This window comes from Condylura cristata, unplaced genomic scaffold (genome assembly GCF_000260355.1).
Source record: "Condylura cristata isolate star-nosed mole 26May11 unplaced genomic scaffold, ConCri1.0 scaffold00004, whole genome shotgun sequence".
Classification (NCBI taxonomy): domain Eukaryota; kingdom Metazoa; phylum Chordata; class Mammalia; order Eulipotyphla; family Talpidae; genus Condylura; species Condylura cristata.
Window position 1 is genome coordinate 63,157,080 of NW_004567105.1, and position 54,825 is coordinate 63,211,904.

The 54,825-nt window shown below is 49.2% G+C and overlaps 3 protein-coding genes across 4 annotated transcripts; 2 read left to right on the plus strand and 1 right to left on the minus strand.

Moving 5' to 3' along the window:
• The first annotated feature begins 2,352 nt into the window (after nucleotides 1–2,352).
• Nucleotides 2,353–13,766, plus strand: LRRC2 (leucine rich repeat containing 2). Its single transcript, XM_004676240.1, has 8 exons — nucleotides 2,353–2,490; nucleotides 3,734–3,941; nucleotides 4,234–4,390; nucleotides 5,334–5,470; nucleotides 8,324–8,469; nucleotides 10,028–10,183; nucleotides 12,769–12,905; nucleotides 13,717–13,766. The coding sequence occupies exons 1-8, from the start codon at nucleotides 2,366–2,368 to the stop codon at nucleotides 13,764–13,766; spliced, it is 1,116 nt and encodes a 371-aa protein (XP_004676297.1). The 5' UTR covers nucleotides 2,353–2,365.
• A 4,659-nt stretch (nucleotides 13,767–18,425) lies between these two features.
• RTP3 (receptor (chemosensory) transporter protein 3) lies at nucleotides 18,426–22,170 on the minus strand. The gene is made up of 2 exons (XM_004676611.1): nucleotides 22,016–22,170; nucleotides 18,426–19,335 (listed from the first exon to the last, which is right to left on the minus strand). Exons 1-2 carry the CDS (start codon nucleotides 22,168–22,170, stop codon nucleotides 18,426–18,428), a joined length of 1,065 nt encoding a protein of 354 aa, XP_004676668.1.
• A 10,394-nt stretch (nucleotides 22,171–32,564) lies between these two features.
• Nucleotides 32,565–52,777, plus strand: LTF (lactotransferrin). Of its 2 annotated transcripts, none has more exons than XM_012720617.1 (17): nucleotides 32,565–32,625; nucleotides 33,655–33,818; nucleotides 36,556–36,664; nucleotides 36,956–37,138; nucleotides 37,444–37,591; nucleotides 38,368–38,423; nucleotides 39,333–39,511; nucleotides 39,938–40,112; nucleotides 40,986–41,137; nucleotides 42,213–42,303; nucleotides 43,102–43,146; nucleotides 44,122–44,277; nucleotides 45,734–45,875; nucleotides 48,879–48,946; nucleotides 50,365–50,549; nucleotides 51,807–51,996; nucleotides 52,577–52,777. In XM_012720617.1, exons 1-17 carry the CDS (start codon nucleotides 32,583–32,585, stop codon nucleotides 52,609–52,611), a joined length of 2,121 nt encoding a protein of 706 aa, XP_012576071.1. In that variant the 5' UTR covers nucleotides 32,565–32,582; the 3' UTR covers nucleotides 52,612–52,777. The 2 variants fall into 2 exon arrangements, with proteins under 2 accessions (XP_012576071.1, XP_012576072.1); XM_012720618.1 differs by having other exon boundaries at nucleotides 40,989–41,137.
• The last annotated feature ends 2,048 nt before the right edge of the window (nucleotides 52,778–54,825 follow it).

Genomic DNA, 54,825 nt, shown 5'->3' on the forward strand with positions numbered 1-54,825 from the left:
CAGGCTCAGCACACAGGCTCAGCACACAGGCTCAGCACTCAGGCTCAGCACACAGGCTCAGCACACAGGCTCAGCACACAGGGGCTCAGCACTCAGGGCTCCATGTGGAGGCTCCGGAGGACCAGGCGGCTGCAGCCTCGCTGCCCCCAGGCTCTCCCATCTGTCCTGTCCTTGCTGTGTCATGTGGGCTTGAGGAGTCCAGGCGCTGCACCCAAGGCCAGGGCGACTCAGGCTATCCAGCTGGCTCTTCTCAGCTCAGTCCCTGGACACAGAAAGGGTGATTAAACAAATGACCAGTCATTCAACTCATATTAGGCACAATGAAGAAAACAAGAAACAGGCCGAGAGAGAATCACAGGGAGATCTACTGCAGCTGAGGAGGCTGTGCCCAGGGAGACAACACTGACCTGAGGTCAAGGGCTGTGGTGGGGGCCACTGGAGTGAGAGAGGAGCCAGCAGCCAGGGGGAGGAGTGCTGGTGGACATGCAGGGGTGGGGGGAGGGATGGTGGGCAGGCTTATCTGCCCAGCCCTGGGGAGGCAAGGCTCTGGAGGACTGGGCCGGCAGGGTGGCAGCATGCTTGGATATCGACTCATTGATGCATAGCAAGCGGATTGTACCAGAGCGAGTAGGTCAGGACACCAGCGCCAGACCAGCTCTCAGCCTGCTGCAAGTGTAGGCCGGTGTGACCTAGCTGGTGAGAAACTCATGCCCTCTGAGGCCGATGATGAGTCGGACTGGGGAAGTGTGTGTGTCCACATGGTGTCCACTCTGCCTGGATTCCTGGAGTGAGCGGTCAGAGAGAAGAGGACGGGAGGGGGAGAGAGGCAGAGGGGGAAGGAGGGAGATGGGAGGAGGGACAGAGAGCATACCTTACAGGACCTAGTTTCAGAAGCCCCCCAACATCACTTTTACCCCATTCTTTTCTTTAAAAGTGAGTGGCGAAGTCCAGCCCAGACTCAGAGAGAGGAGCCGCGCTCTGCCTTTCAAAAGGCAAAGGTCAAGGAAGCTGTGGGTAGAATCCTATTCATCAAGGCAAAATACTTTAAATTTCACTGCTGGGATCAGCACACTGTCTGTAGCATGGTCTTGACTGGCGCGTGGGTACTCTGGAGTAGGCTGGCACTGGCACCTCCCACCCACACCCCGCCCCAGCACCGTCTACCTGTCCGGCTGCTCCCACTTGCCAAATGGCTGTTTGTGTAAATCTGAAATGAATTTAGCCAGATGGCGATGCTGTAGGTAGGGGATGTTTAAAACGCTATCTAGGAAGTTATTTTATTTAGATAAGGGAGATAATGAATGGAATGAATATTTTATGTCCTGATTATTTTTACAGTGACTAATCACTTGAATAATATTGAGGTGGGAAAATTAAAAGAGAGAAAGCTTACCGGGTGGTCTGAGAGAAGCCAGGGATGCAAACCCATTTAGTTTTCTTTCTTTCTTTTTTAAAAAAGATTTATTTATGCATACAGAACTGGGGCACAGGCCAGAGGTGCAGGGGCTGTGAGAGGCTTCACCAGAGACAGAGGGGGAGCAGAACAGGCAGGGGAGCAGCAGGCAGGTCAGGAGAGGCCTGCCGCGCCCTGTGCGTCACCTCCGGGGACTGGACTGCACTAAAGCAGCTGCAGCCAGCTTGCAGTGCGTCTCCTCACCCGTTACACCAGGGAGGGCCACCCTTTATTTAGTTTTTCATTTCATCCATTCACTCCCCACCTCCCCACTCCCTCCCTCAGTACTCTGGGGTGGGGGGGGCAGGCAGGAAGGTGACACTGAGAAGTGATGGCCAGGTGCCCCTGAGTCTGACTTTTCTTGTGTTCAGGAAACTGCCAGAGGGCTCTGGGCTCACAGGGAAAGCTGTAGGACAGTCGCCCAGCAGGGGGAGCCTGCCCCAGGCATTCAGGGCTTGGCGCAGTGTTTGGCTTTGTTATTTAAATGATGGCTGGTATGTGGGGAGCACAGTGGGGCCCACTGGTGAAAGGAGGGTGTGTGTGTGTATCAGCCTACCATGGAGGTGTCGCAACCTACTAGGGAGATAGATGCCGGTGCCTAGAATGTACAGCCCGAGGCCTGAAGAAGATGCAGAGGGGGCTCTGGGAACCCACAGTTCGGCTGGGGGTTGGGAGGGGGTGCGAGGATGCCTCTGGGGGATGACCCTGGGGTACTGAACATATGCAGAGTACAGCCAGGCCTGGAGAACACTGGCACACCACCATCCTGCTTGTCAACGGGGACTTCTCTCCCGGCGGAGACCACTGGTGGGTTCACGGCCATTTTAAAGTTCATTTTAAAACTGTTGTGTGCCTGCATGTATGAAGCTGACCTTTTTTTTTTTTTTAAATAGGTAATTTCATGCTCACAAAATGGGGCATAAAGTGGTCGTATTTGACATTTCTGTCGTCAGAAGCTTGTGGGAAACTCGTGTCAAGAAGCACAAAGCTTGGCAGAAGAAGGAGGAAGAGCGGCTGGAGCAAAGCGCCTTGGAAAAGTATATTTCTCTGCTCTCCTGTGGCTTCTTCAGCAAACCGGGACGGGCAGGCAGCAGTCGGGGTGTGGAGGGGCTGGCTTTCTTCTGGGGCCTGGCACTGAGCAACACTGCCTTCCCGGGCTTCAGAGCCCACACACTTGCCGCCCAGATGCACACCTGCTCCCTACGAGGGGAGCAGCCCTGGTTTTCAGAGCCCACGTAGCGAATGTTCTGCAGCTTTGTGGGCATCCCGCGGGCAGCAAGATGAGGTCCATTATCAGGAAAGAAGGCACTGAGGGTGATGGGGAAGGTCCTGCACCAGGTCTAGTGAGTGAACCTGAAGTGTTTAACTAACACGCTCATGTGCAGGACTGAGATTGCCCAAGGTGGCGGGTGGACGACATGCGAAAGTCGTATGTTAGATCCCAGGGCTGCCTATGTATTTCTACCCATGCCTGTGTCCTTAAAGATCAGCAGATTCCTGTACTTCTGCATTTTAGAAAACTGGGGAACCACCATGTAACATAAAATGTAATCGTAATTCATCAAAGGCATAGATCATTGTGGTAGAAATTTTAGCCAGGAATTCTGTCCCATTACTTCCTCTACTTCCTTTTAAAAAAATTTCTGCATACAAGAACTGCAGGGGGTGAGAGGATTCACTGGAGACAGAGTGGGGAGCAGAACATGTGGATCTACTGAAACACACTGTGAGGGGAGCAGTGGGTAGGACAGGAGAGGTCTGCTGTGCCATGGGGGTCAGCTCCCTGCCCGGGGATCCAACTCGTGCTGCAGTGGCTGGTGACAAGCTTCCTAGTGCTGAGACTTAACCCAAGGAGGCCCCACATCCTCTACTTTTTTTTTTTTTTTTGACAGGACATGAGATTTGATCTAGAAAATAGGGGAAGTTCATACCCAGGTTTATAACATAGAAGGCTCAATCAAGTACAACAGGAGGAAGAGAGGAACTGGTTTCAGAGGGTGTTGCTGAGCTCAGGGTGAGACCAGGTTATTTGATCTCCTCTACTTTTTAAGTCAAAGCAGTTAATAGCATGCAAGACTGAGGGCTTACAACTTCTCCCACATTCCCCAGGGCAGACAGCACAGAAAAGGAGGGCACTACACCCCCCCCCCAACTCTACAGCAGGAGGAAGCCTCCTGTAGCAGGAAGAACTGGCCTGCACCCAAATGGCCTGGAGGGTTTCTCTAGGCAGGTGATGGCCATTCCCCATGGAAGTAACGTGGCCTCTGCTGCTCCTGTTAGGATAAAGGAGGAATGGAATTTTGTGGCCGAGTGCCGGAGGAAAGGCATCCCCCAAGCTGCTTACAGCAAGAATGGCGTGACTGACACCGATGTGAGGCTCCTGGAAAAGATCGAAAAGAACTCTCTCACGAGGCAGAACACACTTTCCAAGCAGAGAGACAAACGGAGCAGCGCGTTTGTGTTTGAACTTTCAGGCGAGCAGTGGAAGGTGAGACCCTGTTTCTGCAGGTGCGTCTCATGCACGCTGAGCCCTGCTCTGCGCCAGCGGGTGGATGTGGGCTGCTGGGGGGTGCGCCTGGCTGGGGCTGTGAGCCTTATCCTCAAGGGTGTTGTTGCAGAGCCCCCATTTCACTGGTGCGGGTGCTCCCTCTGCCCCTGGGGGAGCATATTTGTGGTATGTCTGGAGCTAGTGGAGCTTTTAAAATCAAAGCAGTGTTAGCCTGCCACTCAGCTGGGACTCGGGTGGATGGTTCTGACTGCTGCCACCTGTTCCATTTCAGGAGCTCCCCGATTCCCTGAAGGAGCAAACGCACCTGAAAGAGTGGCACATCAACAATACCCTGATTCAAATCATTCCTACCTACATCGAGCTGTTTCAGGCGATGAGAATTCTGGATCTGCAGAAAAACCAAATCTCACACCTCCCAGCTGAAATCGGTATGTTACTTCAGGCCCCTCTCTTGTGAGGGGACCCGAGTAGGGGCCGGTGGTCCTGTGAAATCTGCCTCCTGTCCTCCTGCCCCAGTGCTGCCTGGCAGCTCCAGCCTCACGTCCGGAGCTGCTTGTCCACTTTGGTCCGGAGCTGCTTGTCCACTTTGGGTCATGATGTCACCTCTGTGACTCAGCACATACATTTCCTTAGCAATGTTGTGCCCGGGGGCTTTTTACTTCCTTTTAGAAACCTCTTTAGAGGTAGAAACATGCGATAATATATTTACTATAAACATAAAAACAATATAGCATTTCTATATATTGGCCCATTGGTACATTTAGTTCAGTTTATGTCTTTATGATCAAATTATGTTGTATAATTCTCTCAATCATTTTGTTGTTCAGTTCCAGCATCATAAACAAAGACCACAGTGACCACTGCTGCTTCTCTTTCTCAGGGGTACGTGGGTGAGGGTTGGAAGAGCTGCCTGAAGCTCAGATGGGGTGGGGCTGGGCAGCCTGTTGGCCCCTGGCACTTTGCACTTCTTGTCTGCTGTGTCATGACTTCAAGCTGATCCCTCCCCCAAGATTCTGACTTGCCCATTTGCACTGGGCAGCCAGGAATCTGTTTTTTTTTTTTTTTCCTGGAAAAATACCCACTCTGTGGGGTGCTGGAACCTGACCATGTAACATGGACAGGCCCCTTACTCACTCCTCACTTCAGTTCCACCAAAGATTCAACAGTTAAACATTAACAAAAAATGCTTCAATGAAGGACCAACATATTCAGGATAAAACATCAACAGGCTTTTAATAAAGAGGACTTAAAAAATATAAAAGTGTTTTAATGCCTTTCCCATCATCAGTTACACATCTTTGTTTGATTTTTTGTTTGTAAAAGACCTTAAAGGACCTTCCCCATGGATGTTCGTTTTTTTTCTGTTGGCAGGTCATCTGAAGAATCTAAGAGAACTTAATGTGAGTTTCAACCATCTGAAGAGCATTCCTCCAGAGCTGGGAGATTGTGAAAATCTAGAGAAATTGGATTGTTCTGGAAATCTAGAATTAACTGAGCTCCCGTTTGAAGTAAGAGAGTAAACATCTTTGCTCTATAATTTACTTTTATTCAGTTTATGGCATGTAATGGTCTATAGTCTCAGGAGTTTCCTCTCCTGAAACTGCTGGGAGGGAGGAAGTAGCTGCTTCTGTTAGTTCCCATCTCACCCAAGAACACGCACAGTGGCCCAGTGCGGGTGCACAGTCAGGGCCCAGGGCTCTCGCCAGTGGCCTTCTTCCCCAGTCTTTTCCACTTTAGAAAGTGGCTCGGACTTCTCAGCTCACCTGGAAACAAGCCACGTCATTTGGCCTCTCCCGCCCCCTTGCCCCGTATCCACTTTGTAAGCCCTTCAGAATATGTTCTGTATCTGACTCCTGCTGTGACCTTCCACCAGCCCCAGTCCAAGCCCGTGTTGGCTGCTGTCTAGACAGGGACAACAGCCTAGCTGGGTCTCCGCCTCACCTCCACCTGCCCCCCTTTATTGACTATAACTTCCACATAAAACTTGCTCCTTATAAATGTGCAATTCACCACCATTCAGTTTTAGCAGATTTCCATCACTCCCTCCCCACAAATTCTGACTTGCCTGTTTGTACCAGGCAACCGGAAATTGGGTTTATTTTTCCTGGAAAACAGCGGCTTATTGATGACCTGCCTGACCTACCAGACGCAGCGCTGATAGGTTGCTCTGATGTGCACCTTTCAGGCCTTTGCATGGGGGGCATATAAGTGGGTGTATGTGTCATCTCCCTCGTAGGCTGTTTGTAGTTCACTGACTCTGCCCATATACAGCTCCATGGATTTAGTCCTGAATGATTCTCAATGGTCTTAAATTTCAGCTACCAGTTCATTCTGTAGTGCATTCAAGGTAAATGACAGCTCTGTACCTGAGGACAGACTGCATAGTCATATAAAGGGGAGAGGTCTGTGAGGGTACCTGAATTTCATGTGCCCAACTTGTATGTCTCTGGAGGAGACACAGCTCCCTCCATTCTAGTTTCTACAGACCGAAGAAAGCACTGTTGGGTCTGAATACCACACCCAGGTTAAAAAAAAAATTGTGGTTAAAATTATATAACATTAGACATGCTACCTTAACCATTTTCAAGCAATCTGTTCAGTAGTGTTGAGATTATTCAAATTTTTGTGCTAGTCTTCATGAGGATGTTTCTTACACAAATAATTGCTATCACCCTGATATAACATTTAAAAGTAGGGGCCTCCCTGGTGGTGCAAGGGGTTAAGGTGCAGCACTGTGAAGCTATCACCAGCCACTGCAGCATGAGTTTGATCCCTGGCCAGGGGTGACCCATTTGAGATGGCAGACCTCTCCTAACCCACCTGCTGCTCCCCTCAGCAGGGTATTTCGGTCAGTCTGCCTGTTCTGCTCCCCACTCTGCCTCTGGTGAATCCTTTCAACCCCAGTATCTCTGGCCTGTACCTCAGTTCTTGTATGCATAAATAAATGAACCTTAAAAAAAATTTAGAAGTATAGCAGGTAGAATGAATGCCCTGCAGGTAGTCAAGGAAAGGCAACCCAGGAACTCAGAGACAAAGGCATAGATCCTGAAACTCCTGTGCAATTGAACTTCCTGCTCACTGTGACTGCATGTCAGATTTTTAGCTGGACATCATGGAATTTTCAGGCAAACATACTTTTCCAAAGCTTTTATGCGTGCTTACTTTGCCCTTGATGGAAGTAGCTGGCAGGAACTAGCTTTCTCTCCTTGCATGTATGTCACTGTGGTTTTTGGTGTTGTAAATTTTAGCTTTAAGTTATTTCCCTAAAGAGTCTCAATACGTATCTTCTAGCCTATAAGCACATTTTCTGCTTTCATCATAAGAAAGAAAGATGTGAGACCGAAAGTAATTCAGTCGTATTTTTTATTCTGACCTGACCATCCTGACAACTCAGTCAGAAATGTTAAGCTCCATTGGGGCACCCAGAATATCTTTGTTGGTTCCTTTACCGTCACTTTACCGTCTTCACATTCATTTCTCTAAATTTAGAACGAACAGGTAAGAGTATGCCTTTTCAGTCAGATGAATCTGACTGTGTCTTACTCAAGGAACTTGGCCACATGGAACCGGATGTTATATTAGGACAAGAGAGGCCTATGTCCTCTGAAGCTTCCTTTTTTCCCTTTTGATAAAGCCTTCTGCTGGCCCCACTGGCTCTGTGTGGCATAAGGGTTTTGAAAATATGTTTTGAGAAGGAGCCCAAATATTATTTATGGGCTCTCAGTAAGAGGTGGTTCCTTCTACAGTTCTGTCTCTATCAAATTTTGCCTTTGAAATTCCCTACATGTGTCAGTTACAGTGCTGAAAACCAAAATATGGATGTAAGGCAAAGATAGTAGGTGCTTCTGATCACTTACTATGGCAATTTGCCAGATGCAAGTCTTAAGATTTGCCAAAATTCGCCGAGGCAGTCTCCCCAGATCGTCCTGCTAATTCTGGTGGTGCACGCTGCCTTCTGTGACCTTGCACATGCTGTTCCATCTGGAGTTCCCTTCCCTTACTTTCTATCTGTCTGGGGACTTCAGGACCGAACTCATGTACTCCACTGTCTGTGAAATTTTTCCTGACGACTGACCCTCCCCTCACTGTGATTTGGATAGATTTATTTCTTGGTATCCATTGCACATGCCAAGTTGAACACTTCTTCACATTAGTTCCTCCTTCATAAAATTGTATCACTTATTTATGAAATTATAAACCACTTGTGCTGTTTTTCTTAGTACCCCCAGCACATTGCACAGTAAGTGACACATAGTAGGTCTCCCAAAACACACTAGATGATCTGTTTTATATCTAGTCATGAGTTGTACTTAATTCCCACTCTTATGAAAGTATTAGAATATTTTGTTATTTCTTTCTAGTTAAGTAGTTTGAAGCAAGTGACATTCGTCGATATCTCAGCAAACCAGTTCTCCAGCATCCCGATCTGTGTCCTGAGGATGTCTAATTTGCAGTGGTTGGATATCAGCAACAATAACCTGAGTGACCTGCCGCAAGACATAGACAGGTAGCTACTTGAATTTGGAAGGTGAGGTGTATGGATTAGTTACAAATCCTTAAATATTGTTAACATGTTAAACATGCATAGCACATGAATGTTCTTTGAAATCCATCAATTTTCCAGAGCTTTTTGTTTCAAGGAAATTAGCTTGGTTTTGCATAAAATAAGAGTTTCTAGCCTGCGTCTCACAAGCCTCCCGCACCCCCCTACACTTGTCTGTATGCATTTGAACACCTCTCCCTGTTCTGGTGAACTTAATTCATTTTAATCCCCGATAGAACAGTAGCTTTAATTTTCCTTTACTCCACAGAATTGGAAAAGTAAATTTATTATGAATGGAATAGGAACATTTCACTTTATGTTTAGAATATCAGTGAGGGTAAATTTTTAGCTTCCTTTATTGATTTAGCATATATACTTTCCAGCAAAATGGATATTTTTCGAAGGTTTTCAGATTATATCCTTGTAGCTATTTCATGTTTAAAAATTATTATACTGTAATGGACCAAGTGAGAAAATAATAAGAATAATGAACAGCCATATACCGGAGACATTTTGTGGGGGTGGAGTGGGGAATGGGATCAAAAAACAGAGGTGGGGGGGTGGGGTGGGGGGAGGGAAGTTCTGGGGACTATGGTGATGGGAAACCCACGGGGATTACAATTGAGATAAAAAAATGTACAAAATGATGTAAAAATAAACTATGATATTAAAAAATTATTATACTGAATTATGTCAGATTAATTAATTTATTCATTCACAAATAGGGTGAGGCCTGTATGGTAGGCCCAGAGAATGCATTGGATTTAAAGTGGTGAACAACATAAAATCTCTGGCCTCCCAGCACCTAAAGTCTTCTTTAGCAAGTAGAATAAGTAAGCTGGCAGGGCACTGAAGCCAAACAGCTTAGCCCTGATGCTACCTTGTATGACCTGTCTCTACTCAGTACAAGCAGCATGTATCCGTGCTTTCCAGCTTTATGAAATGGAGTGGGGATTGTTTCCATCTGAAACATAAGGAGAACTCTGTGAAATATTTGTGGGGTCAGTGACTTAAATAAATGAAAGAAAAAACTGAAGGGAGGTCATTGAATTAGAATTAAACGGAAAGCAGAGTGAAACAGATCCACAGGTTATCTTGCTCATTTCCTTATCACTCCAAAGGGTCCTTCCTACTTGCAAACTAGAAAATATCATGGGAGAATATCTAATTTTGAGATATATAGAAGAAATACCCTCACTCGAACTCTAACATGGTTTCTTTCCCTTCACTGGTTAACCCTGGGGCAGTTGAGGAGGCTCTGGGCCCACAACACTATGATATCACATATATACCACGCTCATCCTGCTGCTGTGTCTTCCACGGACAGTTAAGCCAGCAAAAGCTTTAAAAATCAAATTTTGCCACGTGGCATCACTTTCCTTAATAATTAAAAAGTCAGTTTTTTTTTTTTTGTCTATAGAATGAACCAAATAGGGATTTTATACGAGAGTTCATTTTAATTCATTTTATTTTCTTAGCCATGAAACCAGGTCTTGCGTTTAACCCCTTTACTACTTCTTAGGCTGGAAGAGCTGCAGACCTTTCTCTTGTATAAGAACAAGCTGACCTATCTCCCTCATGCCTTGCTTAACCTGAAGAAGCTCACCTTGCTGGTGGTCAGTGGGGACCATTTGGTGGAACTCCCGACTGCTCTCTGCGACTCATCCACGCCTTTAAAGTGAGTAGACCCCGAGTGAGTAGAGACACACCACACACAGGTGGGGAGGTGGGGCATGGGGGCCCTGGCACCTGGATGGAGGCCTGGCACCCGCGGAGTGTGAGGTGGTCATACTCTGAGGCTCTGATCCCAATATACAGACGTTCTGTATTGGAATTGGAAGATTTTGGCTACTTCAAATTCTAGGGAGGTGGGGCTCAGAGGACGTCTAGACAAATGCTCCCTGCTGTTTGGAGGCCCAGCAGGGGTGCCCTCAGGCCCCAGGCCTGTCCTCAGCCCTCATCTGCTGCTGGCAGGGCTCAGGCTGCTGAATCCCCCCTGGCTGCCTAGCTTTTCTTTGGGTTTCCTGAAAGGCCCTGTAAACCACCCCATGCATGCAAATGTGATCCAGATTCTAATCTGGGGTGGGAACTGGCAGATCTTTCTTAACTTGGAAGTGGACTTGAAAATCCATAGCTCTGCTGTCCTCTAACTGACTCCAGACACACCGCCTTGGCTCTCGTTGGCTTTTCTGCCAGAATTCGGGGCTTTGGGGTTGCTCCATCACCTGTACCCCAGAACCATTTTGGCTCATTCCCAGCAATTTGAAGCCTCCCCAGGAACCTTACAGCTTCAGCCAGAGTCACCTACTTCTTGTGTCCCAGCGACTTTGAATGCTAGCTGTTCCTCAGGCCTCCACCAGGGGGAGGATTCTCCTGTTCTCTCAGTGATAAATGCTCACTAGCAACATAAATCCTCCAGTTCTGCCATAACACGCATCACAAAGGGGTTAAGTACTGTAAAGAGACTAAATTTATTCCTGTATAACCAGGAGATCAACACCTCTTTGCTGTGTTACCCAATTCCTTCCACGGGTCTTCTTAGGAATGTGGTCTGGGTAGGAAGGGGTTCACCAGCCAGAGGGGTGGTGACCCCTAGAGCCCCTTCCACAGTCTAGCAGCCAGGCACTGCAGCAGCCTCTTAGCCAAGATTGGGAGGGGAACCTGGTCAAGGCACAGCTGAGCCTGCGGAGGTAACAAGTCCTTTCCAATAACCAAATGATAGAGCGGTTGGGCTTGGAAAGGAACATGGAAGTTCTCTGCATTAATGAAAGTTCAGTAGAAAGACAAGACACACATTGGTATTAAAACTCAGTAGCTCACTGACTTCTTAGAAAAATAATGGAAAGACATTAGTAGGCAACCGTGAACCAGGGGCATTCTGTGAGGGAGGGAGAGGAAAGGCACCAAGGCAGGGGAGCAGAGTGCAAGCGGCTGTGGTGATGGTTCCGAGTGAGCCGGTGGTGGGCATTTTACAGGGACTGCACGGTGATGTAAAAGGTATAAATAATAATGTAATTTAAAAAAAGAAAAAGAATGGAAAGAATATTGGCATTATTAGGAATAACCAAAAATAAAAAATATCTAGGGAAGACCTTAGAAAAAATATTTCTCTTATATGAAGGGAACTCAGAGTTGTTCTGATATCAAAGAAGTCTTTTTTTTTTTTTGATGTAAAGACTGTAAACATGTCAAAAGTTATACTTAGGTATAATATTTCAATCTTATCTTCAATGTGATTTCTTGTTTGGAAATTGAAAAACCAAATTGAAGGTATATTTGAGAGACAAAAAGCTAAGACCAACAATGATAATTTTGGGAAGTGAGGGTAACGTGACAGAACTTGCCTTACCTGGTGTGTAAAAAAAGGTGCTTACCTGTGTTTGAAAGGCATCGTGATCAAGATGATGTGGTACGGAGCAATGATTTAAAGATAACTATAAAAACAGAATAGTCCTGAAATGAACCCTAATACATGATACAAGAATTTTATGTAAACTGGTGGGGAAGGTGTGAATGACTTCACATGCCAGTGAAGAAATTGGGTAGTTAGAAAATGATAAGGGCTGTTCTTCACTTTATAGCCTAAGAATGCTTATTAGCATATATGTATATATATATGTACGTATGTATACAATATACACATACATATATAATACACATACGTATGTATGTATGCATATAATATATAGCATATCAAAAAGAATTTATACCAAGTCACAAATTATTGTACATAAAGGAATAAGAAATTCTCCATTAGTGGTCGTGGATTGGCCCCATACTTCACACCTGCTCTTCTTGAGACCTCTTCCTTCTCTCCCCCCTCCTCCCTCCTTTGTTTGTAGCAGTTCATTTTTTTTAAATGCCCTTTTTGTGGGGATTTTGTTAATTTACCATATCATTTTAGAGTTTGATGTTACTAATTGAGAGTCATAGCAAATATAGAATATTGTACAGTTTTAAGGATCTGGCTGAATGTGTTATTGTTACCTCAGGCCTCCTGCCCACTGGCCTCTGTGATAAGTGTCTCTCATTTCCCATGAAGCTTTAAACAGAGTAACCCTTAAACTGATCCCATAAATCTGTTCAATTATTTCTATAATAATCCCCATATGGTGGAATTCCATTGACAGTGCTAATATTTCATGGTGCACTGAGATTTTGAAGAATAAGTAAGGAATTGACATGTAATATCATAAAGAGCAACTACTCTTGAGAAGAATCCTACAGCTAAAAATGTGGTATTTTCCATACTTTCTCAAATAGATTTATTAGCCTCATGGATAATCCTATTGATAATAATCAGTGTCAAGAAGATGACAAACTGGTGGAAACTGAACAAGATCGCCAGCATTTTGATAAAGAATTTATGAAAGCCTATATTGAAGATCTCAAAGAAAGAGGTAGGCTATTCATATTTCAAATGATTTAAAACATACAGAACTCCATTTACTTGTGTAACATAAATATTGATAAGTCAAATTGACCAAAAGCTAATTGGTTGGGCAGGTTACTTTGCAAATTATTTTTCTATTTACCAAAAAATGCCTCCACATTCCCTTAAAATATCAGATTTTCCTAGTATACTCAAAAGCTTGATAGATGATCAACTCTCTGATGTAGAGTGGGGGGCACACAACTTAAAATGTGAGGCTTAAAAAAAATGTGAGGCTTGCATTACTAGTTATATGTGAGTTTCTAATGAAATGATAACAAGAGTATCCTAGTTGGTGGGAAAATAAGATTTCATTTCAAAATCCATCCAAACTAAAAAATAAAGGCACCTCATATAAAGTCCTTGGGAAGGACAGCAGATTTAGTCCTTCATGTTGTTCCCTCAATCTCAGTTTGGCTCTGAAGGGAGAGAGTGCACAGTAAGTAGTGGGAGAGGAAGGCTGAGAGAAAGGCTGGCTTAGGTCATACGGTATTTCTCCTATAAACAGCCCAGATTTCTCTTATAGACATCTGGGGTCCATAGTTCCACATTCTTTGTCCTCTATTTCTCTCTTGTCATATTTCATCATTATAGGCTCATACAATTTCTAAGATATTGATAGCTTATTCTCTCTTAGATCTAGCTGTTTTTAAAGCTTGACTACACTTTAGTGATGGTGATAAGAACATTTATCTCTTTACTTAAAATATGTCATAAATGTAGTGACCTTTGCAATCTAATGGTGAATGCTTGAGTTTGCTCTTTTCCTTTTGTTATAGAATCTGTGCCCAGCTATACTACCAAAGTCTCTTTTAGCCTTCAGCTTTGATACCATCCATCAGAAAAATCTCCCTACAGAGTGGATCTATAAATCTTCACATCGTGGGTCGTGTCATATAGGAATAATGGCTTATACTTGAGGACAAAGACTAGAAGCCCCGTCATAACTGTGAGGAAAAATAACCTTTAAATTTCAATATATGAATACCTCTCTCTGTGGACTGTAGATCTGGTGAATGGGTATATAGAATGACATTTAAAGATGCATGTGTATATAGTTGCTTCCAAATAATGAGTGCACATTTAATATGTTAGAAGAGGTACTGTTTTAGAAAATTATAACCTAAAGACCAAATTTTGAAGTTGATGGCATTGTTTTCAGAAATCAAGGGATAATGGGCTTGAGAAAACAACACATATTTGACAAGTCAGACAAAGGTTTATTTTATTATTTTGAAAAATGTTCTTAATGCATTATTTCTTTTAATGAGAATAACTTTCCTTGGCTTTATACACATTTCTATTTCTACGTGTTTTCAATGATATTTTGCAAGGGTGGGCTTTCAGGAGAGACTTGGGTGTATTCAGGCCACAGCCTTCCGAGCACTCAGTCGATGCCCAGATGCTGTGCTGGTCCTAGTGGAGGAAGCTGGGGCTGGACGCTTCAGGGGAGACCTTGCACGGCCTGCATGGCTGGTCACCTGCCCTGAGTGGCCTCCTGGAACCTGCTTCTGCAAAGGTGGTGCCCTCAGGCCCCTCTTCATGTGGCCTTAGGCGGTGGCTGTGGTGACTGGTCTGGCCTGATGAGGAGAAGCCACCTTGTGGCTTCAACCAGACAGCTCCGACCATGGCCGGAATGCTGTGGCCAGGGGCAGCCTATGCTAGTGGGGTTTATATTCACAAAGACAGGATTCCTTGCTGGGTTTGGGACTCTTACAGCATCGTCTATGATTCGGAGAAATTGTACACGCTTCTAGTTTTTATACTACTGTCTTGGGCTAAAAAATAGAAGCTCACACAGCCTTGAAGATCCACTTAAGTAGCTTTTGTGACAAAGAAGGAAAAGACACATATATTCACATGTTTTTATATATGAATTGACTCTTCTGTGGCCTACCCCAGTACTGTCTACTACAAATTTTTGCAGTGATGGAAATGTGCTCTGTCCAATAGAGTAATCCCCAGACCTATGTGCTTCTTGAACTCTTGGACAAGGACTGGTGTAATTGAGAAACTAAAATTTTAATGTAAGTAGTCATAGTGGTAGCCTATTTGACAATGCAAGTCTGACCAGTTGGACTTTTTGGGAAGTCAACTGAGCAAAAAGTGAAAAGTGATTTTTTAAAGTGTTTTCTTATCTATTCCCAGAGGCATGCATTTAAACAGGATTAGTATTGGTGCCCTGATATTTTGTCTTGATAAGCTTACATCATAATTCTAAATATTTTATCCTTCACACCTGTAGAGCAGGCAGAGCATTGTAAAACCACATGGTGATTAATGCTTTAGTAGAGTATTGCTTCACTTAAAAACAAGCTCTGAGAGTAGATTGGAGATCAGAGTAGGAAGATGAACAATCACTTTAATTGAACCTCGTACAATTGTATTTTTCTTTTTAAGTATTTAAAAATATAATTCAAATTTACTATTTTATTTGATTCATTTTGGGATTTAAATGTTAACATATGGCCAATGGAAACTATATCTGGGGGCTTTCATACAACTCGACTATCCATAACTTATTTTCGTTACTTTTATTTCTTTAAAACCAGGTTTTTGTGCAAAGACCTTGTCTTTGTATTACATATAGAAAGATGAGAAAATACTGCATTAGTATTGTTTCATGTTACATAGACAACAAAATAAATATATTATTTGAATACCCTGCTGTTTAATATAGTCATATACATGTAAAAATGCATTCTATATGATGTATATGGACTGAAATAATTCGGAAAAGTAATTTACATGGTGTGATACATGGATGAACATTAATGCAGTATGAATGGAAAAATAAAATGTACTTCTTAGAAGAAAAATTTTCTGGTTCCAAACACTTTTTTACCCATTCTTCATACTTTGGAAGTTAAAGTTGTGCCTTTCACTTACTAGCAAGCTCCACAGTAGATTTCTTTACTTTCTAGAATGACCACTTACCATGCTTGCCAAACACCAGTTTGGGGAAGTTCATGATGATTGCATAGTAGCTCCAGAAATCAGCTATTACCTTTCCCATTCTGCCTGCGTCTCTTCTTTTTCCCTGTCTCCGGGTACATCTCCATACTTCTGAGTGGGAAGGAAATTTAGATACTTTGAAGTATTGTTTTGTGCTGTACATTGGTTTATTTTATGACATGTATGTTGGATATGTTTCTAACATTTAGGAAATTCATTCGAAGTTTTAAAACTTGAAATGGTGCGAAGCTGTATCAGCTTGAATGTCTCCCCTTAGAATATCCAACTATGTCATCAGAATGAAAACCTGAGATGCCTGAATTATTTTATTATAATGTTATGTAAATCACAGGGGAGCAAGTGACGGATTAACACTGGGCGCTACTCTTAATTCAGGATAGAAATCAGTTAAACTGGTAATTGAACCAAAGAAGATAAGACATCACATGAATTACTGTCTTGATTGTGAAATTCATGGGGTGGCTTGGGGGTTGGGAAAACCAAGAGGACCCAGCATTGAGCACCAACTGGCAGAGGAGTGGCTTTGTAAGCTGAATGCACATATGTGGGGTAAGGACATTATGGCTAAATTCTAATTCCAGCTGTGAGTGGTCTCCCTGTAGCTCCCACAGCCCAGGTGTGAGAATCAATCAGTCGAAAATCAGACCTGGGCCCCCCAGATGGTACAACGGGTTAAAGCACAGCACTGTGAAGCTGTCTGCAGCCACTGCAGCAGGAATTCCATCCCCAGACCGGGAGGTGATCCAGATGGTGCAACAGACCTCTCCTGTCCCACCCGCTGCTCCCCTCAGCAGTGTACTTCAGTCAATCTACTTGTTCTGCTTTCCACTCTGTCTCTGGTGACTCCTCTCACCCCCCACCCCGTACCTCTGGTCTGTACCCCAGTTCTTGTATGCAAAAATAAATGAATCTTAAATAAAATAAGACCTGGGATTCCCACTTTCAGGCTGTTTATTCTTGCAACTTTCTGAACATGTTTTGTGAATTTTGAAGAGGCTGATGATCATTGACAATCTTTTGGACGTTACCCACATTGGCATGCGTTTCTTTTGACTTGAATTGATTGGGTTAATAATGGCCTGTGAGAAAAGTTTTCAGAGTTTAAGCATTCCTGAAAGCCTTGAGAATAAAGAAAAATTTAAGAGAGAGGTGACAGTGTTGCTAATTTAAGGCACATAAATGGAAGGATTTGTCTTTCTTGATGAAAATAATATGTGTGAATTTTATTTATTTAATTTAATTAAAAAATTATAGTAGTTTATTTTTACATATTTTTGTGCATTTTTCCATCTCAGTTGCAATCCCTTTGGGCTTCCCATCACCAAATCACCCATGTGTCCTCACCATAGTCCAGTGCATTTCCCTCCCCCATTGTTTTTGATCCCATTCCCCACTGCACCCCCACAAAATGTCTCTGGTGTATAGCTGTTCATCATTATCATTATTTTCTCACCTGTCCTGTTATATTCCTGCTATGAGAGAAACCATGTGGTATTTTTCCTTTTCTTTCTGGCTTATCTCACTAAGCGTGATCTTTTCCAGCTCCATTCAAGTTGCTGCAAAAGACATGTGTTTCTTTTTCTTGGTTGCTGAGTAATATTCCATTGTATATATGTACCACATCTTTTTAATCCAGTTGTCCAGTTTTGGTCATTTGGGCTATTTCCATGTCGTATGTGAGTGAATTTTAAAGTTCTTTATACGAATCAGAAAAGTTCAAAAAACTTTTGGTTTGAGAATTCTGGAGCGAATCCCCCACATATTTCCACATGGGTCTTTTAGAACAGAGGTCCCCCAATGTTTTAATTGTGTAATCCTATCACTGATAACATGAGCACATGCTGCAAATATGCTATATATATTGATTTATAGATTCATTATAGCTTTACTCTCTCCTATGAGTATACTAAAGGAACATACACCATATATATAGCATACATTGTAACACATGCAACAAGAAATTATAAGTTAAAAAGACTAAATGGAGTTTCAAGGGTGTCTTTTCCACCTTGGTGGGTGGTCCCACTGCCTCCCTTAGCTGCATGGGGGCCGTTGCTTTAGAACCGAGGTTTTTAGTCTCAGGTTTTCGATCACAAAGGCCCCACAGATGGACATCAGAGGGTAGAGGGTTTTGCAGAGTTTCTGGTGAGCGGACTTACATTTCAGATTTCCATAGTCCTGTGAGCTACAAATGCTTCTGTCTCAGTTCTCTAGAGAATGAACGAAATGGCCCAAGTTTCTTTTTAATTGAGGTGCAATTCACATGACATGGCATGAACCTCTGATGGCAGACCCTTCAGTAGCTTTTGGTGCCTGCCCAGTGCAGCCACCAACTCTTCCCTGTCCAAAACATTGTCACCAACATTCCCTAAAGCCCACACAGAAAGTCACCGCTCCCTTTCCACCCCTCCTGTAGCCACCAGGCTACTGCCTGTCTCTGAATTTACCTATTTTGAACATTTCCTGCCAGTGGGATAAGGCAACCCATGTCCTGTGTGTTTGTCTGAGAGGCTCAGAGAGTGTTTAGTAAGACGGTGACCGTGATGGTGATGATGACGATGAGGAGGACACAGCAGCACAGGTGCAGCCTCCTGCGTGTGGAATTCCGGGTCATGTGGGGAGGGGGCAACTCCCACGAGGGGGGTACCACGTGGTGGCTGGTGTGTACTCCTGGGCTCCAGTAAGTGGGGAATCTCACAGACTGACTGGGCCCAGAAGGCCGGGGCCTGGGCAACCTCTTTTCTTTCTTTTCTGTTTCCACTAAGGAGCTACTTCTGATGGGAGAAGGCTTGGGCACCCTCTTTTCTGTTTCCACCAAGGTGCTACTCCTGATGGGAGAAGGCTTGGGCACCCTCTTTTCTGTTTCCACCAAGGAGCTACTCCTGATGGGAGAAGGCTTGGGTACCCTCTTTTCTGTTTCCACCATGGGGCTATGCTTGAGCACCTCCTTTTTGGTCTTTATTGTTTCCACCATGGGGCTACTCTTTATGGGAAAAGGCTTTTGAGGGGTGACCCCCCCAGGCTGTGAGCTTATTGGGGGAAGCGCTGGAAATGCTGGGGACTGTACGACCGGACCTGACCTACTCTCAGCACAGAGGCCCTGCAGACATGCCTCGCAGTTGTGACTGTCATGTGGTCCTTCATGAGAGACCTCCTTGATGATCACAGGAATCTCCACCAACTTAAATCCTTCTTTGTAGCATTTCTTCAAAATGTGCAAGACCAGGTTGTTCAGGATGCGCGAGATGTTCTCTTTCATGATCTGTGGGGCCTCAAAGGGAGCCTGGGAACATTTCTGACACTTCTGTGCAAAGACCCTCATCTTCACCTCACCCCGGGAGGCCTCCTCATTCCAGCGCAAGTGGAAAAGGACCTGCACGCGGGCAGAGGCCCAACTTCGCGAGCACACGGAACACTGGAACCTGTGGAGACCGAAGACGAGACCCTCGGTTGGCGCATTCTATCCATACTGTGGGCCAAGAGAGGGAAGGAGTCACAAACAGCGACTCGATCGAGGCATGGGGGAAAGAATCACCGAGCCCCTCTTCCATTCTCTGCTGTACTGCCAGCACATGCTGTGACCACAGGCGTCTGTCCTGAAAAGAGCAGTTCTGAGCGGGCAGAGCTGCCCAGGGCGTCTTCTGACGTGATATTCTAGAGGTGAGGCGCACACTGTGAACTTGTCCTGCCCAGGCCAGGGCTCCACCTCTCTCCTGACCCCATACCAAGGCCTTTTCAAATGCAGATTTAAGTTGGTCAAAATGTTACCAACTTGGCCCTCCCTGGTGTCCCAACTAGTTAGGACACAGTACTGCAAGCTGGCCCCAGCAGCTTCAGTATGAGTTTGATTCCCACCCTGGAGCTGACCCACATGGCGCAGCAGATCTCTCCTGACCCGCCCGCTACTCCCCTCAGCAGTGTACTTCGTCGATCTGCCTGTTCTGCTCCCCACTCTGTCTCTGGTGAAGCCTCTCACTCCCTGCACCTCTGGCCTGTACCCCAGTTCTATATACAAAAATCTTAAAGTGCTCGTGTTAGAAAGGGTTGGGGGTGCTTGGGGAGGTGCTCAGGTCATGAGGGTGAAGTCTTCGTGATGGGATTAGTGCCCTGACGAAAGAGATCCCCAGCATGCCCTAACTCCTGTTGCCAAGAAGTCTGGGGCCCAAAAGAGGGCTCCTCACCTGCATCCTGAGATTGAACTTCCAGCTTCAGAGCTAAGAGCCATAAACCTTGGCTGCTCATGGGCTGCCCAGCTGGTAGGTCTTATTTAGTTGATTATTTTTATAGCAGCCTGAGTGGACTAAGACAGTAAGTCATAGGCCTGTAGACCCGGGAGGGGCCCTGAAAATCATGTCTAGGGGGAAGTCTTGCTTTGCCTTGGTTAACCAGGGCCCCCAATCTGGAAATTCAGGGAGACTACAGAGTTAATTCTCTCTTCTTTGGGCTACATGTCCAACCCAAGTCATTGCTCAAGGCAGCCTGAAAAGCTTCCTTTTCCAGGTGCCCCTGGCCTCAACAGGGCATAAAAGAACGACATCTCCTTGCAGCAGGGAGAAGAGCAATTTTTAAAAAATGACTTTATTTATTTATGCATACAGAAATGGGGTACATACCAGAGGTGCAGGGGCAGTGAGAGGATTCACAACAGCGGGAGTAGAACAGGCAGAATGAAAAAGTACACTGCTGAGGGGAGCAGGTCAGGAGAGGTCTGCTGTGCCATGTGGGTCACCTTTAGGGCGGGGGATTGAACTCACACTGAAGAGGCCACAGCTTGGCCTATCTTTTCAGTGCAGCACTCCAACCCACTGCGCCACCAGGGAGGGCACAGGGCAATTTTCTGCATTAAGAAATTTGAACAGGGCCCTCCCTGGTGGGGCAATGGGTTAGGATGCAGCACTGCAGGCCAACTGTAGCCACAGCCATTTCAGTGCGGGTTCGACCCCCGGCCCTGGAGGTGATCCACAGGATGCAGCAGACCTCTCCTAACCACCTGCTGCTGCCCTCAGCAGTGTACTTTGTCGATCTGCCTGTCCTGCTCCCCGCTCTGTCTCTGGTGAATCCTCTCACCGCTCCTGCACCTCTGGTCTGCACCTCAGTTCTGTATGCATAAATAAATAAATGTTTTAAAAAAATGAAATTTGAACAGATACAGGCCTGGACTTAAGGAGACGGGGAAGAAGGCAGGGAAGCAGGCGGCTGCCCCCCCACAGGAGTGACAGAGGAGTGAGGGCTGCAGTGTGGCAGGGACGCTGAGTGCTCATGCCCTCCCACCACCCAGCCCCCTTGCGGCTAGGTTAGGGCAATGTGACCCGTTGGCCGGGTGGGTCGGACAGAACGATACATGCTGCTTCCAGATCTGAAGCAGAAGCCTGGCAAAACCCGTCAGGTCTCTCCCTCTGCCTCGGGGACTTGGGGAACACCAACTAATCCAGGTTTTTCTTCCCTTCTTTTTTTCTTTTTATAGTAGCAGCTTGCTGAGCCTTGGATGCCAGGACACCGGGAGCCTGAGGTGGTGGGCTGGAGAGGGTATCACACAGGCAACCAACCCTTGCTCCATCCAGGGATAGAGTTCCAGAAACCACCTCTCTGTGTCCCATCTCGGGGCTCTGCTTTTCCACCTAGAAAGAGCTTTGGGTGACTTCCAGGGCCCCATTTCAAAGAAGACCCCCAGCGCAGGAGGGCAAGATTGCTGTGTGCTGCTCACTTGCTCTGTCCTCTGCCCGCCCCCAAGGGGGTATCTCCGTGGGCTCTCGGGTGGGTCCCAGGGTCCAAGCAGAGTGTGTGTTCACTGAGTCTGCTCCTCTGGGTCTCCTGTTGTCACTCCTTTCTCTCTCTTTCCCTCTCTACTCTGTGTGTCCTGCCTTATTTCTCTGTATCTGGTGTTAATCCACATCTGTGCTCATCTTGCTCTTGTTTTGGGGTTCATCATAAAGGAAAAATAAACCACTTCATCTGAAACTAAGCTTCCTGGATAATAGGTATTTTACTTTCTATAATCTCCAGTTCACAAGCATGGAATAGCATCAAGGAAAGCAACAGGTGTACACGGTAAGAAATGAGCAAGACTCTTCTGGAACAAGTGCCATTGGATTTCCCACTCACCTGGCGAAGGTGTGCTGCTGGTATTGCATCCACCTGGGCTTCAGGTTGTTGGGAAGAAGGCATTTGTCCACTGTCAGGGTCCATCTGTGTCCTGGTTTTACCTCCTGAATCAATGCCTGGAACTCTTGCTTCCATTCCTCGATGTCCTGACCCATCACTGCTGCTGTGGCGAGTGGGGTGCATGAAGGTGTCCTGGGCTTGAGTGGATCTATAGCAAGATGGGAGGTGTCCCACTTTAGAGACTAAAGCCTCTCCCCTGCTCTTCTTCTGTGGGCCTAGATCAGGCCCAGGTCTTTGCTGCAAGGACAAAGGTCAGTTGACTCTGGCTCTAAGTTCCAAGGTCAGCTCTAGGCTCTATGGGGGATTTCAAAGACTCAGAATGCCTGCGTTCATCCATCAATGATTAACCAAGGAGATGTTTGGACTCCATGTCAGGCAGACTGGCTCTCAGTCTGCTGTGTTTACCTCCCTTGAACCCAGGCTCCCACTCTGGCCATTGCTCCAGACTTTGGAAAGCCTGCCTGTTGGGTTGCTGTGCTTGTGGTGGGGGAGGAGAGACACCCTGAAGGACGCAGCCCCCAAGAGGCACCAACATGGAATTGTGAGTGAGAAGACATGGCTTCCGCCTGCCTGCAGACACTGGGAGCCCAAGGTGTTACCTCATCCCTCTGGGGTGTGGGGAGTATGGGAAGAGATGCTGCCTTGGAATCTGGCTTCTGCCCCTTACAGGGATAGCAGCAATCAAAGCATCACACTGCGGGACTTGAGGAACATGGCCTGCGTGTGACTGCACTGTAGGGTGATTGCCAGCTCTGGTGAGCAAAGCCAGCCAGTGCCAGGAGTGGGCTCTGTAAAGACGGAGGGGCTGGCACAGGGAATAGTGTGGTCGAAGAGCTCTCAGGAGGCTCCATTTCCTGCTAGGAGCTGTGTGGGTTCTTACCTCTGCCCAACCCTCCCCCCCCCCACACCCCCAGCCTCAGCCCGTGACCTCAACATCTCTGTGACTGACACTGAGCAAGCAGATGGTCCTCTCTTGCATGGGCAGCTGTCAAACGAATTGTGGGGTGGCCTTACAACTCCGCCTTTTCCATCAGTGTCCCTTTCTTGCCCCAGTCCCTCCAACCCCCATTCCTGCTCACTATGGTCTCCAGCAGGATGCTCTGCTTTCATGCTCTGTGGACTGTGTCTTGCACCCCCATGGATGGTTTGGGCCCAGAGTACAGCAGGAACCAGGAAATAAAGCCCCGAGCAGACCTTACCAGCCGCTGGGCCCCTGCCGGCCTCTGGCTCAGTCTTTAGTCTCAGCTTTCTGCTACCAGCTTCCCCGATTCCTGAAACTCTAGCTGGGCCCTGGACTGGTCCAAAATTTAATCAACAAGTGAAAAGGAAGACTTCTGGCAGGGCGTGGGAGAGCAGGAGCTGGCCAGGGAGGAAGTGCGGCCTCAGGGGTCAGGCTGAGGTCCTGGTGACTCTCCAGTCTGGGGCTCACTCAGCAGCCCCCCAGGGCTGAACTGGGGGTGGTGGGTTCTTGCCCTGCCTGACTGGAGGTGGGTGGGGGTCCGCTGTGAGGCAGGTTGTGCAGCCTCAGGTATCAGCACCAGCTGGGAGTTTCACTCGTTTTTCCATTTGTTTCCTTATTCCCCCATGCGGACCCCTCCCTTTGATGTTCCTGCTCTGTCAACCTCAGCTAATGTTGATGGACAGCAATACACTGGGGGCCCCAGATCACAAGGGCTCAGGGCCAGTGTGGGAGGAGGGTGGATATTGGCAGAACATTCTGTGGAGAACATTCCAGGCCCTTCTTGGCATGTCCAAGCAGGGACATGCAGTTTTTGAGGGGAATATCGATGAGCTGGGGTGAGCTGGGGTGAGGGCAGTGTGGCCCATGGGGGCAACGGCTGCCTGGCAGGCACTTCTGCTAGACCTTGCTCTGGAACCTTTACCTCCTCTTTGTGAGACAGGCAGATGATGGTGGAGCTCCCTTATAAGGTGACTGAGGAGCTAACCAGCCACGTGCAGTGTTTGAGTATCGCCAGCACTCCTGATGTTCCCAGGGCCTACCAGCCAGATTTCTCCCTCTTCCCCCCACCCCTCCCCTGCCCTCCTCAGGAGCCCATGCCCAAGATCAACTCCCATCCCACTGTGACTTAGGTAGCCTTGCCTTTGTCCATTTATAAATATCCACCTCCTTCCCACTCCCCCCTCCCTTCTTTAGCACCAACAGGGCTGCCATTGGAGAGAAGAGGTCATTTCTTCAAAGCTTAGCATTGCAAGCGCCACAGGGGGCATTTCTGACCCTCCAAGCAAGGGCAACACCTTTGGGGGTTGCTGAGGAGACTGTAGTCTTCATGCAGGTGGTTTCTAAAAAGAAACTTTTTGGATATGAAAGACACAGTTAATGTTGGTACAGCTATCAAAATGAAGAGCCATCAAAATGTACACGCTCAAATAATCACCACCCAAGTCCAAGAAAATCCCGCACATTGCCCCACTCCTGGTCCTGTCGATCACGTCCCTATGCCTTCTCCCAAAGATTTCAGTCTCCTGCTTTATGACACCCTGGGCTAATTGGACCCATTCTGGACCTTTCTATAAGTTCCGTTGGGTGGAGGTGCTGCTTGTGCCTGACCCTTTTTGCTCAAAGTTGCATTTTCAAGATGCCATCATGTAAGAGCCAGTAGCAATCTCATCGCCAAGCTTGCACCTTTATTTATCACACCCATCACTCACAGCTTATCAGGAGGCTTCTGCGTCATGATTCTATAAACACTCCCCCTTGTATTTTTGTACACACAGGGACATAGATCTAGGAGAGGAGGCCCGGAGGCCTGGGCTGGACCCTGCCCTGGAGTAGCAGTGGTTTGTGCAGGAGTTTGCTGAATTCTGCCCCCTCTGACAGTCCTTTCCTCACAGTCCTGTGGCTCTTGTGTTGATTTCTGTCCTTTGTGTCTGGATGGCAGGAGTGCTAATCAAGGTGATATGACTCATCTCTTCCCAGTTCCTTTACATTTGTCCATTCACACAGGTAGTGTGCAATCAGCCACAGGGGGAGACCGTGGGAACTGACAAGTGATACAAATTGGGACTTTATGGGTTAGCTCTGTTAGGTCTGGATTTATCACTTTTTCATTGTCTAGAGTTGGAATGCACATTGAGCTTATAAATGCTTCAGTGTTTAAACTGTGACATTGGAAACAGCCAAAATAAATGAAGGAAGTATTTGCCCAGTATTAAAAAACAGTTATTTGATTTAGGAAAGAAGTTGCCCATGTCATGGATGACTGAATGAAGACAGACTGAACAGTTTCCTTTCTGCCTCACTTTTTTGCATAAACAAAAATATCCACCAATGTTCATACTGGAACTGTAGTCCTGGAGCCAGAAAGAAATTAGCGCCCAAGAAATTAGCAGCCCAGATCTGGTCAAGGCCACATTCTGCCTCCGTCGCTACTGCCAGAGGCTTGTACCATGGATACATCTGTTGGTGGGTTTCTAAACAACAAAATCCAGTTATACTCTGTACTCCTATCTGGGGACCAGAGTTTCCTGGAAATGAAGGCTGTGGCTTAGCACATTAATGGACACAGGCTGGTTAAGAGTTACTGGCAGGCCCTCCCTGGTGGCGCAGCGCGTTAAAGCACAGCACTGAGAATCTAAAGCCGCTTCCACATGAGTTTGATCCCCGCCTGCCCCGGAGGTGACCACATGGCGCTGCAGACCTCTCCTGGCCGCCCGCTGCTCCCCTCAGCAGTGTACTTCGTTCATCTGCCTGTTCTGCTCCCCACTCTGTTCCTGGTGAATCCTCTCACCCTCGGATCTCTGGCCTGTACCCCAGTTCTGTATGCCCCCCCCCCAAAAAAAAAAAAGAGTTACTGGCAAAAGATTTCACTAGCAAGTGCCAGGATTTCACCAGCAAGCGCCATGTCACAAAGGCCACCTGCCGTAGGCTGACCCAGGCGGGCAGAGGGCTTTGAGGCCTTGAGAGTTTGAGCGGAAGGGAGACGCCAGGCACAGGGCTGGGGCAGCCTGCAAGCGCTGTGGGCAGCCCCATCAGCAGGCGCAGAGGGCAGTCTGCGGGCACTGCCCGGGCCGATGTGCCCTCCCTGTCTAGGTCTCCCGCTCTCTTTGCAGCAGCCCACGGCCCACCTGGCAGGAAACCTAAGCTGGGCTGTCCCAGGGACCAAAGCGTAGTTTGAGGAAGTTCTGTTCCTTTGCAAGACTTTTCTCTGGGGTTTTGTTCTCAGCTCTAATCTCAATAAACGGTTCGGTGTCCTGATATCTGTGGGTGACGCTAAGTGGCCTGTAAAATGAAGAACAAACGCTGTCCAGGAGTGCACACCAGGCCCTCTGTGGCTGGTGAATGTGTCCATTGTGGTTTGTTCTTTGCAGCCAGCTAGACTTTTCCTGCTCTTTCTCCCACAAGGAGGCCCTGGTGGGGTCAACAGTCAGCCACAAGTGGGTTGTACCTGTGAGCCTTGCGGAGGTGGGCTCTGCATTCCACGTGGGCTGAATAGAGAGAAGCTTCAGTCACCTTCTGAATTCATGGACAAGGAGGGAAAGCACAGAAGAGGCCCAGATGGGAGACTCTGTTCTCCACTAGTGAGAGGGGCGGGAGCGACAGTGGGACCTGAGGGTGATTAGGAAAGTGGAAAGAATGGTTTTTGGACACCCCATTATGTGTGACTAGGCATCAAACTTTTCCTGAGGAGGAACTGGACTTACGGTCCCAAAAATACAGCCCCAGACCTCTACCTTTGAATCCGGTAGAACCCGTTCTGCTTGGCAGCGAGGTAGGGAGCGCCCTCACCAGCCACCTAGAGGTCCATCTGACGGTGTCCAGCGTGGGACTTCTGGCTCATGCCCCTGCTGCTCTCTCTAGCCGTTACCCCCCCACTCCCGCCCCCGCCCCCGTCCCCATCTCAGTTAATTCTAGCTCCTATAGCTCCAGCATCCTTCTCTGGCAGCTCCTGGTCTTCTACCCCAAACCCCCTTAGAATCTGTGCAAATGCCATGGAGTTCACCTTGAAAACACACCTAGGACCCAGCGCCTTTTGCCACATCCTCACTGCTGAGCCCCAGGCCTTGGTGTCTCCTCTCCCCAGATTACTGCTGAAGTCTCTACAACTGCCTCTGCCCCCCGCCTTGTTTCTCCCTCTGGGTGCACCCTCAGCTCCTTCCCACGGCTCCTACCTCCCCAAGTACAAGTGGAAGTTCTTGTTACCCCCCCGACCCCCCAATCCTGGTCCCCATAAACTCCACTTCATTCACTTGGGTCTAGCCAAGCCCATGAATAAATACATTCGATAGCCCCCTCCCAAATCTGCATTTTAAAACTTGATTTGTTTCCGAAGCTTTAGTTTACTGCGGCTGTGTGGGCTGTTCCATGTGTTTGGAGAGCAGGTCCTGCCTCCCGCAGGGTGCGTCCGCGTGCCTCGCCCCATCACAGCCACGAGCCTCCGCCGCCCATCGGCCTCCTCCCGCTTTGCTCTGAGTGTTGGGAGGTTTTTTTCGTTAGATTATTTCATAGGAGCAATCTCAAGTTAGAATGTTTGCAAATATCCTGGAGATTGCTCACTTCCATTTCCAAAGAGCTACCACATTCTGTGTCACCTGCCACGTCCCAGGCTGTGCCCACCAGTCCCTGTCCTGCAAGTCGCCTTCGGCCTGTAGAGCCTCATCTCGCCCTCTGGCGTCCATGTTTGTCCTACTGCTGCTTCCGACCTGACTGATAACCTCGGAATGACAATGACGGTTAAGGGCCAGCTGTGTGCCCAGACTCCCTCCGGGAGTCCTGGCCCTGGCACCCCTTAGCTCCCTCATAACAGCCCCCTCCCCGTCACACTGCGGCAGTCCTCTTTTTAGGGGAGCAACCCAGGGCTGCATTTTCCCTGGAAACTAATGCTGTTTAGGGGAAGATTTTGCTCAGCATCTAAGAGCTGCAGGGCGGGTCAGAAAAAGGAAGCCTTTGTCACCTTCTCTGGCCCTTCTCTCACTCTCGAAGTAGACACACGGGAGGTTTAGGATGAGAGGGCAAGGGCAGAACCCGGCCAGCGTTCCCTGAAGCCCACTGGTCGTGTGCGTGACCTCGGCAGTGTCACTTCAGGAACAGTTGTGGCTTTCAAAGCCCCAGTCCACATGCGGGGTCTCCCGAGAGGCCCAGGCCAGTGCCGGTCTTACCTGTGGCCTCAGTGCTCCTGTGTTCTTATGTGGGATTCAGCCTCCTCTGTCCCTCCTAGACAGGGACTCTGCCAGCCCTGGTGTTCCTGCTCCATTAGACAGGGGCTTTTGCCAGTTCTGGTGTTCCTGTTCCTCCCTAAGGGAGGGGCAGACCACCTGCCCTGAAGTCTCTGCAGGGCACCAACAGGGTGACCCCTTCTCCAATGCTCCCCCAGCCCCACTCTGCTGGAACTCATCATCAGGTGTGGGGGAGGAGTCAGTAATTAAACCTGTGATAGAAGGAAGTTCGGTCAGGGTCAGAGCAGAATCCCCGGGATTGTCCAGAGCAAATGAAACACCATGTTGTTAAAAGGGAAGGAAGGAGAGACAGAGCTAGAGATGGAGGAGAGAGACAGAAGGAGGAGCGAGGAGGTTGGGGGGTTAGAGACAGAAGCATCCAGAGCAGGACCAAGCCTGGGTGTGAGCTCTCTAGAAAACGTGGGCTGGGGCTGTTGGAGGAGGGGTATGTGTGGAAAGAGATCTGCCGTTGTCCTCTCCCCAGGGTGGGCTGTTTCCTCGCAGGGAAGGCTCCCTGCTCCACGCCGACAGGATGACCGGGCCTGACACTGGGTCAGTGGGTGACACTCAGCACACACAGAGCTGCCGCTGGACCAGGTGCTCCTGGATCTGCTTCCTGCCCCCTTGAAAGCCGCAAGCCGGGGCTGGAGGTCTCTGCACAGCGGGGGCTCTCGAGAGTGTGAAAATCCACATGGCTTACTGGACCTGAGCCCTTGAACACGGGTGGCGACCTGATCGCGGGTTTTAACTCCACTACCTCATAAGGTGGGTATTTTTCATGTCCCCCTTTGACTCTGGGAAACTGGAACTTAGGTTAGAGACAGGCTGGGGTCCAGGTGGCTTTTTAGGTGCAGCCAGTTCAAGCTCTGGTCTAACTCCTTTCCCTGTGCTCTGCTCACATCTCCCCAAGCCTCCAGGCTCCCTGGCTGTCTGGTGAATAAATGGAGGGAGGGATGGTGCGGGTCAGGGGCTGGATATCCTGGGGCCTGAAGGAACAGGGGAGGATGAGAACCACTGGCCTGGACCGAGGAAATGGAAGAACACGGTGGCTCCCTGGTCCTCAGAGTGCCCATGCCAGGCTTCCCCCAGCCTCCCGCCCTCTTCCTGCAGGGCGTCAGTGGCAGGCTTGCTGAGCTGCAGATGTGAAAGGCTGTGGTGGGGACCTTCTCCAGGCCAGAATGCAACCCTGGGGGGCAGGGAGGGGAGGAGGAGGTGGGGGGGCACTAGGAAACTGAGGAGGTGGGGGGGCACTAGGAAACTCGGGCTCAAGGCTGTGGTGGGGAACTTCTCCAGGCCAGAATGCAACCCTGGGGGGCAGGGAGGGGAGGAGGAGGTGGGGGGGCACTAGGAAACTCGGGCTCAAGTGCTTCCTGCTTGGGGGTTTTCAGGGTCTCATTCCTTCTGGGAAGAAATTTGCATGACTGGCCTTGGGCCAACCACTGTCACCCTCCAGACTGCTCTGGGCTGGCACCTTCCCGAAGACTATCTCTGGCCAGGCTGACTGCACAGATTCATCTCAATGGGTGCAAAGATTAAGAGCTCAAGGAGTTCAGGTTTTTGCCAGGGGTTCGGGGTCAGGATAATTAAAATCTTGCACTGCTCCTTGATCTTGGGGGGAGTGGGGGTGCAGGGTCCCTCGCAGGTGGTGGGTGCCCCAGGGTTTGGCCCTGAGAGGAGGCAGTCTGGAGGGGCAGAGGGCCCTGATAGTAAGGACGAGGAAGGGGAGCAAAGGGAGTAGGAGGAGAGTCCCAAGGGCTGATCCAGAGAAGCCCTTTGTCTCTGTGGGTTCTTTGTAAATTGGGCAACATTTGGCAAGAAGACAGGTTTGTTAATAAAGCCACTATTTTCCTGTTGCCCTTCAACTGAGCTCCCCTCCTGATGGCCCCCCAGCCACAGACACACCCACAGACTCTCCAGCTCCTCAGCTCTGTGCCTAGGGGCCATCACTGTCTCTGTGAGGGTCTGTGAGGACCATGCCTCAAGCCACTCCTGCTACACGGGAGGTGCTCTGGAGAGCAGGGTTGCCTGAGGGTTAAAGTAATGGCTGCACACCAGAAGGCAGACTGTCTTGCAGACTTGACGCATGGTGAGAAGGAACCTCAGCCCCCACTAGCCTGTCCCTCCTCCTCAGTCACCCATCCACTCACTCATTCATGCATTCAGCATTGGTCATCAAATGCCCACCGCATGCCCAGGCATAGGCAGTCAGAGGATTTGAGGACGACCTGAAGTTCTTTGCTTGGTCGGCTTGGTGGTCAGGGGTGGGGAGCAGAAGAGAAGGGGTAGGGCTGGAGGGGGCGGAAGTGGCCCATCTTAGACACCTTGAATTTGGCTGTTGGAGGACCTGCAGGAGGAGCTGTCCAGAGGTAGCTGGACACCTGCACCATGCAATGTTCAGTGACTTCATTATTATTTCTTCCATAGAAAGTTCCAGCCCAAAAACCAGGAGTGACCGTTTGTTGACCCTCACGCTCCGGTAACTGGCCCCTGGGTCCACGTCACCTGGCTTTACTGGGGAGATCTTTACCCACAATACTCTACTTGTAGAAGCCCTACCCTTCCTTCAGGACCCAGGTCAGATGTTGTTCCCCAAACTCTTCTGGAACCTTCCAGGTGGGAACCCTCCAGCCTCCTTCCGAACTCCACACTCACTTTCTAGAGGCCCCCTGCCCTCTCCCGGGAGGCCTGTGTGAGAGACGGGCCTGTACCCACTGCCCGGTGCGTTGTGAACGCCCAAGAGTGAGGACAGGCCGCTGTTCTCCGTGTCCCACAGGGAGTCCCACCAGTTCCAACACACATGCACCATTGTTGATAACAGTTCACTTGAACTTTGTCTCTCTGGGCCGACCCTTGGAGGGCTGCGCTGCCTGAACCCAGTTGGGTGCATCCTGCCCCGGGACATTGCCGTCTGCAGAGACACACTGTTACTACCCCGGTCCCGCCTCCCAGCAGCCCTTAAGCTCGGGGTTCCGGTGGCCGTCACGGAATCTCTGTGTTCCTGCCGCTGCGGAATGGACGTTGAGTTTGGAGACTCAAGCTCCAACCCATTCTTCCCCTAATTTGCACTCTGAGCTGGAGACATGGGTTGTGCTCATTCTTAGTTTTTTATAATCACGAAAAGGCAAAACCAAATGCTAATTTAGGGACCATGATGCTCAGCGTTCCTGAGAATTAGCCCATTTAGTATTTCTTCACTATTTTTGAAATAGCATATTGCAATTATTGATGAAAGCAACTATTCATGCTGCAATATTGTGTTTCCAAACAATGAGAGTCCCTGGATCTGCCACCCCAAATCCAGCTGGTGGCTCTAGGGCCGTGCTGGTAGGACCCAGGGCAGAGGGGCCCCACAATCTCTGACAGCCTCTCAGGCTTGAGGTGGGTCTGCTCCTCGTGTCCACGAGCCTGGCCCACCCTGGCTGTGCTGATCCCAGGAACGCTCACCTGCTCCCGGACATGCTTTTTGTATGAAGTCTAAAGAGCGTCAAGACCAACTTTTGGGACGAACAGACCAGAATGACCACTGGCCAGAATGAACTGGCAGGCCAGTGGCCCTGTGTCTCCCCGTCTTTAGCACCTTGCTCTTTCACTGTCCTGGGAGTTAAGCTCACATCAGCACGGGCAGGGGGACCTGTCCCCAGACCCCCGTGACCTCATTGCACACAGGGCCCAGGGAGAGACCTGTCGTTTGCTTTGGCTCAGTGAACCGGCCCTGCGCGGCCCGGGCACCCTCCTATGTGAGCCCTGGCGTGTCACCCAGTGTGTGCCAGATGTATTCTTAGAAGCAGAATTCTGGTTTTTAAAATTTAAAACCAGCTCCTGGATATAAGTTTAGCTTGTTATTGAGGACAAACTATGACATTTTTCAAAGTCAGTTCCCCATCTGCCAATTCATACTGCCACAAAACAGAACGGGGGCAGGAAGTGTGGCCCACTGGCAAGAGGAGGCAGAGGGGCCCTCTGAGGCTGCCGGCTCTGTTTCCTGGGAGCTTTATTGTGGCTTCAGCAAGGGGCAGGAGCGAACCCACAGGCAGCCTGGGGCAGACTGGGCCACCGCTGCTATCCCTGTCCCAGGGCTGATGACCTGGGCTGGGGCTGTGGTCCTCCTTAGACCTTCGACTGACTGGCTGCTGTGCCAACATGTTAGGGGATCCTTATCCCTCCCCTCAGCCTGCCTTTTGTTTGGTCTTCAAGGAACCAGTGGGGGTGGCATCTATTGAGCCACAGGGCGGGGCAAAATTCGTGAGGTCACCGAGCCCTCCATAAAACGAGGTGCAGAGAGGGTGCAGATGGCAGAGCCTCCATGCACGGGAGTCACCCCAGGATCTCAAACATGAGGCTGGTCTTCCCCAGGCTGCTGTTCCTCAGCGCCCTTGGTGAGTATAGGAACCCGTGGTGCACCCCAAGCCGGGCTTGTCCCAGCCCGGCGCCCCTGGGGAGGTCTCTGTGGTTCCTGCACCCTGTGGCTTGGCACCCAGAGCCTGCTGCCAGGGACGCAGAGGGAGCTGGGGCTTGGTCCCGCCCACTGGCCGGGGAGGAGCAGGGTGCCCCTTCGCCGCCCACCAGAGAGCTTGGCAGAGCTCTGAGAGCCTCAAGTGGCCTTCCTGGCCCTGTGCCATTTTGTTCTGCCAAGGCCGCAGTACCCTTAGGCACGTTTTGCATGAGAGAAAAATTAGAATCAGAGAGGGTGAGCAACCTGCCAGAGACACACAGGGAATCCGGTTCTGCTCTTCACTCCTGCAAACGACAGTGGAGTTAGGGCAAGACAAAACCTTTTTGAGTTTCTGTATTTAAAAATTAGTCCAAACTTCTTTCCAGAGTTGTGCGGAGGAAGCAGGTGCCTTTTGCTCAGAATAAGCACAGGTATACGCTTGCCTCCCAGTGCAGAGGGTAGGGGTGGCGGCACCCACCCTCCTGATGGACCCCTCCGTCAGAGGGTGGGAGAGAGAAAGAAATAACTGATTTCCCATTTGACATGTGTCCAGACAAAAAGGCACTAAACAGAAGGGAATGAGCAGTGTTAGTCCTCTACCCAAGTGGAGGGCTAGTGGTGGATACTAGTGATGGAAATGTGTGTGGGGTGGCCTCCTGGAGGGGAGTGGGAGGGCCCAGCAGCAGCAGGAGGGCCGGGAAGGGCTGGGGCCTGGCAAGGGGCGAGGGAGGAGGGAGTCACTGTAGGTGGGGAAGGGCTCTGGTTGTGTCTTCTAGATTTATTGCGAATCCCAGCCTGTGGCCAACACTGCGTGCTGGGGGGGCCGAAGGGACACACCCACTGGGGGCAGTGGCCTGGCGGAGCCACAGTGGAGAGGAGCAGAGATGGAGGCATCTGGAAATTCCATCAGAGGGGGAGGCAGCTTCATCCACGCACAGTAGGTGAGCCCTTACTCGTGGCCTCTCTCTCCCAGGATTGTGTCTGGCTGCTCCTAAGAAAAATGTTCGGTGGTGCACCACCTCACAACCAGAGGCAGAGAAATGCGCTAGATTCCAGCGGAACATGAAAAAAGTGGGCCTCCCCTCTGTCTCCTGTGTGAAGACATCCTCCCAACTTCAGTGTATCCAGGCCATTGCGGTAAGTCAGGGGGAGCGTGACACAGAAACTGTGGGCGGCCTACTCCTGCTTCCCTCCTGGGGCAGCTGTAAGCTGGGGGTAGCTCTTGTCACAGGACATAGTACCGTACTAAAGAGAAAGAGAGAGCTCATGACCTGTGCATGACTTCAGGTTTCTTTTGATTTTTGAGATATAAGCGCTCCTGAAATAGTTTTTTCTCATCCACCCAACAAATATGTTCTGTAAACCTACCTGGTGCCATAGTTGTATGTTCTCGATGTAGCGTAGGGTGGTAACTTGTTTAGGAGTTTTTTTTTTTTATAATATCAAGGGTCACTGTAACATTATTTAGGGTAAAAACTCCAGTTTCATCAGTATTTTAGTTGGTTATTTGGACAGATAGTACCAGCTTTTTTGCTGACTTAAAAATGCAAATTCCGGGCCCTCACTGGTGGTGCAATGGGTTAAAGCACAGCACTATGAAGCTAACTGCAGCCATCTCATGAGTTCGATCCCCGGCCCAGAGGTGACCCACATGGCGCGGCAGACCTCTCCTGACCTGTGTACTGCTCCCCTCAGCAGTGTACTTCGCAGTCTGCCTGTTCTGCTCCCCACTCTGTCTCTGGTGAAGCCTCTCACTGTCTCTGTACCTCTGGCCTGTACCCTAGTTCTGTATTCATAAAAAAAAAATCTTAAAAAAATGCAAATTCCTAGGCCCTGTTTAATCTATTCAACTGGAATAACTGCAAGTGAGGTCACAAAATTTGCCTTCTTTTATTTTTTTTAAGATTTATTGATTTAGGGGCCCTCCCTGGTGGTGCAATGGGTTAGGATGCAACTAGCCTCAGCAGCTTCAGTGCAAGTTAAATCTCCTACCCTGGAGGTGACCCACATGGCGTGACAGACCTCTCCTGACCTGTCAGCTGCTCCCCTCAGCAGTGTACTTCCTCGATCTGATCTGCCTATTCTGCTCCCCACTCTGATAAATCCTCTTACCACCCCTGCACCTCTGGCCTGTACTCCAGTTCTGTATGCATAAATCAATAAATCTTTTAAAAAAAGATTTATCTTTAACAAAGAAGATTTATTTATGCATACAGAACTGGGGTATAGGCCAGAGGTGCAGGGGCGGTGAGAGGACCCACCAGAGACAGAGTGGGGAGCAGAACAGGCAGATCGATGAAGTACAATCTGAGGGGAGCAGTGGGTGGGTCAGGAGAGGTCTGCTGCGCCATGTGGGTCACGTCTGGGATTGGGATGGAACTTGCTCGGAAGTGGCTGCAGCTAGCTTGCAGTGCTGCATCCTAACTGGCTGTGCCCCTGGGAGGGCCAAATGTGCCTTCTTAAAATGATCCCCTACTTGAAGTCATTACTAATACCATACCTCTAAGAAGAGTGGTATGAACAAATGGTTAGCATAAAAAAAGTGTTATTGAAAAACTAGGGGACTGGTTGATGTGCAGAACTGTGGTGGGAAATCTCTTAGCTTTTCAGCAATGGGTGAAATCCTGAGGTAAACTGACAATATTTATAATACAAACATTGAATTGATAGTCATTAAAACAGTTAAACAAGAAGAATCTAGAAAGCACCAGAGTGAGTATCTGACTATTCTGACAATGATTACAACATCCACTCTACAAAGAACTACTTCAAATTGGTAAGGATTGTAAGATCATATGGGAAAAATGACAGGAATAGAGTAGCCAGAGGGAATTAATAATTAATAAACATGCTTGTGAAATGGTCTTAATAATCAAAGAAATATAAGCCTAAATAGCTTGTCAGCACTTGTGTTTTCTAAAGTTATAATAAAATGAAAGTCTGTCCTACTGGTGATTCTACAGTGAACCTAAACCTTATGGCTGTTGGTATTCTCCAATCTCTGTCTGTCCATCTGTCTGTCTTATCTGTCTATCCGTCTATCTGTCTATCCATCTGTTTGTCTGTCTATCTTGGCTATTGACATTAGTAATCTTCTGGAAGGCAGGTTGACCATGCAGCCAGGGTCAGGATAATAAACATGCTTGTTGTCTGGCTTATTCTTTGGGACATGACCTTTTCTAGGTGAGGTCGCCATGGAAACAGATGAGTTCTGACCCAGTCTCTTGTCCCCAGGCAACAGGCATCAGAAGGGAAAAAGCTATGAGGACAAAGCTATCCATGAAAGAGTAATTTTAATAGCAAAAAAGTGCTGGACATTTATGGAATTATTTTATGACTATGGAGCAATTACATGACAATAAAATATTATGCAGTCAGTTAATTCAATAAAGGCTCTACAGAAGTAAGAACATGCAGGCTTTTGTTCTAGGAAGAAAGCAGTCCACAAAATGTGGTCTGTGCCACACTGCAAATGTGAGCATGTGAGATGTTACATGCCCTTAAGGATGAACATGGTTCATTCTTAATAGATATCATTGCTATTCAATAAAAAAAAACTGCTAATAGTAATAACACAGGGGAAAATTCAAAATAAATAAGTTAATATAAATGACTGTGAAGGGCACGTGGTTGGACTGACGTCCGCCAGTAGGCAGGTGACAAAGAAGCCTAGTGACAACCCAGGACTGAAAGCAGTTGGGCTGGTGCCCATCACCCCAAGGGACGGACCTCAGCTGAGCATGGGGACCCTCACTCACTGGAAATGGGTGGGCATGATGGGTCTGCCAGCCACGGAGACCTCCTGCCTCCTGAAACCCCACCTGCCGGGGTGGGGGCAGGGCCCCTGAAGCTGGTCTGGCCTCTTTGCTTTCAGACAAACAAGGCAGATGCTGTGGCCCTGGATGGCAGGTCGTTGTTTGAGGCAGGCCTGGCCCCCTATAACCTGCTCCCTGTTGCGGCCGAGTTCTATGAAACCAGAGCAAGTGAGTTCTCGTTGGGGACTGGCAGCTCGGGTGGCCTTGGCCCTGGGTCTCCATGTAGTTAGATGGGTGAGTCTCAGCGGTGGGACCTTGGGCAGTGTCATGCTGAGGGAACCGAGTCACTGAGACCTCTGGGCCAGATGCTGGCCCACTGGGGGAGGACATGTGTGTGTTTCCTGTAAAAATAGCAGGTTCTGGGCTGTTCCACCACGAAAGCCAGCATTTGGGCCCCTTCCCCTTGGTTTCCCTCTCTCTGGTCCAGGCTAATGGCCTTTAATTCTCCCTCCGTCTCAGAGCCCCAAATCTACAACTATGCCTTGGCCATGGTGAAGAAGGACAGCAGCTTCCAGCTCAACCAACTGCAAGGCGTGAAGTCCTGCTTCCCTGGCACTGGCAGCACCACCGGCTGGCACATCCCTCTGGGGGTGCTTCGTCCACTCCTGAACTGGACAGGACCACCTGAGCCGCTTCAGAGGGGTAAGATCACGGGGGCTGGATTGCGGGTGGTCTCAGGCAGGGGTCTCTCTTCTGCTTGCACACACGAGCCACTTGGAGACCACACAGGCAGCCGAGGGGTGAACCCAGGGTGGGGTGAGGCTTACTGCTGGCCGGTCTATCGCATCAGCAGCCTGGAAGGGGGCCTCCAAGTCGGGTCCTGTCATCTCTGGGTGCCCCAAGAGCTGCCCAGGAGGGTGAGGAGGGTGGGCTCACAGGGGGCCCACGCCAGAGGTGGTCTGGCGGCGGGGCTGGCTCACACGCGCCCATTTCTCTCTGCTCAACAGCGGCGGCCCAGTTCTTCTCCGCCAGTTGTGCTCCCTGTGCAGACGGAAGCCGGTACCTGGGCCTGTGTCGCCTGTGTGCAGGGACAGAGGCGAATAAATGTGCCTGCTCTTCCAAGGAACCCTACTTTGGCGATCTGGGGGCCTTCAAGTGAGTGACCTACCTGTCCTCTGCTCCCCAGGGACCCAGGGCCACATGTCCTCAGTCCAGGAGGCCTTTTCTTCGGCTCCGGGTAGAGCTCGGCCTGCTAGTAGCTTTGGCAGGGGAAGCCCAGTTCTGCGTTGTGTCGATAGAGAAACAGAGTTCAGAGTTGCTGGCTTGTCCAGGCCATGTTCCCCCTTGGCCTTATCTGTGCCCCTCACCCTTGTATCAGCCTGAGGACCGGTCACTTAGCTGTGGCTCCTCCCCCCACCCCCGCCCTGGGTCTCTCTGGCTGACCTCTGCTCCCTCCCTAACACAGAGGGGCTCAGCAGTCTTGTCACACGACAGTGAGTCTCAGGTCCCAGGCTGACACGGGCCCCTCCCCTCTGCTCACGGCCCTGCCGTTCGGCCCTGTGCTGAGGCTGCTGCCAGGGTCCTCCCCCTCTGCCTCCTGGCCCAGGCATGTTTGCAGGAGGCCTCCTCGGTTCTCCCCTAAGCAGCGCTCAGAGAAGGAACCACGCAGCAAAGGATGCTAAGCTTTTACACTGTTTCAACATTTTTACATAGAACGACCACATTTTGGCCTATCAGCCCCTAGAGGGGAAGGCCAGGAATGCCTGGCCTTCCTCAGGAATGCCTGGAGGGGAGCCCTGTTAACCTTCCTAGCTGGGGGAACCCCCAAAGCCATGCCCCTGGGGAAGGAGCAGATGGACATAGGAGACGAGTGCTGGGCCTTGTCCGTGGGAGGCACCGTGCTGAGCTTCTGGGGCCTCCTCATTCCACAGGTGTCTGAAAGACGGGGCTGGAGAAGTGGCTTTTGTCAACGAGAGGGTACTCTTTGGTAAGGACAGGGAGAAGAGCCATGGGTTCTGCCTCCTTTTATTTTATTTTACCATAATTCTGGATATTGACCTGATTTGATTTGTCAGTTATTACTCACTATCATCAAGGTTACGCTATGCTTTTTCACACTGAAGCGACCATTTTCTTGAACTCTTCCATGCGCACTGCCTCTCTCGTCCACCTCACGGACACTGGAGCAGAGGGCCTTAAAGCAGAGATGTGTGCTGTCTCACACAATGTAATGAACAGTGCATGCTTTTAAACTCATGGGAGTTTTCCTGAACACTAGAATGCCATGCTGCTGTCCAGGTTTCTCACTTAGCATTTGTTTTCGAGATTTATCCATGTTGTACACACACGCTAGTCCAGTGGTTACAACCGTAGAGGGTGCTCCGTGGAAGGTGTCCCTGAGGTTTGATACACCCCAGGGATGGTCTAGGTTGGCCTGTCCTTTCCTCTCCATGACTCCAGACAGCTGCGTGGCTCACGCCTGGGTGTGTCCTCCTGTTGTCCTGCTGGAGAATGTCCCTGAAGAGCCACACACTGAAGCACACTTGTACTTTGAATACCTTGCACCCAGGGCCAAGATGGACAGGCCACCACATGCACCCATTTTGCAGAGGGGTAGACTTGGGAACAGACCCAGCCTCCTGACGGGCCAGGCAGCAGCTGCACACAGCCAGGGAAGTCCATGCTCTCTGGTCAGCGGGACACTGGGCTGACCAGGCTTTCTGGGGTCTGTCTTCACCTCTATGTGTGTCCTGGAGCAGTTGGCTGCCTTTCTGAGCCCCAGTTCTGTTGGCTGTGCAAGATGTCTCTTCTTGCTCCGATACTGTGGGGAGAGGGATATAGCTCAGGTGACTGGCACCAGCCCATCTGGGCACCCCCATCACCCCCTTGCCCCCAGAAATCCCGCCAAACAGAGCTGACTGGGACCAGTATGAGCTGCTCTGCCCGGACCGCACCCGGAAGCCCGTGCGTGCATACAAGGACTGCTACCTGGCCCGGGTCCCATCTCACACAGTTGTGACCCGAAGGAGCATCGGCATGGACAGCTTGATCTGGGAGCTTCTCCGCCGGGCACAGGTATCCCTGTCCCTCCCCGGCTTCTTGGATTTCAGCTGGGATGTTCCCTCCCTGACTTCTGCTGCTGCTGAAGTCCTCCTGTGACCTCGCTGCGCTGGGTTTAGAGCCCTGCCTACTGCCTGCCTAGGGTGTACACTGGGGCAGGAAGGCCTCTAGCATTTCCAGCCGGCAGGGCCTTGAGGCCTGGAGCAGAAGCGGGGGGACGAGGATGCCGTAGTCTCAGGACTTGGAGGTGCTTGGAGCTCAGCCATGTTCTGAAGAAACGGCCATAGCTGAACAGCGGGCAGGGGCAGCCTGCCCGCCGCGGGGGAGGTCACCAGGGCTCCCGCTCGGAATCCTCCTGACCTTCCAAAGCCTTTCCCACACTGTTGATTTGTGTCCTCCCTATTTACCACTGACGCCATAATTCTATTTTTCCTTCTCTAGAAGATGTTTGGGAAAGGCAAGTCGTCAGAGTTCGCCCTCTTTGGCTCCTCTCCTGGGCAGGAGGACCTGCTGTTCAAAGACTCTGCCCTTGGGTTTCTGAGGATCCCCTCGAAGATAAATTCCTCCCTGTACCTTGACTTCAGCTTCCTCTCAGCCATGCAGAACCTGAAAGAAAGTGAGTGAGGGCCAGGGCTTGAGGGCGGGGCCGGCTTGGCTGTGTCCCTCCAGCGACGAGCTGCGTAGTGGGGAAAGCCTCCTGGGAGCAGCTTCCTCCTGCCCCAGCTGCACTGTTCTGGCTTCCGCCGCTGGAGGTCTTCAGGTGCTAGGTGGGCGCAGCTGCCAGGGTGGGCTGTGTAACCTGTGTGGGTGTCTTCAAACCAGAGTGTTGGCTCTGCACGAAATCTGCAGCGCGTCCTCTGCACACCAGGCTTCCCAGCCTGGCAGAAAAATCCATTTGCGCCATATGATAAAGTGAGAAATCTAGACAGGGACCAAGAGAGCCCGGATGTCCTGGGGTGCACCTGTGGCTCGCTGGACTGTCGCCCGAGCTCATGTGCTGGGCTGGGCTGGGGACACAGAGGAGGGCCAGCTCAGCTGTGGCTGGTCCTGTCTGGGGAGGCCTCTGGTGAACCGGGAGCAGCAGTGTCCTCGACATAGTTAGGGCGGCGACTGTGGACGTCAGGGGGGCCAGAATTGGGCTCCAAGTACCCTAGGTCATCTTTTGGGGCTGCCTCAGTCCCTGTGCCCCCGAGTCTGTATCCTGTGGGACCGTTATTAGGCAAGTCATTACAGTAAGGACCGGTGTGGATCAGAAGCCACATCTCCAGAGGAAGGAGAGCGAGAAGCAGAGTGGGAAGGTTCCTCCACCGGAAGATGGGTCTGGAAGGCTGAGCAGGAGCGGGGAGGGGCAGGAGGAAGGAGTCCCTGGCTGGTTGGTGGGAGGGTGCGAGCAGGAAGGGCATTCTCAGGGGTCCCGGCTCCGGGGGGTTGGCGGGCCTGGGGACCCTCGGTAAGCGGAGCCCCCGCCGATCGGCTGTGACCCTCCAAGCAGGGCGGCGGTCCGAGCGGCGTGAGCAGGTGGTGTGGTGCGCCGTGGGCCGCCACGAGCTGCGCAAGTGCGCACGGTGGAGCAGCCTGAGCGACGGCAGCGTGGCCTGCGCGACGGCGTCCACCCCCGAGGACTGCATCTCCCTGGTGCTGGTAGGTGCTGCCTGCTCTGGGCCCCGCCGCCGGCCCTGGCTCCTTAACGGCGCTGGGGAGCCACGAGGCACTGCCCAGGGCCAGCAGGGGGGCCAGGGGAGAGCTCCAGGCCAGTGCAGTGAGACACGCCGAGTGGGCAGTGTCAGGGTGTAGTGTGCAAGCAGGCACAGCTTGACGATTTTAGTATGATCTGTAGCAGACACACGCACACACTCCTGCATCTTGCTGGTGTCCACTCCTCCGATCCTAAGAACTGCTGATGATTATGGCAGGTCTCTTGGAGAGTCTAAAAAAGTAGGGTGTAAAATAGTAAAAAGCTGCTTGTGATCTCACAGAGACCCCACGATTAAGGTTTTGTTAACTTTCCATTTTCTCAGCATGTTTATGCCTCTGCTCCTTAGCAAGCTTGAAGTCCTCGTTAACAGGCTATGAGGATCATTTTCCAAAATGAATATATCGTTTTTGAAAAACACTTTAACAATGATTTCAGACCAGTTTTACGTGGACATGGCTCAGTTTGCTCGTGATTGCATTGTGCTTTATCCATTTATTTTGCAATTGTCGATGCCCTAGGATGAGCATCCTTGAATAGAAATCTCTGTCTTCATGGCCAATTATTTTTAATTTAGTCGTAGAATTTTTTACTGGACCAAAGAGGAAATTAAGTGTCTGGATGACTCCATGTTCCATTTTTGGGTGTGGGTCTGTGGGGGGTTGAGTGGGTCATCTGTGCTCAGTGGTTGAAGCTCCTCGGTGTAGCCCTTTGGGTGCCAGTGAGCTGAGCCGAGGTGAGGCCTGGCTTCCTGCTGCTTTTCAGTGAGCTTGGCCCAGGTGGGCATCCCGGCAGTGTTAGGAGTAAGGAAAAGTTTTGATCACAGGATAGAGTGAGTGCAGCTCGGGCCTGTCCTAGCAATGGAGTGATGGCATGGAGCTGGTGGATAAACTGCGCAGACTGTTCACTTTGGGCTCTCAGTTCAACAGCCACGCTCCCTGCTGCTTCTGGGTCATTTTCTGAGAGACAAGTGGGACAGGAAACAGCCTCACTTCTTGCTGGCGATTTGTTTTGTCTTTGCAGAAAGGAGAAGCTGACGCTTTGAGCTTGGATGGAGGCTATATCTATACTGCAGGCAAATGCGGTTTGGTTCCTGTCCTGGCAGAGAACCGAAGTAAGTGTGTGTGTGTGGGGAATGTCCTCACCGGGGAGGGGTAGAGAGGAGTCACCCCACTGATGGGTATACAGGTGGAGACATTAAGGTGCAATGACAGACACATTCAGAAGAGATCAGGCCAGTTCGGGCTGGTGTGTCTGGAGGACAGTCACATTCACTGGGGAGCCTGGGCAAAGTCCATATGAACGGGCTGATTCACTCGCAAAATTTAGTGTGTCGAGAACTGACACGCTGATTGGTTTCCTCGACTTATTTTTACAAATGATTTTAGTAAAGTATAATGATAGGCAGAAAAGCGTGCGTAGTGTGCAGCTGAATGGCACGCCACAGATTGGCCCAGGCCTGGGCACAGTGGGCAGGTCAGGGCACAGCCCTCTTACCCCAGCGAGGGAGATCTCTCTTGACTGTGCTATTTTTGAACTGTGTGAAAGGGTTGTAGTGTCTGCGCTTTTCAAATGTCCCTTGCTCTTCCTGATTTTTGCTATTCATCCATGTCTGAGTGTGTCTGCGACTCATTCCATCTCCTTGGGTGGGATCCTGTGGTGGGATACGGCCACAGTGACTTGTGCGTTCAGCGTGGGTGGACACCTGGGTAGTTCCCAGTTGGTGGCCCTCGTGGCCAGGCTGCCGGGAACCTGTGTCCACATCTGTTGGTGATCACACGGACGCCTGACTGCCACTCGGCCGTGCCCAGTGGTCACGCTCGATTCTCTGCGTTGTTGAACTTTAAACGTTTGTGGCTTCTCAATAAATCCGAATATTTAGTAATCTTCTACTTTTCTTACTTTCTTTCAGAATCCAATAAAAGACAATCAGATTGTGTGCAGAAACCAGATAAAGGTAAGTTGGTCACTGTCAGGGTTAAGGGTAAGTTCTTGTAGTTGGAAAAGGGAGTGGAGGGAATTTGAAAAAGTCATAGAAAGAGATATAAGCACCGAAACTCCCAGTCCTTTCGCAATTCACAGAATTCATAGCTGGGTTGTTAATGATTCTGTTGACTTTCACATTTGGCAGAGAACTTTCACAGAGCTCCTCTTGGGGAGGGAAGGTTGCTACATCCTGGGAATCAGGGATCAGGGGGTCTCAGCAGTGCCCCCCACTCACAGCCACGTGGTGCTGTGGCAGGTCCCACCTGCCCTTGAACCCTGCGCTCTTTGCCAAACCCAGTGCTCTGTGGTCCCATGTGTCCTGCAATTCAGTGCAGTATGTGCTGTTGGTCACGCTAAGTAATCAGCATTTGCTGCTTCAGTAGCCCGTATATAAATAGTGGGTTTATGACTCCTTGACAGCTTTAGTCAGGGACAGGCCCCTGTGGTCATTTAAAGGACCAGCTTTTCTTACTATTTTTTTTTTAAAGATTTATTTTTTTTATTTACTCCTACAGAACTGGGGTACAAGCCAGAAATGCAGAGGGTGAGAGGATTCACCAGGGACAGAGTGGGGAGCAGAACAGGCAGATCGACGAAGTACACTGCTGAGGGGAGCAGCGGGCGGGTCAGGAGAGGTCTGCCACGCCATGTGGTCACCTCCGGGGCAGGGGGTGATTGAACTCATGTTGAAGTGGCTTTAGCTTCTTAGTGCTGTGCTTTAACCCGCTGTGCCACCAGGGAGGGCCTTTTCTTACTATTTTTAAGGTGTATTTCTTACACCTTAGCAGCAACTGAAATATTTTTTGGCTCCTTGACAATGGCCGCTTCTCTGGGGCGTTCCTGGCTGGCGATGCTTCAGGCCCATTTTGACTGGAGTTGTGACAGCTGCACACGAGTCCACAGGCCAGGTGCCCTGGGGGTAAGACTTGCTCTTCTGTCATCCAAGGGTATCTTGGTGTGGCAGTTGTCAGGAAATCAAATGTTGGCCTCACCTGGAATTCTCTAAGAGGCAAGAAGTCCTGTCACACTGCTGTGGGAAGGACCGCAGGTTGGAACATCCCCATGGGCCTGCTCTTCAACCAGACAGGCTCCTGCAAATTTGGTAAGGAGCCCAGGGGTGCTGTGGGCAGGCAGCTCTGGGGTAGGTGCGTTGTGCTATGGAACCCTATGGTGGGGGGCGGGGGCTTGCAGGTTTAGTGTGGCTCACACTCCAAGGTGAACAGTCTGGAATATCAGTCTGCTTCTCTGCACCTAAGCAGATCCAGGTCTGAGTAGCTCATAGGTGCTGGCTTTCTAATTTAGGGACAGGCTCTATCTCTCTCACGACAGTGACTTCTGTTACTATCACAGACTTGGCAAATGAACTCAATTCTTAAACTACACTACAGAAGAAAGACGTCAAGAGTCTTGACTCAACCGGGGCCAATGACCCCTCTCCACCCTTGTACACCCTGGTCAGCATAAGCCACGCCCTACCTGCAAGAGGCCTGGAGACATGGGGGTGTCTGGCACGCCCATGGCTGACCTTTCGGGCTGGTGGCCCCTCTAGTGGATGGGCCTTCACACTGCTCTGCTCCTGTGAGCCAGCTGCGCCCATGCTGCAGTCCCCATGGCTGTCTGAGCTGCAGAGATGCTGCCAGGGTGGCAGTGGGAAGCTCCCCAAACCCTTGCAGAGGTTGGTGCCTAGGGTGGAGGCTCGGGGAAGAAGGCTGCACAAATCTGGCTATATTTGCCACTGTTCACTGGGCTGGGGCTTTCTTGTTATCACTGTCTCCTACCTTCTCAACCCATCTTGATCCATGGTAACTCCTTAATGGGGTAAATCACTGTTGGGTCAGTTCAGATTAGCTTCAAGGACAGAAATGCTCACGTAGTAGAGGCTTAACCAAGGCAGGTGCTTTATGTGAAACCCAGAGGCGGATGGTGCAGAACCACTATGGTGACAACATGGTATCAGGGATGGGGTTTCACACGCCTGGCTGCTCTGACATTTGTGGCTTTCAAGCCGGAGTTCCCCTCACGGGCTCCATCACCACCGGAAGTCCAGTCCCTGCTTCTGCACGCCTCGCGCTGAGTGAAGGAAGGAGAAGAGCAAAAGGCACATGACAACTATCTTTTAAGGTTATTTCCAAGTTGTGGGCACACATGTTCCTGTTCCTATTTCACAAGGCAAGGTTAGCTGCAGGGCTTCTGATAAGACTAGTCTGCATCCCGAGGGGTCTGATGTCCAGATTAAAAGCAGGACATAGAGGGAAGGGACATCATGTCCTGGAGTGGCAGCCAGCAGGCTGTGCCGCAGACGGCCTAGAGGCCTGGGCCCCCGCCATGCGCACAGCCACAGACCCTTCCGGCCCTGGCTCACCTTCCTGTCTCTGCCGGTGCTCTGACTTCTGGTCTCTGGTGGGTCCTGCGGGATGGAGCCTGCCACAACTTGAGATGGTCACTGTGTTCTCTCTGTCCTGGTCAATATAAGAAACCAAAATCAGCTTCCCATTTCGCAGAGACTTCTTGTGTCGACTCAGGAAGAAAGAGTTGACTCCCACGTCTCCTCTTTGCAGATGAGTTCTTTAGCCGAAGCTGTGCTCCTGGGGCTGACCTGAGTTCTAACCTCTGTGCCCTGTGTGTTGGCGATGATCAGGGGGAGCACAGGTGTGCAGCCAACAGCAGCGAGAGGTACCAGGGCTACACTGGGGCTTTCAGGTGAGCACCGGGACCCACCTCCACCTGGCCTCTGGTCCCCCAGGATCTTGCTGTGTTTCCAAGGCCCCAGGGGGGCCTGTCACAGCAGAGTCAGGAGGCGTCCTGGGTAGGCGTGTCTCCTGAAGGGTCAGACCAGTGCGGGCTCCTCCCTCACTCCCACCACCCCACGAAGTGGAGGCTGATGCCGGGCTGTCTGGCCCCAATTCTGCCAGACTCCTCCCTGTGGCCCGGAGCCAAAGTCATTCTCAGTGCGCCTCAATATCTTCATCTTACAAATCAAATATGGCAGCACAAGTTTTATAGGGAAGAATTCTCTCACCCATAGCCACCAGGCTTTCCCCTTACCCTGGTCATCATTGTGTCTTATGTTTCATTTTGCTCTTTGACTATGACACCAGAAATGGCAGAGAAAGCTGCATTATATGGTTATTCTCTAGTAGTGAAGTGAAATGTAAGTCTAAAAATAAGTTTCTGGAATCCATCAGTTATAAGTACTTTGTGATTCACAGTAATTACCCACAACCCGCACTTTACAGTCACATTTAGCCATGCTTCTCAGCAGTACTTTCAGGGGTATTTGAGAGGCAGAAAGATCCCCCAACCCTTTTTCCATTCGCCAAAAATATATTTTACCAGCAGATGGCATCATGCTCTTGAGACTGACAGAGGACACTGGCTTGTGAACATTTTAGTATAAATTCAGTAGCCTTTGCTCCATTCATGGGGTAGGTAACATAGAAGTAAATTTTACTACCCTCCTACTGATTCATAAAAATATTTTGTAAACAATATCTTGAAGGGACAATGGATTTGCAAACAGAAGAGCTGTGATAAGATTCCGTCAGAAATATTGAAAAGACACATTTGAGGAGAATCCAAAGGAATCAAATAGTGTTTTTATTTCCCTCCAAACCTGTGCAAGTTATTTACTTCACTGGAAACACCAACATTTTAGTCTTTCTATTTATATGAAAAGAAAACGCTTTCAATTTTTGTTCAAATCGAATGCAGGAAGCAGAAGTCCTGTTCACTTCTGTTTCTAGCATCGTTATACTGACAGTAGCAGCGGCTTCTTCTGATTTTCCACTATGGAAGGTCTAGCCTCACCTACTGCTTGTGCGCCATTTCCACCCACAGTCACAAAGTTCACCTTGTTGTAGTATCCATAAGGATTACGTCATCTTCAGTGTTACATTATTATGGACACGTATTTTTTTTATGTTAAATATATGGTATAGTTCCCTTACTGTCCACATTTTTGCTTTGCTCTTTATGTTTAATATTTTATATTTCATTTTTATATTTCCTGTGCTTTTAAAAAAAGTCATGAACTCCCCTAATTCGTCTGAAGACCTTGTAGCAACAGAGAGACGTTTCTACCGCAAATAGAAAGGGAGCTGCGTTCCAGGCTACTGTTTCCCTGGGAACGTTGCTCATTGCTCCCAAAAACTCACCTCCTCTTGCCCCTTAGAACTGACTTCTCCAGCCCCCTGCTTGTCTGTGGTCCTGGGGTTCCCCTTTGTCTTACTTAGGGGCCCTGGGCCCTTATTATTTACTTTCTTGGTTTTATGGGAACATTTTGAGAAATAAGCCCTAAGAGTTGCTGTTTTTGAGTATTTAAGTCAGAAAATATCTTTATTTTACCCTTGAAATTGTTTACAGTTTGGCTGGATAAGTTGGAAAACATTTTCCCCAGGAAATGTTTGGCAGAATTCTCATATCTGGGAAATGGCCTCATTACCTATTTTGACCAATTCTCCCATGAGAAACTAGAAAAATGCTGGCTTAAGTGAAGATACGCACAGATTCTTAGGAGCATAGAATAACCGATGAAATAATAAGGGTCGAGTAGATGAAAATCTTGCAGGATGGAATTCAAAGAGCTAAATGGAACTCTTTAGTCCTGAGGAGACTTAGTTACATCTTGTGCCAAATTTGATCCCAGAGTTACATGCCGTTCAGCCAAGAGTGAGATGTTTCTCTAAACACAAGGGTCTCCGGCTGTTTGTCTTTGTTTGGGAGTGAGGCGTCAGCTGACCGCCTGTGACAGCTGCCTCCTGTTGCGTGGTAGGCGCTTCCCAGTAGGGCAGTTGGCTGTAATTTCACACAGAGCACGCAAACACAGACGGGACCCTGGCTGCGCTTTGCTTGGGTTAGTCGGCACCCCCAGAGAAATCGATCCTCGCGTCTGCTTCTTGGGGGCTGAGTGCTGGAAAAACCCTCCAGGCTGGGTTTTCTCTCCATGCTCTGCTCTCAGCCCTGGCCTCTGCCTTCAGCTGTGTGGGTTCCCTCGCCTGCCGTGTCCAGATCCAGCATCTCCGTGAACGCACGTTGGGTCTTCTGCCTCAAGTGTGGGCGACAGTCTTCCGCTGCATGTGCTGGGGGCATCTCAACTGTGCCCTGTCTGCCTGTTCTGCTCCCCACTCTGTCTCTGGTGAATCCTCTCATTCCTCACCCCACACCTCTGGCATAAACCCCAGTTCTTTTATGAATAAAAAACCTTTCAAAAATTAAATAAATCTTAAAAAAATTAAACATACACACACAAATGAAACATCCTGGACGGGCCCCATTCTCACTCTCAGCCACTTTGAGAGGTGCTGCACCAGGATGTGTCTTTCTCGAGCTTTCCTGTTTGAGGTTTGGCGCCTGGCACATCTGCTTTCTTCTGCACTTCCCCACGTCACCTTTCTCTGTTCTGCACAGTTCATTCCCACTCACCCATCTGCTCTCTAAATCCCAGACATTGTCATTATTACCTTCCCTCCCTCCCGGAGGCTTATGGATTTAGAAAGTGTCTCATTAATGTCATTGCATCGAGATTTCAGGAGGGGAGGTGTTCATATTTGTTCAGTCTGCCCTTTGTATTCACAAGTTCCTGGAAATGTTTATCTGTGTCTTTTCCATGTTTACCTCTGTGCTTCAGATTTAGAAGGATATAAATATTTATGAAACGTCTAATAGTTTACCTTCAATGATAATTTATTGTCTGGATCATTTTAGGTGCCTGGTCAGTGATGCGGGAGACGTTGCCTTCGTGAAAGACAGTACTGTGCTGGACAACACCAATGGTAGGTGAGGCGGCCTCTCTCCAGAGCAGTCTGGCATTCCTGCATGTCCTAGTGCTCCGATTTGCCATCAGGAAGCTTTTTCACAATTTGGATTACGTTGATTGCGTCGCTTGGATTTTGAAACAGATTCCCAGCAGATGCAGAGGAAAGCGGTCATCCCCCGCCCATGTTTAAGTGACACTGGCGCCCTGATCTCTAGGGGAAGATAAGTGTTACTCAGACGTGCTCTTTGGTCACCCTCAACTTTCCGCCTTGTTCCTTCAGTGAATCTGCAGTAACAACTGGTCCTCCTGCCTCCGCCGGACCTTCGGAGACTAAGGCCAAGACAATGAGTGGAGTGTTTTCTTCAGGGAAGAGGACAAAAGGACAAACAAACAGGGGCTTAACAGACAGCCTGTCATTTTGCAAACACACAGACATGTAATAATGACACTTTTAATTTGTGAAGTCTTAACATCAGTGTCAAATTCAGTGATAAGCTTCTCTGGCATTTTAGATTATTTTATTGGAATGAACTAAAATATCCACATGAACTGAACTTACAAGTTCCTGTTTTTCTTATCTGGTCACACTAAGGGTATTTGAGTACACAAGGAAGGAGAAAACCATTTTCTCATGAGCATAAAGCAGCTATTTCTCTTTTTCTGGAACTCACTGGAAAATAAGGCACAGGTGGAGACTTCCCTTTAAAAAAATCTTAAAATTTAGCAGCCTTATTGAGACATAATTCACATACTATAATACCCACCCACTCCCAGTGTACAACTCATTGTATATTTACAGAGCTGTGCTACTGCTGACAACCCAATTCTAGAATGTTCATACCACCGCATAAAGAAACCCTGAGCCTATGCCTATTTAGTGTTACTTTCCTGTTCAACCCCCTTCTGTCTCCATAGATTTTCCCATGGGTGTGCCACATAGATGGAATCCTACAAAATGTGGCCTTTTGTGTTGGCCTTTTCATCATGTTTTCAAGGTGCCTCCATATAACAGCAATAGCAGTACTTTTTTTAATAGCACAATATATTTTAATAGGAGACTTATAGGAGCAGCATAAAAGACAGACAACATTAAAAATGCGTACTTGCATGGAGGACAATTCAGTTAGAAAAGTATAGTGTGGGATGGAATCTACTGTGTGGTAAAAATGCCCCAGACCCCATTTATAATAGTTGCTGTCAACACTGTCCCTGCTTTTATTGCTGAGAAATACCCCATTGCATGGTATAGCAGTTAGGTTTGATATGTTTGAGGTCTGCATAGCATGCACAGGGCGAAGCTTTCTTCTTTCTCCATGGCATCACTGCAGCCCCAGGTGGGCAATTCAGGAGGTCAGGGGCTAGGTACCAACACAGAAAGGGCCCTCTGACCAAGCCCTGCATGTATGACTGAGGTCAGCTCCTTTCTGGCTCCAGGAAAGAACACTGAGGCGTGGGCTAAGGATCTGAAGCTGGAGGACTTCGAGCTGCTGTGCCTTGATGGCTCCCGCAAGCCTGTGACGGAGGCACAGAACTGCTATCTGGCTGTCGCCCCTAGTCATGCCGTGGTATCTCGCAGAGAAAAGGCAGAGCTGGTGGAACAGGTGATGCTCCGGCAACAGGTATGGGCCACAGCGCCTCAGGCTCTTTCTGAACTCAAGGGTTTCTGTCTGTGGGGTGGCCCCTGCCAGGGGAGTCAGCCCACAAGCGTCTTTCTCTCTAGTTGCTGCTGGAAGCCAGCGGTCTTGTGTCTGCTTCATGCTGTGGGCCACCCCACAGACTCCATGGGGGAGCAGAGGTCTGGCACTGGGCTTTGTGGCACTGATGTTCCTTCCGCCTGCGGGCTTATGCTCCCGGGGCCAACCTCAGAGAAGGCTGCTCTCCCTGTCTCTCCTTTTTCTCTGCAGCAGAGGAGAGGAGTGACCCATCCTCCCACAGAGCTTAGTAGGAGGGGTGGTTGTGGTTTACCCTGGGCCCACTAAGCAGTGTTCTGGATTGTTTGCATATGAATTTCCACCGACAATACACGCAGAACTTGCAAAGCTTTGAGGTCATTTATGTGGTTTGAAGAAAATCCTATAATTTCTTTAGTGTTTGTGACTCTATTAGAACTGCTAGTTTTACATTGGAATATCGCATGTCAGGTGTGCTTTAAAGAGTGCTTCGTTATTCCTTGGGGTGGAGGCCCATAGCGTCAGGAGCCCTCACGCTGCACACTCACTGGGCCTGTGAGAATCTCCTGTCATCGAGGTGTCTGATTCTCACAGCTCGCCCTGGACCTGGAGGGGAAACTCAGCTGAGGGAGCTGGGCCATCTGCCCAAAGCAGTGACCTGGTTAGTGGCAGGGAAGATTCTCAGAAGAGCTGGTCTTTTGGAATATTTGAAGGTGATTAACTTTGGGGGACAGATCTCAAAAATCCCCCGCTGTCACCTAGTTACCCATAAGAACTTCTAAAGGGAAGAAACCACAGACAAAGAAGAAAGGATATTTGAGCTCTGGTATATGGGTGATGCGTGCAGTTAGCTTTGCTGTGTGATGTGTAGGAAAGCTCTAAAGGGAGTAAGTTCTGAGAGTTCTTGTCTCGTGGAGAAATTTCTTTTCCTTTTCTTCTTACTGTATCTGTATGAGAAGATGAGTATGAACTGAATCTACTTTTGCAGTCATTTTACAACATATAAAAATGAAGCATAAGGCTCAAATGCCTTAAACTTATAAGATGAGGTATGCCAATTATTTCTCCATAAAATTGGAGGGCAGTGAGTGACGCCAGGCTCACCATCCAAGGGCCGAGCATGGATGAAAGGAGTGTCCATGGCTTTCCCTGACCATAAACAAGCCTGCTTAGCCTTGGCCACTCATTGTTCGTTCCTTGACACAGGCTCGTTTTGGAAGAAACGGACGTGACTGCCCCGGGAAGTTTTGCTTATTCCAATCTGAAACCAAAAACCTTTTGTTCAACGATAACACAGAGTGTCTGGCCAGACTCCAAGGCAAAACAACATATGAAAAGTACTTGGGACAAGAATATGTCACAGCTGTCGCTAATCTGAAACGATGCTCTACCCCCCGTAAGTGTGGATGGAACCCAGCGGTATCCCCGAGAAAGTTCAGGGGTGAAGGTAAAAGGTAGAAGGACCAAACAGAATTGTGTATGTATATGAGTCTCTACACCACAGGGCATTGCCACCTCTTCGATGAGCTCAAAGAATTAGAGGCTATAGCATAAAGGCGTAGATAGTAAGTAACGCCAGATAGTGACAACCTTAAAGATTTTAGAAACTGAGAATTTGCTTTATTCAGTGAAAACGAACTGTTTGTGTGTATACAAATGTATACTTGTAACACATGTGCACATACACATGTTATGAGTAGATCCACCTGTCTGTACATATAGGTCCAGACTTATCTGTTGAGGTATGACTGATCTTAGTACATGCAGTTCACACCAAGCAGGGCTCAGCAAGTATATGTGAATGAACGGGGGACTCCCCGCTGCTGGATGAGGAGCTGGTGCAATGTGAGTGTGGCGAGCCCTTACTCAGTGGAGGGAAGTCAGAGGAGAGGCTGTTAGCATCCTTCTTGATTGATTCATTGACTTTCCAAAAAAGAAATCAGTTTCTGAGTCTCCTGCCTTGCTGTGTCCCACAGAGCTTCTGGAAGGCTGCGCCTCCTTGAGTGGGTAGGACCCCAGAAGATGGCCCAGTCTCTGCGAGGGTGCCCCAACCCTTGGCGCTCCCTGTCCTTACCCCAGTGCAGTGACTTTCTTCTCCCTCCTGAAGGTGGATTGGCTGCTTCACCTGTTTTGCAGTACCCTGCTGTCCTCTCACAAGAAATAAAGTAATAAATGCGGTAAATGCGGTTGGCTTCCATTCCTTATCAAACTTCATCTTTTCCAGAATTTTATACTGAAAGCATGTGTCTGATCAAATACCTGGAGTGGAAATTTCCTTCCAAGTTTCCCAGACCCGACCCAACTCCTCCTCTTTCCTGCAGTTTTGGGTACGATGTCCCGTGGTCTGGTACCCAAGGAAAGGCCATTTCCCCGGGGGCATCTGGTTGGTTGTTCATGGTTGTCTGTGTGTGTGTGCACATGCCTGTGAGTGTGCAGGGTGTACGTGAGTGTGAGTGCATGAGTGTGTGCGTGTGAGTGTGCTCTTGTGAATAACGGTGCCTGTGGTGGTGTATGGGAATGTGTGTGTGTGGTCTGTGTGTTTCTAGGGCAGGGAGGGAGTAAGAATCAGGGGATCAGTGAAGAGACAGGGGATCAGTATCAAGAGGACCTGTACTTGGTATTTTGAATAAATGATGTCACGTAGAGAAATTGTACCTAGGGATGTCCCCAGGTCTTTTAGTCAAATAAACTGGACATGATCCTGGAGCAGCCACAGGAGGCCGTGTGGGGGGAGGGGACCTGTGAGAACTGGATTTTGAGCACCAGCCAGGCACGGGCTGACTCTGCGGATGAGTGAGGAAAAGTACTATGTGGCCAGTACCACTTAGGCCGGTCATTGAGCTCCTCACTCAACCTTGTGGGGTTCAGCGGCAGTGTGCGGGAGGCACCCAGGCTGTGGTCTCAGACAGCGAGGCCAGATGGCTTCATGAGGCCCCATGGGAAGAGACAGCCAGCCTTTCCCATTGGCTCAGAACAGGCACGGGGAGGCCTCTGGGGAAGTGACTCACCCCTTCTCAGGCCATACGGAGGGCAAGATCAAGGGATTTAGAATCTGAAATTTGGATCAAAGCTTTTCTTCTCTTAGATGTGCCAGAAATGGTTCTTTGAAGAATTTTGCTTTTCTCACTGGCTATAAATAGCGGCTAAGGGGTGCCCTGATCTTAGGGCCCATCTTCCCAGCCCTGTGAGCTGTTGTGAAAACCCCAGCGCGTTAACATAGGGGAACTCACTGCACAGACGGTGGCCTAACGACAGGCAGGAGTCAGTAAGCGGAGGCCACATTCAGGAGAGGGGCCGGAGCTGCATTGATGACAGAAATGATCAGCCCTGTCTCTAAGATGAGAGCTGTGCCATTTAAGCCTCATGCATGAAAGGAAGTTGGCTATGCTCAATTTTCTTTGAAGGACTGTTGTGTAGTTGTGGTAGGATGTTGTGAAAGCGCTTTATAAAGTGAAGGCCCATTAAAATCAGGCTTGGAGTGGGGGCCCCGACCTGTAAGGGACTCACTGTTCTTCGGAAGAGGGATAGCATGGGCTAAAGTGGCCATCGCTCATATGACCAAAGGAAAAGACAAGATCATTTGTTACTTAGCGGAAATTCAAGTTCAACAGGGCAGCCTATATATTTTCTCAATTTCAAATTTTATTGCTTTTCCATTCACTGAGTCTAACATTTTCAAATTCAATTCCTTTTGTACCCATAAAAACTGAGAGGAACATCAATTGCACAGAGAGATTAACCTTTCTCTCAAATGTTCCAAATAAGAATTACCTTGACCAGATAGGAAGATTTTTTAAAAAAGATTTATTTATTTATGCATACAGAACTGGGGTACAGGCCAGAGATGCAGGAGCAGCGAGAAGATTCACCAGAGATGGGATGGGGAGCAGAACAGGCCGACTGAGGAAGTACCCTGCTGAGGGGGGCAGTGGGTGGGGTCAGGAGAGGTCTGCCGCGCCATGTGGATCACCTCCTGGCGTGGGGATCGAACTCATGCTGAAGTAGCTTTAGCTTCTTAGTACTGTGATTTAACCTGCTGCACCACCAGGGAGGGCCCAGATTTTTTTTTTTTATTATAAAATCATTTGTAGGCAAAACAGAAACACTTGTCAGTTTTGCTTGAATACACTTGCCACCTTCTTTGGGGCTCTTATTGTTAGTTTTCTAATTCAATATGGAAAAGTGGAGAAGCATTTTTTTTTAAAGATTTATTTGTTTGTGCATA

Bases quoted from the DNA above. Each gene is read 5' to 3' on its own strand.
- LRRC2 (XM_004676240.1), top strand. From the start codon at position 2,366: ATGGGGCATAAAGTGGTCGTATTTGACATTTCTGTCGTCAGAAGCTTG. The intron at 4,391-5,333 runs GTATGTTACTTC...TTCTGTTGGCAG, and splicing joins ACACCTCCCAGCTGAAATCG to GTCATCTGAAGAATCTAAGA. The intron at 10,184-12,768 runs GTGAGTAGACCC...TTTCTCAAATAG, and splicing joins GACTCATCCACGCCTTTAAA to ATTTATTAGCCTCATGGATA.
- RTP3 (XM_004676611.1), bottom strand. From the start codon at position 22,170: ATGGGTCAGGACATCGAGGAATGGAAGCAAGAGTTCCAGGCATTGATT. The intron at 19,336-22,015 runs GTGAGTGGGAAA...CGGTCTCCACAG, and splicing joins CAGCAGCACACCTTCGCCAG to GTTCCAGTGTTCCGTGTGCT.
- LTF (XM_012720617.1), top strand. From the start codon at position 32,583: ATGAGGCTGGTCTTCCCCAGGCTGCTGTTCCTCAGCGCCCTTG. The intron at 32,626-33,654 runs GTGAGTATAGGA...TCTCTCTCCCAG, and splicing joins GCTGTTCCTCAGCGCCCTTG to GATTGTGTCTGGCTGCTCCT. The intron at 40,113-40,985 runs GTGAGTGAGGGC...TGACCCTCCAAG, and splicing joins CATGCAGAACCTGAAAGAAA to CAGGGCGGCGGTCCGAGCGG.